At 52.6% G+C, this 70,000-nt stretch overlaps 2 protein-coding genes across 4 annotated transcripts; one reads left to right on the top strand and one right to left on the bottom strand.

The window, feature by feature from the left end:
- Positions 1–31,899: 31,899 nt before the first annotated feature.
- RRP1 (ribosomal RNA processing 1) lies at positions 31,900–46,113 on the bottom strand. Of its 3 annotated transcripts, none has more exons than XM_042237600.1 (13): positions 45,919–46,113; positions 43,915–43,997; positions 42,462–42,519; positions 40,974–41,107; positions 40,502–40,563; positions 38,845–38,974; positions 38,686–38,750; positions 38,343–38,518; positions 35,247–35,326; positions 34,499–34,596; positions 34,324–34,343; positions 33,333–33,443; positions 31,900–32,397 (listed from the first exon to the last, which is right to left on the bottom strand). In XM_042237600.1, exons 1-13 carry the CDS (start codon positions 46,049–46,051, stop codon positions 32,165–32,167), a joined length of 1,383 nt encoding a protein of 460 aa, XP_042093534.1. In that variant the 5' UTR covers positions 46,052–46,113; the 3' UTR covers positions 31,900–32,164. The 3 variants fall into 3 exon arrangements, with proteins under 3 accessions (XP_042093534.1, XP_027816773.2, XP_060262019.1); XM_027960972.2 differs by having other exon boundaries at positions 40,974–41,059; XM_060406036.1 differs by lacking the exons at positions 31,900–32,397; positions 33,333–33,443; positions 34,324–34,343; positions 34,499–34,596; positions 35,247–35,326 and adding an exon at positions 36,189–36,836.
- Positions 46,114–63,209: 17,096 nt separating this feature from the next.
- Positions 63,210–66,701, top strand: LOC114110475 (cystatin-B). Its single transcript, XM_027960962.2, has 3 exons — positions 63,210–63,400; positions 65,817–65,918; positions 66,364–66,701. Exons 1-3 carry the CDS (start codon positions 63,335–63,337, stop codon positions 66,490–66,492), a joined length of 297 nt encoding a protein of 98 aa, XP_027816763.1. The 5' UTR covers positions 63,210–63,334; the 3' UTR covers positions 66,493–66,701.
- The last annotated feature ends 3,299 nt before the right edge of the window (positions 66,702–70,000 follow it).

The raw sequence follows: 70,000 nt of genomic DNA, 5'->3' as shown, positions 1-70,000 counted from the left end.
CTGCGCGTCTGTTCTTTACATCTGCATCTCTATTCCTGCCCAGAAAATAGGTTCATCTGTACTATTTTCCTAGATTCCACATGTATGCATTAATAAACGATATTTGCTTTTTTCTTTCTCACTTCACTCTGTATGACAGACTCTAGGTCCATCCACGTCTCAACAAAGCACCAATTTTGTTCCTTTTTATGACTAATATGCTATTGTACCTATGTACCACATCTTATTTATCCATTCCTCTGTTGATGGGGCTTCCCTGTGGCTCAGCTGGAAAAGAATCCACCTGCAATGCGGGAGACCTGGGTTCTGTCCTTGGGTTGGGGAGATCCCCTGGAGAAGGGAAAGGCTACCCACTCCAGTATTCTGGCCTGGAGAGTTCCATGGACTGTATAGTCCAGAGGTCACAAAGAGTTGGATACCACTGAGCACCTTTCACTTTCACTTTCCTCTTGATGGACATTTAGGTTGCTTTCGTGTCAAGCCAGTACATTAATTGTTGTTGTTTAGTCACTAAGTTATGACCAACTCTTTGCTGACTAAGTTGTGACCCCATGGATGGTAGCCCACCAGGCCCCTCTGTTCATGGGATTTTCCAGGCAAGAATACTGGACTGGGTTGCCATTTCCTTCTTCGGGAGATCTTCCTGACTGAGGGATCAAACCTGCCTTCTGCTTGGCAGGTGGAATTTTTACCACTGAGCCACCTGGGAAGCTCCAAGACATTAATACTATTGTAGGAATACATAGTGCCGCAAGTTGTAGCCATCCTGATGAGCATTGTAACAGTAGCACATCGTGGTTTCTACCTTTAGTTCCTTGATGTTTAATGATGCTTTTAATGAACACATTTTCATGTGTTTTTTGGTTGTTTGTATGTCTTCTGTTGTGAAGTGTCTGTTCCAATTATTTGCCCGTTTCTTAACTGAGTTGTCTTTTTATTCTTGAGGTGTAGGAGTTCTTTACATATTCTGGACCCCAGTGCTTAACAGATAAGCATTTTTACACATATTTCCTCCCAGTCTGTGGCTTGCCTATTTACTTCTTTTTTAGATTATTTGTTTATTTGGCTGCGCTGGGCCTTTGTTGCTACACGCAGGGTTTCTCTAGCTTTGGTGAATTGGGGCTACTCTTCCTCGCAGCGCACAGGCTTCTCATTGCTGTGGCTTCTCTTGTTGTGGAGCACAGGCCCTAGGCAGGCTGGCTTCAGTAGCTGCAGCACGCAGGCTCAGCAGTTGTGTCTTTCAGGCTCTAGAGTGCAGGCTCAGTAGCTGTGGTGCATGGGCTCAGTTGCTTCAAATCATGTGCATCTTTCTGGACCAGGGATTGAATCCGTGTCCCCTGCATTGACAGGCGAATTCTTATCCACTGTTCTACCAGGGAAGTCCAGCTGTTTATTTCGTAATGAAGCATTTTGATGAGCAGAACTTCTTAATTTTAATGAAGTCAAATTTTCTTTTAGGGTTATTGTTTTCTCTGTACTTTGTAAGAAAGCTTTGCCTACCCCCAAGTCAAAAAGATATTTTCCTGCGTTTACTCCTGGAAGGTTTCTAGTTTTAGCTTTTATATTTATGTCTAGGATCCATCTCCATTTAATTTTGCATAAGATGTAAAGTAGGGACCTAGGTTCATTATTTTCCACATGGATATCTAGTCATTTAAGACTTTCTTATCTGTATCAGATCACTTTAGTGCCTTTGTTGGAAATCAGATGGTGGTGTTAGCGGGAATCTAGCGTCTCTATTTTGCCCCAAGATGTATCTGTCTACCGTTTGCCAAGACCTTGCTGTATGAATACTGGAGTTTTATGGTGAAACTTGAGACCCAGTAATGAGTCTTCCAGCTGTTCCTTTTTAGGAGAGCTTTGGCTAGCCTAGGTGTTTGCGTTTCCATATACGTTTGAAACCGGTTCATCAACTGCTGGTTCATCAATCCCCAAATCTGCGGAATTAGGGTTGGGATTTTGTATTATAGCAATAGATCAGTTTGGAAGGGACTGACTTCATAACAGTACCGGGTCTTCCAAGTCATTGAACATGGTATATATTAGGTCTTGTTTAATTTCTCACACCATCTCATTGTATGTGTGTGTTACATGTGTGCAACTTATTCATTATTAAAATCACAAAGTTTCATTGTTAAAAAAATGGATGCTGTATATAACACAGGGACCTGTGCTCACCCCTGTGGGGCAGCCTGGACAGGAGGAGAGTTTGGGGAAGAATGGACACATGTGTACGTAAGGCTGAGTTCTTTTGCTGTCCACCTGAAACTATCACACTGTTGACTGGCTTTAGTCCAGTTAAATTAGAAGTTTTTCAAAAATCTAAAAATGGAAAGTACAGTAAAGTCAATATAATGAACAGAAAAGAAAATGCCCCACTGTCTGTGCTGTTGCTCAGAGACCCCGACTGTTAACAGTCCAGTGTATTTTCTCCCAGTCCTCTTTCTACGCAGTTTTTGTCTGTTTCATGTGGCTGTTAGTAGTGAATATAAAGTTGTGTGTTTTGCATTTACGACAAGCATGCTGTAGCAAACTCTGCTGGTGCCAGCCACATGCCCTCAGTTTTCCCCGAAGATGGATCCAACACCTGTTTCTTGCCTCTCTGCCTGAGGGTGTGTGTCTCCAGCCCTGGAGACTGCCTGGATGGTGGTGCACGAAGCTGCCAGAAGCCCTGGGGAGCTGATGTAACAGGAGCACTCCTCCAACAAGGAGACAGGATGCTGCATGGACCTCCATGGAGTGTTCCAGCGTCCCAGGCGAGATGGAGTTCCCAGCTCAGGAGGGCATTCTTCTCCCCTCCAGGTCCTCTCCCATCTCCCCCAAGGGGACCACCCCATGCCTTGGACCAGCTTTGGCAGGAATTCACACTAAGATGCCTAGACAGCGTATTAAAAAGCAAAGACATCACTTTACCAACAAAGGTCCATCTAGTCAAAGCTATGATTTTCCAGTAGTCATGAACAGATGTGAGAATTGGACCATAAAGAAGGCTGAGCACCAAAGAAATGATGTTTTCAAACTGTGGTGCTGGAGAAGTCTCTTGGATGGCAAGGAGATCAAATCAGTCCAACTTAAAGGAAATCAGTCCTGAATATTCATTGGAAGGACTGATGCTGAAGCTGAAGCTCCAATACTTTGGCCACCTGAATGGGAAGAGCCAACTCTTTGGAAAAGACCCTGATGCTGGGAAAGATTGAACTCAGGAGAAGGGGATGACAGAGGATGAGACGGTTGGATGAAATCACCAATTCAACAGATATGAACTTGGGCGAACTCTGGGAGGGACAGGACAGGTGAGAGACAGGGAGGCTGGCGTGCTGCGGACAGTGGGGTCACAAAGAGTCAGACACAACTTGGTGCCCAAACAACAACGACAACAACACACTAATCTGCATTTCCCTGGTGTCTTAATGCTCTTGGAAACATCAGCTCTAGTTGCCATGCAATATTCATCCAATATGTTTACCATTGTTTTCTCAACCCTTCCTTCCTTTTTGCTAAGATTTTCACTCTCAGGAGTTGTATGTGATGCTTTTTTTTGGTACCAAGAGTAATTTCCTTAGGATCGATTCCTGGAACAGGAATTTTTTTAAGGCTCAAATTCATTCTGCCAAAATGCTCTTCTGAAAAACTTAAACCAATTTAGAGTCCTCCTAGTAGGATATAAAGGTGCCTGGTTTATCATATGCTAAGTGGCCCATATTTTTTTAAAAGGAATTGGCATCTATTCCTAGTTTATATAATGGAAAGATTAAACACCTGAGTGGTTTTCTTCCATTTCAGGTGATTCAGGAAGAAAACAGACACAGCGTTGATTTTCACAGCTTCCTTCTGTGTTTCTCTCCTGTGCATGCATGCTAAGTTGTGTCCGATTCTGTGTGACCCTATGGACTGCAGCCTGCCAGGCTCCTCTGTCCATGGGATTCTCCAGGCAAGAGTACTGGAGTGGGTTGCCATGCCCTCCTCCAGGGGATCTCCCCGACCCAGGGATCGAACCTGCGTCTCTTATATCCACCTGCATTGACAGCAGCAAATGGCTATCATGGCCATCAGGGAGTGCTGACCAGAAGGCCCACTGGAGCAGAGGCAGCAGCATCCACAGCAGTAACAGTTTCTGGGCTGGGAGTCAGGTCTGTCCTACTTTGGAGCAACTCAAGGACTAGGTTTGGAGAAAAAAATTGATTTTTCATTTTTTAGATGCTTTTCATTTGGCTGAAGAAATGTAATAAGGTGAGAAGACGTGTACAGCTGAGAAATGTGGTTTAGGAGAAAAAGATTATTAAAAACTAGCTCTTCACTTGGTCTCCAAAGAATTCCACTGGGGTCAGTGTCTTGGCATCGACCTCCTGGATAAGCAAGATCGACTTCACATTTAGCTGGTTTCCACGGTAAACAGAATGATGATCCGAAAGAGGTCCATGTTCTGATCCTCAGAAACTGAGAGTGTTACCTTATGAGGCAAAAGAAACTTTGCAGATGGGGCTAAAGATGGGAAGATGCCAAGGTGAGGGGGCCTCGATATAATCACAAGGGTCCTCTTGAGAGGGAGGCAGAGGGTCAGGGCCAGAGGAGACGAGATGCTACAAGCAGGTCAGGGCAGGCCCTGTGCTGCTGCCAGTGGGGGCAACGGAGGGGACACGAGCCAAGAAGTAGTGCCTGTAGAAGCCGAAAGGCAAGAAAAGGCTTTTCCCCAGAGGGCCCAGGAGGAAAACAGCCTTGCCCAGACCTCGACCTTGACCTTACGACTTCTGACACTTGAACTGAAAGATAACACATCTGTATTGTTTCAAGCCGCTGCGCCTGGGGCCGTTTGCTCAGCAGCCACAGGAAACCAGGGCAGCTATGGTCGGCTGTTCTGGTCACCAAAGACCCTCACAAACTCATCGCTATGCTAAAGTCTCCCACACAAGCACCGCTGTCTTAGAATGTCCAGCAGAGTGAGAACTGCTTTAAAACACTCCAGCATGGATGGACCTGGAGGTTATTGTGTTAAGTGAAGTAAGTCAAACAGACAGAGATAAATATATGATATCATTTAAATGTGGAATCTAAAAAAATGGTACAAATGAACTTATTTATGAAACAGAAATAGACTCACAGACATAGACAGCAAATCTATGGCTATCAAAGGGAAAAGTAGGAAGTGATAAATTAGGAGTTTGAATTAACAGATACACACTACTGTGTATGAAATAGATAAACATCAAGGACCTACTGTACAGGACAGGGAACTCTACTCAATATCTTATAATAAACTGTATGGAAAAGAATCTGAAATAGAATATATATCAATGGGCTTCCCTGATGGTTCAGCAGTAAAGAATCCACCTGCAGGGCAGGAGACACAGTCAGTGTGAGTTCGATCCCTGAGTCAGGAAGAGCCCCTGGAGAAGGAAATGTCAACTCACTCCAGTATTGCCTGGGGAATCCCATGGACAGAGAATCCTAGCAGTTTACAGTCCAGGGGTTGCAAAGGGTCAGACACGACATAGCATACGTGTACAATACGTATAACTGAACCACTTTACACCACACTTGAAACTAACACACTGTAAGCCATTTATACTTCAGTTTAAAAAACAAAAACAAAAAAACCTCAACCAGCCTCCCAGAGGCAGCAACTCTGCAGAAGCTGCCCAAAGATCCATGACCGGGGATAAAGCATGTTGTACGTGGGAACCCAGGACTGTGTCCCCCGGCAACCCCTCTCTGTGCAAACACAGTGGGGGAAACGGTGTCATATGGTACAAACTAGCAGTACATTTAGAAGGACAACTAATTCTACTACATATTAACGATAAACTGGGCATCTTTTCTCTAAGACAGGGCCACCTGGTCCCCTTGCGGGGCCTCAGCTGTGAGAGCCTGCACCATGCCCTGGAGGGCGTGATGTAGACCCCCTCTCCTGCATCCCCCCAAGAGACGAACCTGCCTTCTCCCTTGGGAGATGGAGGGGGGACCAGGTCGTGCCTGTCATCCTTCCAGGATCTCAGGGCTGCCTCATGTTCACGTGGTCGTGTTGTCAGGAGACCTCCACCCACAGTTTCAATTTGATTCCTTTCATTCAGTTCGGTCGCTCAGTAGTATCTGACTCTTTGTGACTCCATGAACTGCAGAACGCCAGGCCTCCCTGTCCATCACCAGCTCCCGGAGTCTACCCAACCTCATATCCATGAAGTCAGTGATGCCATCCAACCGTCTCATCCTCTGTCATCCCCCTCTCCTCCTGCTCTCAGTCTTTCCCAGAATCAGGGTTTTTTTCCAGTGAGTCAGCTCTTGGCCACATCAGGTGGCCAAAGGATTGGAGTTTCAGCTTCAACATCGGTCCTTCCAATGAACACCCAGAACTGATCTCCTTTAGGATGGACTGGTTGGATCTCCTTGCAGTCCAAGGGACTCTCAAGAGTCTTCTCCAACATCACAGTTCAAAAGCATCAATTCTTCTGCGCTCAGCTTTCTTTATAGTCCAAATGCTCACATCCACACACAACCGCTGGAAAAACCATAGCCTTGACTAGACGGACCTTTGTTGGCAAAGTAATGTCTCTGCTTTTTAATATAATTTCTTTAGCCGACCAAGAAAGGGACATTAAGCACCTACTGAGTACAAAGCCTTCTGGTCACTATTTCTGCCAGTGCAGGGCCATTTAGGGGCAACTGAAACACGAGTCACGCTGCCAATACCTTGACTTAATTTCTGTTCTATTTTTTTTACTTTCTTTAAAAATTGATTTTCATTGTAGTATATTAATACTTGCTTTACAAAGTTGGGTTAGTTTCTGCTGTGCAACAAAATGAATTGGGTATTTGTTTACATATATCCACTCTTGTTCTTTTTTTTTTTTTTTTTTAATAAGCTTTAAATTTCCTGAGGTCTGACCTGGCGCCCAGGTCTTTGTGGAAATGAACTTGTCAGGTGGGAGGACGGAGCTGATGTTGCTAGTGGCCGGTTGGCTCGGTCATGACTCAAATATCGAGGCACAGCCGCCTGGCCTGTGCGTGTTGCATCTCCCAGGCAGGCCTGTGGCTGTGGCGGGCTGGAGGAGGGGGAGCCGATGCTCAGGGCCCTCAACCATTCGCACTGTTCGTCTCCCTGTGTCCCAGAGAAGCTAGGATCAGAGGGACGTGCCTGGGCCCCAGAGGCACCAATGGAGCACAGAGCCAGCAGAATGAGCACCTGGGAGGCGCTCAGATGCTGGGGAGGGGAGCGGGGCCACACACATTGAGTGCCGGCTGTGTGCACTCAACACAGTCCAAACAGTCCCTTTAAAATGATCCCCAAAGACAAGCCTTATTGTGCTAAGGTACTGTTACTCCCACTGCCCCTTGAGAACACTGGAATAGACTGGAGGATGGGGCTGGAAGACCCTTCCTCCCTAGAGCCAGGTGACTGCTCTGAGATAGAAATGACCACAGGTGCAGGCCTGCAAAGGTGCTGAACCCAGGACATGCACGGCCCCCTGAGAGTGCAGACTGACGGGCTGCTATTACTAATACTATTACGACCTCCGTGCTCCAACTGCCTGTTTCACAAACTCTCAGGGCACAACTAAACACGTGGGATACAAGGGCAGGGATGCTGAATGTGAAGGGGTTTGTCTCTGAGCACTCGAAGTGCTTTGGCCTCCAGGGATGTGGCTGCAAATGGTCCACCTTGAATCCGGGATGAGGGGGGGTCTGGATGACCAGACTGGCCAGAAATAGGCCCGCACGGGCGCGTGGGCTCAAGGAGGGGGACGCAGCCGGAGGTGAGTCATCCACAGCTCCTGGTGCCACCACTTCTAGAAACAGATGTTTCAGGGTCCTTTGGGAAAGCAGTTTCCAAAGAGGGCTTTTGACCTGCCGTCGTTTACCCAGGACAGAGAGCAGAGACACTCAGGGCTGCCCCTGAGGTAGAGGGGAGGCAGGAAGGGGCAGAGCCCTCCTTCCCTCCTGGGGGCCGAGGGCCTGTGAGCCAGGCGGGGCCCTGGAGCAGGGGCTCCTTCCACAGCCACCTCGGGGCTCCCAACACAATTGAGAAAGGACCCCAAGGAAGAGGGGGACCTTACTGAGGATGTGCTTCTAAGGTTCCACATGGGGTCTCTGCAAGGGTCTTCACCACCCCCTCACCAGATCCCAGCATGTTGTCCAAGATGAATCTGGCCGAGGTCATCTCAGGACAGACCCACGGCCTGGAGGCCTCAGAGCAGGGGATCCCCACCCTCCCTGTGGGCAGCAGACCCAGTTGGAGCAGGTTGAGGAGCCAGAGCCAGGCAGCCCCTCTCTCTGGGCCTTTTTCCTTATTTGCATAAAAGGAGCAGCAAGAGGAAGTTTGGAGGATTCTAGAAGATTCTAGCCACAAGACCCTCTGCACAGGGGCCATGGAGCCTGACCCCTCAGGACTGAGCGCTCAGACCCTTTATCATCAGAGAGCAAGTCAACTCTTGGCTCCCACTTTCCAGACACCTGTCCCTGGAACAAAAGAGCTGATTCTGCCCAAAACAACCTGAAAACAGGTCAGCAGGGACAGGGATGCTGGGCAGCGCCCCTTCTGGAGCTTGACAGTCGAGAGAATACTGCTTCTGGAGACATTCTCAGGCCTGAACACAACAGTGTGTGGGGAACGCCCACCACTGACTCCAAGCTGAGGCCTGTGGGCCCAGGCCTTTGAGAGAGGATGGGCTCCTTTGCCCCCAAGTCCTCCTGGACATGTCAGAGGGTCCTAGGAGCCTGTGTTCTCATGGTAGAAACTGCCGTCAGGGGGCTGTCTACCCCGTTTCTGATGCCAGTGTTATCTTGCCCAGTGTGGACTCCCTGCAGTGTGGATTGGGTGGTCTATCGACTCAATGGACATAAGTTTGAGTAAGGTCTGGGAGTTGGTGAAGAACAGGGAAGCCTGGCGTGCTGCAGGCTGTGGGGTCGCAAAGAGTCGGACACGACTGAGCAACCACTGGCAGGGTACATTCTTCATAACCAAACCCTGACTCCCAGGGTGATGGCATTAGGAGGGGGGACGCGGGGAGGAAGACAATGGCCTGCCCCTACTGGTTGACAGGGCATCAGGGCCCCCGCCAGGGCACTCTGTCACCACAGCCCATGCTGGAAAATGGGACAGTCTTGAGCCCCTCTGCCCTTGGTCCTGTCCCCTCGCCCCCTGCCTGGCTGCTATCCAAACGGCCGCAACTTCTTGCCCTGTGACCATCTGCAGTTCTGCCCAGTGACAGAGGTTCTGCCGGGTCACCCCACACCTCTCTGCTGCTGCTGAGGCTCCCCAAGACTGAAGCTGCCTCGCCTCCAAGCCGCGCACCCTCCCCATGTCCATCTGTCCCTCCCTAACTCCTGCCAGTCCACAGGCATCGCCCCTCCTCAGGGGCGCCTGAAGTGGTCCTGGTAGCCTCTCCCTTTGACCCTTGCTCCAGGGTGTGGGACCCCACAGCCCCCATCAGCCATGTCCCTGAGGAGGGGGCTTGCGTCTAGGCCCCAGCCTCCCCGGAGCCCAGCCCTGAGCCAGGTCAATGCTTAGACAGCAGGGGGCCAACAGGCAACGAAGACAAAATGGACACGGCTATTTTTTTAGAATAGCAGCTACTCTTAGAAATTGAGAAGTGATGGGGCTTCCCTGGTGGTCCAGTGGTTAAGACTCTTCGCTTCCAATTCAAGGGGCTCAGGTTCCATCCCTGGTCAGGAAACTAAGATCCCACAAGCTACGCGGTGCAGCTAAAGGTAAAAATAAAGAAGAAGAAACAGAGCTGAGGATGGGTATTTTTATTAAGAAACACGGGTGAATTTACTAAAAAAAAAAAATTGACATTGATATTATTTGGAATGTGAAGTTCAGTTCTGTGACCAGACCAATCTGAGCTGCAAGATGCAGGCTGCTTCCCTCCCACCCACTCCTATTGAGGGCCATGCCCCCGCCACCCCAGGAGCATCCCGGCCTAAACGAGTCAGGAGTGATAAGCCCCACTTTATTCCACATTCTCCTCCTTTACAGTCGTGGACACTTGAGCTTCATACACATTTTCACCACGAAGTGTGAGTTTGCGATGGTCTGTGGGTTTCAGGGAGCCCTGCTCTCCTTCACTCCAACTTCTAAGACCATGGAGACTGATCCCAGTTGGAAACCTGACCCAGTGTGGGGAGGGTGGGGCGTGTGCAGGGGCTGAGCAGGTGGGGTGCTGCCAGGGCTCAGACCCACCCTCCAGGAAAGACTCACACTGCACTCCTCTGTGAGGCGGTCAGGGCCGGGGCCAGGATTCGGGGACAAGTCAGCCCAGCCCCCACTCTCAGGGAGCTTGTGCCCTTATGGGGAGACAGACAAAGCCCGTATTGCAGACTGTGGCTAGTGCCATGAACAGAACAAACAGGGGCTGAGATGAACAGAGCTTGGGGCACCTCCTTCAGTGTTCCAGCAAGGGTGCCTGCCCCTCACTGCCTGTCCACTCTCCATTCTCTCGGCCTCCCTTTTAACATGGCCCCAGTGTTGGTGGTGTGGCCGTGATTACAGCTCTGAAAAGGCTTCTCAGCTCCCCTTGCAACAGGGTTTGCCAATGAGATAGAAGCTGAGACTTCCAGAAGAGTTCTTTAAAGAGGGCAGCCTCCACTGAGAAATGCTCTCTTCCCTGTTCTGTTCTCTTTCTTCCTGCTTGGAATATGATTGTGATGGTTGGGGTTCCAGTGGCCATTTTGTGACATGAAGTGATCTTCCCAAATAGTATTTGGGAATCCAAAGTTTAAACAGAAGGTAAGTTCTAGAGCCAAGCACTGGACTTTTGATTCTAAAAGCTATATTCTTCACCCCCTCCAAACCCTTTTCTTTCAACACACACACCTGAGATGGAAAATGTTTCAAGCGGAGCTTCTTGTGGGAAGGAAGAACCCTGTGAGTGCAGGGAATGTTTCTACTCATGTGAGTTCAGCTTCAGGCAGAAGGAGCAGACAGATCAGATTGCAGCAATTCTTGTTTTCCTGAGAGCTCTAAAATCAAACTCTCAGTTCTCCTCTGTGACTACAGCCAGATAGAATTACATGGTGCCAGCAACTTATAAATAGAATGAAATAAATGGGGAGAAACGAGCAGATTAAGCCGCAAGCCACCAGGCAAAATCAGGAGGAGGAAGTTGCTTGGCTGCTTTTTCACGCATCCCGCGACAGCGAGGCTGGAGTGCTTCACTTCTGCATCTGCGGCGAGGTCCCCTGTGCAGCTCTGGCTCCAGCCCCCCCTCGTGTCTGCAGAACCCAAGGTGACAGTGCAGAACGCGGGGCTCGTCTGCGCTCCTGGGTCTGCTGAGGCCCCTGAGTCGGAAGAGTGGGACACACCTCAGGAGACACATGTTCAGCGCGATAGTCTATGTTTGGTGGCTCCACATTCCTGCAGGTGAGGGTCCCGCGGAGAGCAGCCCCAGGCAGATTCCAAGGCAAGAAGGATGGGGGAACACCGGCTCCAGGGCCAGGTCAGCCCAGGGATGCTTCCTCTTCCAGCATCTTCACCAGGAATCAGATGCTCACTTTGCAAACACGCCCAAAGTCCAAAGTCCACATGAAACAAACTGAAGAGTAGACAAGATTAAAAGTAAGATAGGCAGTGCTTTGTCTCGGGAGCTGCCAAACTCCTGGGATGTGCAGGAGGGGCACAGCTGAGATCTGCTCTTGATAGTGGTGCCACCACACAGCAGGCGATACTGAAACGTGTCAGCTGGGATGGCAGGAGATGTGCTGAGGGGCAGGAGCAGCTCAGCCTCCCTGCGACACCCCCCGCCCCCCACCCAAGCTCTGCCCAGAGAGACGTCTGCTAAGGCGAGTCTCGAGGAGCCCAGCCTGCGTCTCTGGCCTGCGAGTTTTCTTTTTATCCTTCATGGAAGAATGAGGACTATTTTCCTCTCCCTTTTCCCTTCTTTTTCGTTTTTGGTCTGTGAGCTTCTAAGCATGACAGAGCCTGCCTCGTGGAAGCCTTGGGCATGGGTGCCAGGAAGATGTTCAGATACCCATGTGCAGTGACGCCTGTCCTGGCCCTTGCTGTCTGCTTTTTATTATTATTATTACCACATTTTAAATTTTGAGATGTGGTAGATTGACATGCAGTTGTAAGAAATAATACAGACTGTGCTTTTATTCCGCTCCCCCCGTGGTGACATGCTGCAAACGGCAGAGCCCCGTCACACCAGGGTGGTGACATGGATGCAGACACAGAGCCTCCCATCCCCACGAGCTCCCTCCCGCTGCCCTCATCTCTCCACTCCCAACCCTCCAGCCCCACCAGCTGCCAACCTGTCCTCTCTTTCCGCAGTTTTGTCATTTTAAGGAGGTTCTGTAAAAGGAATCGTAGGTATGTAACCTTTGGGGCTTGGCTTTTGCTTCCTCAGCTTCATTTTCTGGAGATTCGTCCAGGGGACCATCTTTGCCAACAGTCTGTTCCTTTTTGTCACCAGCGTCTTTTGAATGGCCCATCTGTGTTTGGGGACACGCCAGGACAACACCTCTGTTTAGTGGCTGAGCCCTGGGTCTGGCTGCGAAGCTGTCATTGGAACAGAGAGCTTTGCCCCATGAGACCTCGTCTCATGGTGGGTCTAGCCCCTGGAGTCTCCTACTGGGCACCTTTCTCCTTTCTCTGCCATTCATCCCAGGTGTAGGAGCCAGAGCTCCCTCCCCACCTCTCCAGCCCCGGCAGCCTGACCCAGGCTGAGCCGGGTGCCCCAGGTGAGGCTTCAGGTCGGGGAGGGGGCCCAGCATGTGACAGGCTGTTTCCAGGCGCAGGTGAGCTCGGACAGCTTTTAGGGCCTCAGTGTCCAGGGTCAGGGTGGGCGGCAGGCAGCCAGGAACTTTCCTGGCACAAGCGTGCAGCACCAGGGCAGAGGCTAGGGGTTCTGAGCGCCCGGTCTCAAGGTTTGGCGTGTTGCTTTTAGACGCTCCCACCTGCTTCTCTGGCCTCCGCACCAGGCCCTGAGCCCCTGCTGTCCCTTCAAACATCCCTTTCCAGCTGAACCAGCCCCAGAAGTGTCTTCTGCTAACTGAAGACACTAATTAGGGTACCCCCTTCTTCAGAAATGAGATAGGGTACGGACCCCTGAACACACAGCTGGGGACAGAGCCCCAAGTGCAGGAGCCCCCCCGCCCCGGGTGATGAGAGGGGAGCACTGGATAAGGAGGCCAGCCCAGCTGTGCAAGAGTCACACCCCCGCCTCCAGGGTCTCGGTCTCCTTGGCTGGAAGCCAACACACGTCACACGACACGGGTCACGACAACACCTCTGTTTAGTGGCCAAGCCCTGGGTCTGGCTGCACAGCTGTCATTGGAACAGAGAGCTTTGCCCCATGAGACCGCGTCTCATGTCTAGCCCCTGGAGTCTCCTACTGGGCACCTTTCTCCTTTCTCTGCCATTCATCCCTCCCCTTGCACACTCACAGATATACACACTTGCACACCCAGGCTCACCATCACACTCACACATATTTGCACTCTCACACTCGCAAGCCCACATTTGGGGTCTGAGTTCACTTTCTGGGAGCTTTATGCTCAAGAATGAGCGTGAGATCAGGAAAAAGAAAGCTGGCAGTCTGCCTGCTGTTTAACTGCTTCATTATCGTTCTTATGCTGCCCTGTGAGGCATCCGTTTGGTTTTTGTTTCGTTTTGATTTTACCTCTTAGGAAGTGAAACCAATGACGCTGGGCAGCCATCTGATGGCAGGAGGCACCACCCTTACCCTCCTCCAGTGGGGCTGGGGTGACTGCAGGCCTCTCCCCATCCACACTGGGGGTCCAGACCCCACTGCAGGGTTCTCTCATTTTGCCCCTCCCATCCCACTAGGCCCAAGGCGTTGCCAGGTCACTCCAGATTAGATGTACAAAGGACAAGAACCCCCAGATGCTGCGGTGGGGGCAGGGGGCTGGCCTGGGTCCCCCAAGGTCAGGAGAGGGCCCAGGGATCCTGCGGGCAGGGCCAGCCAGGCAGGAGAGCCTTGCTCACTCAAGCAAAAGTATAAGTGGGTGCTCAAAACTCAGCAGTGGGATAAACAATATTTTAATAAATCAAAATGGATGCCCACTCCCGAAATCAACAAAAAACAAAATATCAAAAGTTTAAGTAGGACATCTCAGTGGGGCAGTGGCTAAGAATCCGCCTGCCGATGCAGGGGACGTGGGTTCAATCTCTGGTCCGGGAGAATCCCACATGCTGAGGGACAACTAAGCCCCTGAACCACAGCTACTGAGCCTGCGCTCTAGAGCCCCGGAGCCGTGCCTACGGGAGCCCCTGCACCCTACAGCCTGTGTACTGAAACAGAGGAGCCACCCCAGGGAGCGGCCCACGCACCCCAGCGAGGAGGAGTCCCCATTTGTTGCAACTTGAGCAAAGCCCCCGCAGCAACGAAGATGCAGCACAGCCAAAAGTAAATTAATTTTTAAATTTTTAAATAAAAGCAGAGTCTGGCCCTAGCTTCACCAACCTTTTCACTCACCTCTCCCGACCCCAGCCCCACTCATGGGCAGCTTGATCCCCAAAGCAGAAGAGGAAGGGTGGCTCAGGGGCCCCCATGTGGCTCAGGGCTCTCTGGGCTTTGCAGCTGGTCAGGTCCTCCTGTCACCCACGTGGCAGAGGGCTTTGAGAAGTGAGTTGGGGTCGTCCCCCGGAGTCCTACAGCCGTTGCTCTGGGCATCACCAACACAGATGCACATGTGTGTACACACACACACATTCACATCCACACCTGAACACGTGCGCTCAACAGCCGGCCTCCAGGGAGCATGTGGGCCATGCTCACTGGCTGTGGGCTGGAGCAGTGGCTGCCGAGTCCTCATTAGCCAGAGCAGATTTTTTTAATCTGGGTCAAAAGTCATCTAGTCTAGAACTGATGGAGGCCCAGGCCGCCCATGGGGCTTAGTCAATGACGCTCTCTGACTCAGGTGTCAGCTCTGCCTGGGCACTGACCTTCCAGCAGGGACACTTCTATGTGTGTGTGTGTGCACGTGTATGTGTGTGCTCAGCGTCTACTTCCCCGGCTGGACGTGATGCCCACAGGGCACAGCCTCTCATGCCACCCACCCCTCCACTCTGCAGCACAGAGTCTCTCACTCTGCTGGAGTGAGGGAAGGCATGACGTGGGCAGGGGGTCAGTGGGGGTGTGCCTTTCTGTGCAGTCCTTCCTGTGAAGCCCGCACTTTGCAGGGTGGACTGTGGTCTACTGCCAGCTCTGCAAGACCTCCTGTCGACCTCGTGGCTCTTCAGGGCCAGGGGGAAGGCAGGTGGGCTTGGGGCCAGAGGTGCGATTCCCACTGGCACAGACAGCACCACCCGCACTGGCTGGGCTGGGAGCCCCATCTCGAGGTGGGAGCAAGGCAGAGGCAGGGCTCTGTGCTTGCTTCCCTTGCAGCCGCGATCCTCCAGGCCTGACCCGACCCGTCATGCACGTTCATTACCACTCTCTTCTCGCAGCTTCCAGCTCCGTCCACCCCACTGTTTATAGTTGACTGTTTTGGAGACACAAATGGCCACTGTGGCTTGGCCTTTAAAATGCACTGAAGACACTGGGCTGAAACGTTTGCCGGCGGACTTGGCGTCTGGAGGGAGGGCAGTACAACTGTCTCTCTTCAGTGCTGAGCGTCCTTTCATATCCCAAGAGGCTTCTCCAAAAACAGCACATTTTAAATAAACCACCTGCTCCTCCTTCTAACCCACCATCCATGGAGGAGAAGTGTCTCTTCCATTTGTGGGTTTAGGCAGGTCCCGGCTATTCCCACGTGGCCCGAGTTTCCCAATTTCACAGCCTCTCCTTTGTCCTTGGAGGGCAACCTCTGCTCAGCACAAGCAGAGTGAAAAAAAATGATTAAAAACCTTATCCACAACTTATCCATTATCCACAACTACTCTGGGCCCATGTGCCTCTAAGTACTTTACACGCTTCAGTTCACTGAATCCTCAGATGACCCTGAGCCGGCGCTTTGCCAATTCCCAGGTGAGAGACGGGAAACAGGGCTGGCTGTCAGTGCACCGCATCCTGAAGCTGCTCTGGGCTTGATGGTCCTGAGGTCCCTGGGGCCTGAGCCCTGCCTGCCCCCTCATTGCTCATTAGGAGGCACCGGGGGCTGTGGGCTTCTGACCAGGTGAGTGTGTGAAGTTGGGGGGGGGGGTGAGGTGGGGAAGACCCGGTGTCCTGGGGGCTGCTCACCAGGGACGCTTTCATGAGCTTCCAGCCAAGACATCCTAAGTGCCCACGAGACTGGCCCAGAGGCAGAGAGTGTCTCTGGGAGAGCCCGCTCACCTGGCCTCTCAGCCAGCCCCTCACCCCAGGGTGAGGGGACCCCCCCATCAGCGGGTCTCCCCCTCCCTTTGGGTTGCCGTGGCTGTCGGATGCTGCCCCCACCTGCACTGCTGGGTGGATCAGGCTGCCATCAGCCTGCTGAGCAGCTGGGCAGGTGGCGGGAGGGAAGCGTGGCTGCCGGAGGCTCTCTAGCCCAAGGAAGTATTGAGTGGACCTCCCAAGGCTCGTGCCCCAGGCCTGTGGGGCCAGCGCCCAAGAAGCACAGGGAGACAGGCACCCTCGCCTGAGCCGGGCGTCGGCCTGTCTGCCTCCTGGAGACCATCACCCAGCCCTCTCCAGGAAGGAGCTGGCAGATACCCAGGCAGGAGACAGCAAGAGGGAAAGTCCAGTGAGACGCAAGTCGGATGAGGACGGCAGAGCCTCAGTGCTGGCCGGGGAGCAGGGGCTACCTCCTCCCTCCAGAACAGACGGGCCAGCTTTCCTGTACACACACACACGCCCATGCACATACACGCCACACCACACACACACACACATTCACTCACATGCATACACTCACAGCACACACACACACACATTCACTCACATGCAAACACTCACAGCACACACCACACACACACACATTCACTCACGTGCATACACTCACAACACACACACATACACTCACACACTCACTCACATGCATACACTCACAGCACACAACACACACACACACATTCACTCACATGCACACACTCACAGCACACACCACACAACACACACACATTCACTCACATGCATACACTCACAGCACACACACATACACTCACACATTCACTCACATGCAAACACTCACAGCACACACCACACACACACATTCACTCACATGCAAACACTCACAGCACACACCACACACACACACATTCACTCACATGCATACACTCACAGCATGCACACATACACTCACACATTCATTCACAGCATACACTCACAGCACACACACACACACATTCACTCACAGCACACACACACACTCACAGCACACACACACACATTCACTCACATACACACACTCACAGCACACACACACATTCCCTCACATGCATACACTCACAGCACACACACCCCCCAGGTCCACACGTGTGCAGACGCACAACAGGCACACACTCACACGTGCATGCGTTCCCTGCCCTGAGCTGTGCGGGCCTGTGGGCCCACGCCCACTATGAACACAAGGGTGCATGTGGACGTGGGCAGCGCCCCGCCCCCACCGTGGTCGCACTGAGGACCTGGGACAGCAGCCCGGAGTCTGACAGGCCCTAGGGGGCCCCAAGCTGAGACGCTGATCACACACACACACACAGCCGGCGCTGGTCCAGTGAGAATATGTCCCGGAGGTTCGTGGCAGTGCAGTCGGGGGTGTGGGCAGCCCAGGCCATCCAGGGGACTTCCCAGGTGGGGAAGGGGATCCACGTGGCCATGAGCCATGGAGGAAGGGATGTCCCCACCGCACAGGGGAAGCCTCACAGTCAGTGTGGGAGTTAACAACGAAAGGGGGATGAAGTCCCCGCACAATGATGTATACGTGGACCCAACAGGCGGCCCTGCAGTGGAGGACCCACCGGCAAAGTCCAGGAGTGGACAACTGAGGTCAGAGAGAAAGAAAGGGATGGAAGAGGGGCTCTGGGTGAAGAGGTGTAGGCATTTCAATCTAAAAACAAACGGGCAAGTCTGGCGGCTCTGCAGTGGCTAAACGGAGTTTAAATAGAATTGAAAAGAGGTGTTGTTCAGGACTTCCCTGGAGGCTCAGTGGTAAAGAACCTGCCTGCCAGTGCAGGAGACACAGGTTCCCTTCCTGGTCCAGGAAGATCCCACATGCTGCAGACTATCTAGGCTCCCGCTCCAGCCGCTGAGCCTGCGCTCCAGAGCCCGTGCTCCACGACAGGAGGAGGCACTGCAGAGAGAAGCCCGCACATCACAACTAGAGGTGAGCCCCCCTCCCCGCAGCCAGAGAAAAGACTGCGAGCGACAAAGAGGCAGCAGAGCCAAAATAAATATCTTCAAAAACTGCGTCAATAATCTAAAATGATAGATGTTCAAACAAAAACCTGTCCTCCCAGGAGAGGGACGAAGATGGACCTGCTCCCATGACCATGCTGAAATCACAGCTATTCACAGAGCAACTATTGGTGAGAGAGGCTAGAAGCTGAGCAGGGAATACCCAGAGTAACATACCCACAGAGATAAGAGTAGCTTAGTGGGTGTCAGGGGCTGAGGCTGGGGTGGGGTGATAGGCTCCTTTGGGGTGACAGAATGTTCCAGAACTAGGCAAAGCAGAGGGTTGCACCAGCCCAGGGATGTACAAAATGCTGCTGACAGTACATGTCATGTGATGTGTGTTTCACTGCAGTAAAAACTGCTTAAAACAAGAGCCAGACCAGAGTAAACTATTGGCTCTAAGGAAGCAAGCACACACGGGCCGTGACCTGTTCAAACACACAGGCGGTGATAACTGTGATGAAACCAAGTTTGTAGGTGAAGGCAGGACAAGAAACATTAAACACAAGATCCTCTCTGTTTGTTTGGGCCTCTGCCTCACACATGAATCTGACCTCCTTCAAGGTGGGAAGTCCTGCACCCCACAAAGATGGATTCATTCTCTCCCTTCTGATGCTGGCGATGATGCTTCTTGGAGAAACGACGGTAGAAGGTCACAGTGGCCAGCCACGCTCTGCGTACATGCTACCCGGACTCTCCACTCTTGGTGACCTTGAAGTAAAATGCCAGACTCTCATTTTGATGGATAATCCTTTGTCTCAAAAACATCCCTGAGCATACTTTCACCTCCTAGCAGGGGGTCAGTGCTCAGAATTTCTGAGAATCTGCTTCCCGGGTTAGACTCCTCAGTTTGGAGTAAAATTCCCTGTTTGATTCTTCCCATGGCCATGAACTGAATTTTCTTGGCCCATCATGAGAAGCTGGGATGGTGGTTACCTGTGTGGCTGGGTGTGGCGTAGGGGGGGTTCTCGGGGCAGGACGGGGGGAGCTTCCGGTAATGCTGTCTGGCCTGGGTGGGCTCCCCTCATAAGCACATTTTTCGTGGTTTCTACATCTGGTTTCTAGGACTACAGGCTTTTGGATGCGACCTGATGGCTGTGAGCCTTATACAGGGCAGCTGCTTGTCCCCTCCAACACACACCTGCTGCCCCTCACCTGCTCCCATCCCATGGCTTCCCGAGGGCTTGCTCATCTATGTAAGCGTCTGTGTAACCCCCAGAGGAACAGCCAGCTGGCTCCTCCGAGCCCACAGATGCCACTGGAAACAGGAGGAGGCAGGGCCAGCCCCTGCTCCCAGCCTCCTGTGTCCATGGGCACTTGTGGGCAGAGCCAGCAGGAAGCTGGCCAGTGAGGGACCAGCAGGGGTGGGGCGGTCCTTCAGAGAGACACCTGTCCTGAGCTGAGGACACAGGCAGGGGGACAGCCAGGCTGAGCTGGGAACACTGGTCCATGCCCAGAGCCTGGCCAGTTCCTCAGCACCCCTGCCCCGGGCTCCCACATGGGTGTCGAGGTGGGAGGGCGGTCAGTGGAGGGGTCAGGGTGAGTGGCGACTATGGAGGCCGTGACCGTGGTGCTAATACTGAGGGTGGGGTGACCTTGGTGAGCCGAGGAGGGAGCTAAGATGATTAAACATGAACATGCACCTACTTCACTCCAGGTTAGGTCTGGAGGTGGCTGCTTGCCATGGTAGGTCCCTGTCACCTGGGGGACCCATCTGACCCATATCCCAGAAGGGCCTCCTGTGTAGACAGTGGGTTCGTAAGCAAGGAAGGGGCCAGCCCCACACAGGACATGGACTTATTCGTCTAGATTTAGGCTTTCTGTGTATAAACAAGAACAGGATGGTTTAAAGCAAAATGATTTTAATTTTACAACATAATATAACCAATTGATCTACTTTGTTTTCATGTAAATGCTTGGCTTTTAAAACACATCCCATTTCCAAAGGTGTCACTAAAAGAGAAACCATGAAAATGATGTTTTCCAAAGCTTTCTTTTACTTCTCACGGAGAAGCAGGTAACATCTCAAACAGATGCAAGAAGAAAGAAGCGTATAATAAACCCCGATGACCTCAGTGTTTTCCCACTTGAACACTGCATGTGTCCTTCCCACAAGGATGCCTTCTCAGGTCAGCCTGGAGGTCAGGAGACCTGGGGTCGGGTGGTGTCCAGCCTTTGCTCCCACTCAAGTCCTCTGGGGTCCTGTGATGTCCTTGGGATCAAATCGGGTTCCCTGAGATCGTCACTCTTCCAGCATAGTCCTGGCAGCGTCTGTGTTTTCCTAGTGTGTTTACTGGCTTCATAGATTCGGTCTATAGACGGAGACCAGCTGGTGTCTCCATTCTGCTTCTGTAGCACCCCATCCCCAACCCCACTTCTTTTCCTATAGAGTTTCTGTAAAACCAGGCTGCTTGTCCTGTGGCATTTTCCCTGGACTGAGGACACATTTCTATAAACAGGTGTCTGCTCTGCAGACCTAATCCATCCTGGATTCCTCTTCTTTCTTTCTAGACTTCCTTGCAGGCAGGGGTAGGGTCTCTGCCAGGAGGCATTATGGCTACTTGTTTCTCCTTTGTGATGTCACATCCATTGGTATCCATCCCCCACACCCCTTAATTCATCAGGGGCTGCACAATCCTTGGGTTCTATCCTCCTGTCTTTGTATAACTCTCCGTAGTCATCTCTCGACTGTCCTCGGGCAGGGGAGTGTCTGGGGGGTCTGGACAGGAAGGGTGAGGTTGGCGTGGAATCCTCAGTGGGCCCCCAGTTCAGTTCAGTTCAGTCGCTCCTGACTCCATAGATTGCAGCATGCCAGGTTTCCCTGTCCATCACCATTTCCCGGAGCTTCCTCAAACTCATGTCCATCAAGTCACTGATGCCATCCAACCATCTCATCCTCTGTCGTCCCCTTCTCCTCCTGACTTCTATCTTTCTCAGCATCAGAATCTTTCCTAATGAGTCAGTTCTTTGCATCAGGTGGCCAAAGGATTGGAGCTTCAGCTTCAACATCAGTCCTTCCAGTGATTATTCAGGACTGATTTCCTTTAGGCTGGACTGGTTTGATCTAGTTGCAGTCCAAGGGACTCTCAAGAGTCTTCTCCAACACCACAGTTCAAAAGTATCAATTCTTCAGCACTCAGCTTTCTTTATAGTCCAACTCTCACATCTATGCATGACTACTGGAAAAACCATAGCTTTGACTAGATAGACCTTTGTTGACAAAGTAATGTCTCTGTTTTGTAATATGCTTTCTAGGTTAGTCATAGCTTTTCTTCCAAGGAGCAAGTGTCTTTTAATTTCATGGCTGCAGTCACCATCTGCAGTGATTCTGGAGTCCAAGGAAATAAAGTCTCTCACTATTTCCATTGTTTCCCCATCTATTTGCCCTGAAGTGATGGGACGGCACTCTTATGGCAGAAAGGGAAGAGGAACTAAAACGCCTCTTGATGAAAGTGAAAGTGGAGAGTGAAAAAGTTGGCTTAAAGCTCAACATTCAGAAAACCAAGATCATGGCATCTGGTCCCATCACTTCATGGGAAATAGATGGGGAAACAGTGTCAGACTTTATTTTTGGGGGCTCCAAAATCACTGCAGATGGTGACTGCAGCCATGAAATTAAAAGACACTTACTCCTTGGAAGAAAAGTTATGACCAACCTAGATAGTATATTCAAAAGCAGAGACATTGTTTGGCCAACAAAGGTCTGTCTAGTCAAGGCTATGGTTTTTCCAGTGGTCATGTACGGATGTGAGAGTTGGACTGCGAAGAAGGCTGAGCGCCGAAGAATTGATGCTTTTGAACTGTGATGTTGGAGAAGACTCTTGAGAGTCCCTTGGACTGCAAGGAGATCCAACCAGTCCATTCTGAAGGAGATCAGTCCTGGGATTTCTTTGGAAGGAATGATGCTAAAGCTGAAACTCCAGTACTGTGGCCACCTGATGCGAAGAGTTGACTCACTGGAAAAGACTCTGATGCTGGGCAGGATTGGGGGCAGGAGGAGAAGGGGATGGCCCAGGATGAGATGGCTGGATGGCATCATGGACTCAATGGACATGAGTCTGAGCGAACTCCGGGAGTTGGTGATGGACAGGGAGGCCTGGTGTGCTGTGATTCATGGGGTCGCAAAGAGCTGGAGACGACTGAGCGACTGAACTGAACTGAACTGATGGGACGGGATGCCATGATGTTCATTTTTTGAATGTTGAGTTTTAAGCCAGCTTTTTCACTCTCCTTTCACTTTCATCAAGAGGCTCTTTAGTTCCTCTTAGTTTTCTGACACTACAAAGGTAGTGTCATTTGCATATCTGAGATTATTGATATTTTCCCCAGCAATCCTGATAACAGCTTGTGCTTCATCCAGCCCAGTATTTGGCATGATGCATAGAAGTTAAATAAGCAGGGTGACAATATACAGCCTTGACATACTCCTTTCCCAAGTTGGAAACAGTCCATTGTTCCATGTCCGGTTTGAACTGTTGCTTCTTGACTTGCATACAGATTTCTCAGGAGGAAGGTAAGGTGGTCTAGTATTTCCATCTCTTGAAGAATTTTCCACAGTTTGTTGTGATCCACACAGTCAAAGGCTTTAGCATAGTCAATGAAGTAGAAGTAGATGTTTTTCTGGAATTCTCTTGCTTTTCTATGATCCAACAAATGTTGGCAATTTGATCTCTGGTTCTTCTGCCGTTTCTAAATCCAGCTTGAACGTCTGGAAGTTCTCGGTTTATGCACTGTTGAAGTCTAGCTTGGAGAATTTTGAGCATTACTTTGCTAGCATGTGATATGAGTGCAATTGTGAAGTAGTTTGAACATTATTTGGCATTGCCTTTCTTTGGGATTGGAGTGAAAACTGACCTTTCCCAGTCCTGTGGCCGCTGCTGAGTTTCAGCCCCATCCAAAGCCCATGGGTGTGTTTACACAGCCCCGTCCACAGAGCTCACGTCTGACCTGTTAACCCAATGGCAGCTTCCATCCTGGTGGATCTTCTCCATCACCTCCCACCTTGTGCCATCAAGAGCTGGGTGAGTTAGTGACATGGCACCAAGAGCGGAAGGACGCTGACACTACACTGGGGTCAGAGTTTGCACGCTGGGCATGACCTCAGGCTCAGTGTGACAAAAATGGAGGGAGAATGAGTGGCAGTGCTGGGCAGGCTGAGGGACCGTCCCCTCCCCACTGTCCTTGCTGTGCTGACTTTGACACAAAGCTAGTGTCTGGCCCCATTTCATCTCATGCTGCCTATGCTGGGACACGGCTGTTGGGGGCTTTTGAAAAGCAGGGAGACTCTCCCCTCCTTCTACCTCATGCAAACACTGGCTGGTGTTTGGAAATAAAATCTGAGCTTGGCAGAGATTCAAACAGGGCATGCATTTCACAAGAGGCCTTGTGGTCTGGGGACACATGAGTTTCACAAAATAAACTGGCTTCTGTATTCTGTTAGAATCTACAAGTGTCCGTCTGGTCCCTACCATGAAGGAAAGAAAAACAATCCTCAGAAGGATGTTGAGAAATACTTTAAGATTATCAATTATTTTCAAAATTCCTGCCAGGGCAGGAGAGACCCTCTCTCTCTTATTAAGGCTTGGTTACTGCACACCTCTGGGCACACTCCTTAGACACCAACAGCTGCCACCAGCTGAATGTGTCCCCCCCAATTCATGTGTTGACATCCTGACTCCCAGCATTTCAGAGTGTGACTCTGTGGAAAGAGGCGACTGAGGTCAGATGAGGTCACCAGGGTGGGTATTGACTCCAGATGAGTGTGTCCTTATGAGAAGGAGGTCAGGACATGGACAGGTACAGAGGGATGGCCTCACGAGGAACCAGCCCTGTACATACCATGGTCTTGGATGTCCAGCCTCCAGGCCGTGAGAAGATAAATTCCTGTCATCTGAGCCCCTGTCTGTGGTACTCGTTAAGGTGGCCCCATGACTGTCCACCTGTTATCACTCACCTCACCCTCCCGCCCTCTAGCCTCCTTGCTGTTCCACCAGCAGGCACACTCCCCATCAGGGTCTCTGCTCCTAATATCCACTCGACTCCTGGCTTTGCCCAAAGGCAACCTCAGAAGACCATCCTTTGCCCTCCACACCTGATCCTTCTCCTCCCTCTACTGTCTCCAGACCCGTGGTCTCTGCCTCTAGAGTGTGGTTCCATGAGGACAGAGTCTGGCTGTAAGAGGAGCCCCATCTGGGGAGCCGACAGCTGTGATACCAGGATCCCTGGGGGCAGGGGGGCTGACTCCCTGCTGAAGCCTGGGTGGTCACTTGGGCCACTGGGTTCATGTCCTGTTTGAAATTCTGAATGATTATAAAGAGGGGCTGTACTCATTCACAATCTGCCCTATAGATTCATTCTTTAGACAGGATCCTGCAAACTGTGGGCCTTGGGGACCCCACCACATTCTAGACTCGTAGGCTCCCAGAACCTTGAATGTTCTCATCAAGGTTGTACCCCAACTCCACGGTCAATGTTGGATTTGGGGGCCTCCCCCAGCCGGTTGGCCTGGCCTCAGGACAGTCTAACTCTGTAGCTGCCTTGCTCCAAGGCTCCCATGGAGCCAGGTGGGAGCAGGTCCCCAGCCAAACCAACGAGCAGCCGCTCCTTCCCAGCCCAGCCCGCCTCCCTCCTTTCTCCCATCAGTCACACAGATGAGAAACCACCCCCAGCCATCAATGTCCCCCAGACCCCCTTACAGATAAACTTAGGATCCACATTCCCCTGGGCTGCGTGTGCCCCAAGTTCATGCAGAAATGGGCGCTTTCACAGCTCCCAGAGACCTGGGTACACCCGCCTCAGTGCCTCAGGGACCCATCTGGCCTGAAGCTGGCTTCTGGCCAAGAGCGTTTTCTCCAGAGTCAGCTCACTGCCTCCTTCCTGGAACCTTCTGGAACGTGCTCAGACTCCACAGGGTCATTACTCGGAGGGAGGAAGGCAGGAACTTTGCTCTCATCTAGAGAGAAATGCATGAATGTCACCAGGACTTTCTGAAAAGGAATTCTTTGAAAAGGAAAAATAACAACAAAATACTAAAATCTCACCAAGCCTCTCAGCTGCTTCCAGCCAGGAGAGGAAAACGCTCATGTCAAACAGGCAGGAGCTTGGCCGAGAAGGAGCAGGCCCCTGACTGATCACAGTCACCACGCTCCCCACACGGTGAGGTGGGTGAGTCAGAAAACCCACCTGAGTCCTGGACCGGGGGCTTCGGGAGAGGGAGGGGCGGTCAGGCCTGAGGTGTCCCCAACGGCGCTCGGCTGCAGAGCCGGCGGGCCTGACTGCACTGCTTTTCTTTGCTTTGTCGCGAGTCCCAGCCCTTAGAGAGGGAGCTGGCGGGTGTACTTCACTGCGCCTGCTCGATGCCTCCATCACCGCTGTGGCCCCAGAGGCTCTGCGGCCTGTGGGCATCAGGGTGAGGCCCTGCCTCTGGCCAGCGGAGGGTCAGGGCAGCGTGAGACTCGGGGCCTGGGCTGCGAGCTCGAGGCCTTCCCCAGTGCGGGGCCGTCAAGGGGATGGGAACCCTGGTATGAGGGGACACCAACCACACAAGTCTGAGGACAAAGAACTTGACCGTTGGTGACCTCACCTGAGGCCAGACAATTCCCAGAATCCTCAGGGGCAAGCCTGGGCACCCCTCCCCTGTATAAGCCCGCGTGTGTCTAGGTTCTGGAGTTAACGCATTCTGAATCCAAAAGCCCCCCATTTCTGAAATTGAACCACATCTTCAATTCACATCAAGGTAGAATTTACTTAGTTATTAAAAGGACAGGGGCAATGCCCTGGTGGCCCAGTGGTTAGGACTCCACACTTCCATCGCAGGAGGCGTGGGTTCACTCCCTGGTTGGGGAACTAAGATCCTGCATGCCACGTGGCATGCCACCAACCCTCCACCAAAAAGTAAAAGAACAGACACAGACTGCGATGCCAAAAGCCCAAAGCACAAACCCCTTAGCCTGAGAGCTGCTGAGGCCACTCTCCCTGGGGAAAGGGGCTGGAGGCAGAGGCCCAGACTTTGGACTGGGGTCCCAGTGAATCTGCTTGGCGCCAAGTCGAAGGAGCTGTGAGAAAGTGAGAGCCGGTCGGGCTGACCTGCAAGGCTTGTTTCCTTAGAAACCGTGTAGCTGAGAGAAGTGCAGCCAAGCTGAGTGCCCTGGGCACAGAGAGCCGCACGCCGATGGCTGCAGCAGAGTTAGGGTTTACTGCAGGCGCCAAGCCAGCGAGGGGAGACAAGCCGGGATCCACTTCCACCGGGTCTCTGGGTTGGGGGATGTGTTTAGGGGAAGAGCAGAGCAGCTGGGGTGAATCATTGTCTTGAGACCTTTCTGAGACGTGGTTTCAGGAGGCAGGACGTTTCAGGTGGTCCATGGCTCAGGGGTTCTGTGAGCTCATCTTGCCCTGGAGAAACTGCCTTGATGTGTACATTAAAGACCATGTTACAGTAGCAATTTAGGTACCTGCACGATGTTATCGCCAAGAGTATTCTCAGTCACCTGACCGGCTGACTAGGGTAGTTAGTGCAGGATTGTGGTCAGAGGGGACAGGAAGGGGGTAAAGTTTTGGATGAAAGGTGAATCATAAACTCAGTATGGGAACTTGGCTTTAGGGGACAGGGTTCCAGACGAGGAACCAGGCCTGGAGGGTGAGGAGCCTGCTCCGGGGGCCTGTGCATGGACTGGGGCTCACGGAGCGCTTAGGAGAGAGCAAGAGCAGGACGTTCTGTCCTCACAGTGGGAGGGCTGTCAAGGTGGGCACCAGCCAGCCAGTCCCCCACCCCCTCCCTGAAGGGACTCGCCCCAAGGCAAGGCCCAGGCTGCTCAAGTGCCGGGAAGCACGCAGGGCACCTCCCCAGCACTGCGGTGTTCTCTAATCCTTTCACTCTCTGGCAAAGCTCCCAGGGCAAGCAGCTGTCCAGGGGCAGGAATCTTCTGCTCCTGGGTCAAGCTCTGAGGGGAAGACTCAGGAGAGAAAGAGGACATGGGGCCTATGGCATTGGATCTCAGGTGACCCAGGACACTACCCTGGTCGCAACCTCCTCCCCACCGCCCCGGGGTGTCCACACCTGCAGATACCCTCCCCCGAGCTTGGTGGGCCTGACCTCATCAGATGAGCTGGTGCTCAGGACAAAGTCAGAGGGATTCAGAATGTGAGGCTTTCTCCTGCCGGCTGCCAGTACATGGCTGGGAACCGTGGGCCCACGGTCGGGAGCTGTGGGTGCATGGCCAGGAGCTATGGGCAGTGGAGGAGCTCAGAGCCAGTCCGGCTGACAGCCAGCAAGAAAATGGGAAGGAACCTCAACCTCAATCTTGGGTGCAAAGGATTGAATTCTGCCAGCACAAAGTGAGCTGGACAGGGCTTGGCAGCGTGGAGACCCCGGACCTACGAGGCTGCTGTTTTCATGCCACACTCGCAGTAATTCGTGAGGGAGCATGGCTGTCTCGTGCAGGACTGAGTAAACATTTAGGCAGGAAAAGGGAAAGGGGACAGGGCAGGAAACAGGCAGGAGGGGAGGCTGTGGAGAGGGGTGGGGAGCCAGGCTGCCAGGGCACCTCAAAGCCTGGGGTCCAGCTAGGGAGCACAGCCCCCCAAAACACCAAACATCAAACCTGGAAATCACATAGCTTAGACGACCCCCACCCCCAACCAAGTGAGGTGGAGGAGGGGAAAGGGCGATCTAGGTCACCAGGTGGCAGGCGGGTGCTGCAGGGCCAAGGCCCTGGGGGCGGGGTGGCCACTTCACCCCCGAGAACCACTGTGCAGACCACCCACCTCCCATCCTCGGTGTGGCTTGGTGACCCAGCGCTGGAGCAGTTGCGCCACACTGACTAGCGTGACCGCCTCCTGGGAAAGGAGGACAGAGGTAAAGCTGATTTCCATCACCTCCCCCCCAGGACCGGCCACAGTCCACGAATCAGGGACGCTCTGTGAAGTCACCTGAGATCAGCAGCCCCACCCCGGTGCAGAGGACACAGGCCCAGAGCAGATGGGGACACTCCAGGGCAGACCAGGACCCAGGCTTGGCTGCTGGCGGGTCTGTCCCCAAGCCCACTCCATCCCACTGCAGCGGGGGTGGGGGTGGGGCGGGTGTGTGTGTGTGTGTGTGTGTGTGTGTGTGTCCCAAACCGCTCTGGCTGGTCCCTCCCCCGTGACATGCAGACCCCTCCTCATCCCCTCCCCCTCTCCCCGCAGCCTTTAGACTCAGCTCCCCACTGCTCACTGCTCCTGTTACAGTATTACTTTGCCTGGCTCCAGCTACAACAGAGGGAGTTTTGGGAGAGTCTGACGAGCAAGCCACGGGCTGATGTAAGCACTTTAAGAACTCTGGGCTGTTGTTTTGGACCCTCCTTAGCAGGCCAGGAGAAGACTTCAATCCGGGTGAACCAGGGTGGGAGCTGAGAACCCACACGTCTGCCACCCTCGCCTAGAAGGACAAAGTTCCAGGTGGGCCCACATGTACTGACACACAAAGGGGCTCCCGGAGACACCACTAGTGAACTTGCTCCAAAGCCTCTCCAGTCTCCCGGGAAGAGAACCATTAATGGAGCTCCTATAACCACAAAGCTGTAAAACACACTTGCCACCTGAAACTCTCAGGCCACTCAGACACAGGGCTGTTTGTTCCAGACCCTGGCTGCTCCAGAAAACTGTAAGTGAACTTCCTAGCCTGGTGATCCATAGCAACCACTGGCCCCAAAGCCTCCCCAAGGGTAAGGAAACCCTGAGCACAGGGTTCCTTTGGGGGTCAATGAAGAAGTCCTGAGGGGCCAAGGTGATGATGCACAACCTCATGAATATACTAAGGACTGCTGGATTGCACCCTTTAACTGGGTGGACTGAATGGCTATAAAAAGAGTGAAGTCGCTCAGTCGTGTCTGACTCTTTTCGACCCTGTGGACTGTAGCCCACCAGGCTCCTCCGCCCATGGGATTCTCCAGGCAAGAGTACTGCAGTGGGTTGCCATTTCCTCCTCCAGGGGATCTTCCCAACCCAGGGATCGAACCCAGGTCTCCCGCATCGTAGGCAGACGCTTTAACCTCTGAGCCACCAGGGAAGCCCCTGAATGGTTATAAAGTAAATCTCAATAAAAAAGAAGAGGCCAGTGTAGACCCTCACCCACAGCAGCTCCTCCCAGGGCTGGGGCTTCCTGCCAAACCAAGGGGTAGCAAGCGAGCGCCTGGGCAAGGGCCTCAGGAGCCAGCCTCAAGTTTCCCACTGGAGACTGAGCTGAGGATTAACATTCCTGACATCAACGGAGTACATATAATCCACTGGGTTAGACAGGAAACCATGAGCCCCTAACACAGGAGATCAGTGAATAAGTAGCAGTTTGACGAGAAACAGTACTGTAATTTCAGAGCCCCTCTACAACACTGTTAGCCCCAGGGGGAAGGCCACTTTCTCAAGATCCACCCCTCTACACACACACACACACGCACACACGCAGGTGGAAACTCTGCAGACTGGACACACACACACACAGGTGGGTAGAAACTGCAGACTGGGCAGGATCTGGGGAGAAACCACATAAGATCTGGGATGCTCCCACCCGAGGGGGGATCTGCACAGAGGTATTTACTACTCAGTCCCAAAGGGAATGAAGTTCTGACACACATCCCAGTGTGAACAAGACACTGCAGGAAGCCACACACTGAAGGATTCCCCCCATCTGAAAATCCAAAATGGAGAAATCAGCACAGGAAGTAGGTCAGGGTGGAGGGTGGGGACTGGGAGGGGACCAAGCAACCTCAGGGGTTGAAACGTTTGATGGTGGGTTCATCACATCTCAATAAAGTGATTTAAAAAAAATGATAAACGGGGAAAATAAAAACAATGCCCTCTTTTGAACACAAGCTTTCCAGGGAACAATGGTTCGCATCTTTACCCATCTTGCCCAATGGGAACGTTTCCCAACACTGGAGAAACACTGCCCTTCAGAAAGACAGCAACCCACCGCCCACCAGGGCCCACAGCGCGGTAATGTGGTTAAAGTTGAAGGATCCTGAAGACACGGGAGGCGGTGGAACAGCTTGGCCTGGAACGGTGACAGGAGCAGGGTGCTGACGGAGTTACAGAGGGCCGGGATTTGAGAACTGCAATCAGGCATGATGCTTTTTCTCCCCCCCCAGAAACTTCTGCAGGGATGATGGTTGCTTCCTTACTCTTTGATCAAAGGAATTCCACCAACCAGAGACCCATACCCACTCGCACCCACAAAACAGCGCCAAGAGCAGCAGGACCTCCCTCCCTCCCAGGGGCCCTGCTGAGGAGGAAGTGACGCCTGAGGGCACCAGCCAGGGCAGCCCCTTGGCCAGCCCTGCGGCCAGCGGCATTGTCTCCTGAAGCTGCTCTGTGGAGATGGCAGAAACGTTCGCCCAGAGGTGAGGGGAGGGCACTCTGGCTTGCACAGGAGTTGACCTGCACCTTACGCTAACTGCAGCCATCTGACAGTGGCCTATCCAACACACACCGTGACTGCGCTTTAATGACCGAAGGGAAAGGCACAGTCGCGAGAAGTAAAAGTGAAAGATGAAGCGCCTCTTTTCCTGGGACGCCAGTCCTCCCCTAAAACTTCTGCCCAGGTGCCAAGGCCGTGCTGACTCACTGTGCACCTGTGGGCCTGGTTCTGAAACCGTGAAGGAAAGTGTGCCTGACTTGTCAGGACTTTTCATTCTGACAAGACATAAACCTGTACGGAAGACTTTCCTGGTGGCCCGGTGGTTAGGACTCTGCGCTCCCAACACATAGGCCACAGGTTCAGTTCCTGGTCGGGAAAGACCCTGCAGGCCAAGGGCAGCCAAAAAAAAAAAAACCAAATTGTGCTGAAAACCTCGTTTCTCTGGAGCAGGGCCTTGGCTCTCTGAGAGGCTGTCCTCTGGGTTCCAGTCCTGTCTGGCTCGGATAAAACTCTCTTCTATTCCTATCACAGACTGTTGACTATTTCTGTCAATAGGGGAGAAGCACCGTAAACTCGGGGACTTAAACTCCGCTCCCCTCCAATCTCCTCCTCCAGCCCCCACCTGGACTGGAAGGGGGCCCACTGGGGACCTTCTCCTGGGGGCACGAGCCTGCACACAGCTGGGCTCTATAAACTGAGGTTCAGCTCCAGCCTCTACGGGCCCTCCCAAGGCCGGGCCTCTCACTGGGCTCGGCCTCACACCTCGGCCCGGCAGAGCCAGCCCGGCTGGAGACGACACCCACCCGAAACCCAGGCAGCCCTCTGCTGCGGGGGCAGCACCACCTGGAAGCCCCCCGAGCCCACCTGCACTGCACGCCGTTTCTCTTTCCTGTCTAGTCAGGGCTCGGGCCAGGAGCTGAACCCCGGGGGAAAGGGGCAGGGCATGGCAGGCAGATGCCCACGGGACCTCAGGCCCAGCTCTGCCTCCAGGTCGCAGAGAAGCGGTGGGTGGGGAGCCGACCCCCCTGCCCACGTGACAGGGTTGGAGCAAAGCGCCAGCGCACTGTCAGCTCTCACCCCGAGCTGATAAAGTACACGTGCAGACGACACTGTTAACACTTGGCATCATCTCCAGGCTCTGAGGAAGATGCAAACAGGCTCTGGAGGCACACCACCAAAACCGCCGAGCACCTGCCAGGCCCCGCAACCGGACATCCCGTGAAATCACACCAGGGCAGGACCGACGTGTAGGCGCCACGTGGCACATTTATTTATCGACACCCATCGAGTGGCCAGTCTCCTGCCTAGGGAGGGTGTCTGTGGGGGCCTCCAGTCCCAGGGTTTTCCGGCCTGACCGAGGGACATGGGCACCAAGTGAGGGCCCGACCCCGAGTCCTGGCCTTGGCCACCTCTCCACACAGTAAGTTGGGGAGCAGTCAGTTTCTGGAGTCTTGGGGACCCGGCCCAACTGTCTTGTCCCCTCATTCTCCCGGGGACCTGGGGGATGTCACTTCTGGCCCTCTGGGGTCCGCTTCCTTTTTGCCTTTGGCTCCTGGCAACCGGCCATCTTTGCTTTGGCCCCCACCCGAGGCCGCCGCTGCCTCCTGGGGGCCCCTCTCCCACCATGGCCCCCAGGCCGCTCCCGGGGCACAGCAGGGTCACCGCCTGCTCTCCGCCGCCGCCTCTTCCTCGTGGATCCTGGGCTCAAGTCAGAACCTAAGGCCTCCTTTGCATGTCTCCCTGAAACACAAGGCTGAGTGAACGAAGCATCGAGAAGGTTGGCTCCGACTCCTGAGATTGCCTGGGGTGCTGGGCCCGGGCGGCAGGGACACAGTGCGCAGCACGATGGCCCTGGGAACGGACCCAAGTCAGCCACCCAGGGCTGCATCAGTGAGGGTGCAAGGCCCACAGCCACCAGGCGGGCACACAACCTGTGAGACTGACCGGGAGGTGGGCCTTCAGGACAACCAGAATGAGGGCAGGACCGGAGAGAGGGACGTGGGCGAAGACGAGATGGATGGGGGCCCAGGCTCAGTGTATGGGGGCGGGGGCTGCTGAGAAGGTAGGGCTGGAGCCCAGTCAACGTGACAGCTGTGAGTGGCATCCAGGGCCCAGCCTGGCGTGGGTGTGCAAGACGTCCAGACTGCAGAGCAGCCTGGCATAAATGGACCCGGATGGGACTGGCTGGGCTAGAGCAGGAGTGAATGGAGACCCTTCACAGGGCAGGTCACATTCCAGCCACTGGCCTGTGTACAAGCTCATGGGGAGGGGAGAAGAGCAGAAAGGGGAGGGGGAGGGAAAGGTGGGAAGGAAGGAGCACAGGGGAGGGGAGAGGAGCCTCTAAAATCAAGGAGGGCGCATGAGGTCAGGGGGTTCCTGAGGATGCTGCAGAGGAGGAAGGGGAGGCCCATGTGGAGCAGGTCAAACCAAAGACAGAAAAGGGTCAGGAAGAGGCACCAGACCAAGCCGCAGGGAAGGAGAACGGGGAGGACCGCGAGGGCATCTGGGCCAGGGTGCCACATCTCTAGGACCCGTGGGCAGTGGGGGGTGGGGACGGGAGGCTTGCAGCAGGCTGGGGAGGGAGGCAGGGAGTCAGGTCTAGGGGGAGACAGGCCACAGTCACAGGTGACACGAGGAGGGGAGCGGTGGGGAAAAGCCAACACCGCCAGGCCTACCTGTCTTGCCCTGCAGCTGGGATCCGGATAAGCGCTTCTTCATTCTCACCCGCCTCCCGCCCCGCGGATTCCGGTACGCTTCTTCTGGGATGTCAGCTTCAGGGAAGAGGCCTGCAGACCGAGGCAGGCAGTCAGGGGGCCGCAGGCCAGGGTGCTTACGGTCCGTGCGTCCACCGCCTCCAGCACCCCACAAGCACCATGGCCGTGAGCTTTCGGCAAGAAGCCCTGGTCTGATTCCCACATGGCCACGGGCAGCTCACGGGGCATTGCCAGACACTGTCTGGAAGAGCCCACATGGACAGCTGGACGCATCATGCTCTGCCTCACACACACTTAGCTGGTGAGAGGCAGCAGACCCTTCAAAATACTGATGGGTTTTGGTCACACAAGCGTATGTCAGTCAAAACCCACCAGACGAACCCAACGTTCACATGCTCTGTTGTATGTTAACTTCACCTAGAAAGTACTATCCCAGCATGAAGCATTTAGAAAGTATGCTCTGACTGAGGGGTGGGGGTAGATATATGATAAATCAAAGATGATAAAATGCCTTAGTAGAATCTAAGTACTCACCGTAGAATCCCTGAGACTTTGCACATATTTAAAATTTTTCATAATGAAACGTTGGGGGGAAAACACACCTTCAATCTTACGCTTTCTAGGAAGCTGTCCTTCAGAACAAGCCATACCAGCTCCACCAGCCACACGCCGAGAAGCAGAGCCATACGCTGCACCACAGGCCAGCAGAGTGGCCAGCCCGGGGAACTTGCTAGAAATTCAGGTTCTCGGGCCAGCCATCCCCCCACCCCTCACACTCAGCCCCGAGAACCCCTGGGCTTCACCAGGAGGAGAGCTACACAGCCCCACAGCAGCCTCCTGAAAGAAACACCATTGGCCTCCCCACAGCCACCGGTGCTGGGGGGCGAGCACACGTGGCCCGATCCACTGTGGGGAGGACGAGATGCTGTCGCGCCTGGCGCCCAGTGCTCACCTTCCGCGAGGGCCTGCAACCTGGAAGGACGAGCGAGTCACTCACCACACACCTGATGAGGAGGGGTCGCCCCCCTAGGGAAGGCCCTCCCAACGCGATCTCTGAAGATGGGCCACCCATCTGAAAATGGGCCACCGATCTAAAGACGGGTGGAGCAGAGGGCCGCTGCACTCACTTCCGGACCACTTTGTAGAGGCGCTTCCGGTTCTGCGGAGGGGTATCCTGGCGACTGGCCATCTCAAACAGTCTGTCAGCAACAGCCTTGTAGTCGAACTGTTCGATGGAGAGATGCCGCGGAGGCTGTCAGCCCCCAGGGGCTCCCAGAAGGAGGCCCAACAAGGAGCAAGCAGGAGGACCAACACTCAGCCGCCCGATGCCCCCAGCTGCGCCCCACACCCTACTCCACCCGGCAGACGCCGGCCCCAGCGAACACGAGGGGCCGCACGGGGAGCCTCTGCACAACTGTAAGTCCTCCGGGAGCCATGTCAATACGAGCAGAGGATGGAACAAATTAAATTAATCTGGTGAATTTAGCCCAAGACATCTAAAATCTTATTAACTCATCAAGTAATCAACATCTGACACTGCCTAGGAAGGCCCCTACGGGTCCCATCCACCTGAAGTCCCTGATCTTGTCTGCTGAGCTCAGGCTCCGATGGGGACCTGAAAGGCCCCCGCTCAGCACGCACCACCCCAGTGGCCCCAGCACCCGAAAGGGGCCGGGAGCAGAGGCAGGGTGACTGCCGAGAGGGGAAACCTGGGCTCAGCCTCCCGGGACCCGGTCCCCACCTCCCCTTTCAACCAGTCTGTGTTCTACAGACGAGCCTCCAGGGTCCCTGCCTCCCACCCAGTCCCAGCCGGACAGATGCCGACCTGCTTGAGGTCTGGAGCCAAGAGCTCAGCCCACAGGCCCAGCCACACACCTGGAGAACAGGGCTGGCACTGTCCTCATCGTCATCTTCCGCCTGCTTGTCCAGGGGGCGCTGAGCCCTGCAGACCGAACCTAGAACAGAAGGGCCCCATGGACTTAGACACGCCTAGTACTGTGGGAGTTACAGGCCCAACCTGGGGCCCAGGCACCCTGCCTGCCAGGGCCACAGCTGGGCTCAGGAGCCCACAGCGGGATGGCAGGAGCACTGAGGGCCTTATCCCAGGGCAGCGGTGCCCGCACAGACCGGGAACCAAAGAGCCGTCCCAGAGGCGGGGGGCCTGTGAAACCAGGAGGGGGCAACTCAGGCAGGAATGGCGGGCCAGGAGCCCCAGGAGGAGGAGGAAGGGGGCTGTTCGGCCAGGGGGAGGCCTGGACTAAGAGGCGAGCAGGGAGAGCCTTTTCGGGTGAGGGAGCAGACACCAGACACTTGGGGCTCTGCCATCTCCACCTCCAGAAGACAGCTTCGATCACCAGCTGGCCTGAGGGGCGAGCACATGTGGCAAAGAATGACAACAGCAGGGCTGTGGGCAGGCCCTAGGCCACCAAGGGCCCCTGGGTCCATCTGCACTGGTCACTCAGGCTACTGAGGACAAGGAGGAGGGGAAGGAGGCCCAGGAAGGACGTCCAGGACGGCTGGGGCGTGTTGAGGGGGATGGCTGACCAACGAGAAAGCCAGGGGCGCCAGCAAGGGTGCCAGACTTAGAGGCTGCAGCAATTAACTCTTGCTCCTACCATCCAACGACCTCCCCACAGGGCACAGGACCATCCGGGGTGAAAGAACAGTCCCTTCAACAAATGTGCCAGTACACCTGACATCAACACACAGAGAAAGAAGCTGGTCCAAATTAACTCAACATGGACCAAAGACCTAAAGAAAGAACCAAAACAGTGAAACTCAGATGAAAACATAGGGCAAAAGCCTCAGGAGACTGGATCTGGCCACGATTTCTTGGACTAAAGGCACAAGTAACATGGAAAATTAAGACAATCAGACTTGATGTGAACTTTCAAATCTGTACATCGAGAGATTGTGAATACAGTTAAAACGACCACCCATACAGCAGAAGACTCCTGCACACCATAACGTGGGGAGGAGTTACAACCAGAACATGCGAAAAAGCAAGTGTCCGACTGTTAGCGATCCCACGGACTGTAGCCTGCCAGGGCGTGTGTGCATGGGATTCCCCAGGCAAGAGTACTGGAGCAGGGTGCCATTTCCTTCTCCAGGGTCTCCTGCGTTGCAGGCAAATTCTTTTACCCACTGAGCTGCTAGGGAAGATGCCAGAACATATGCTGCTGCTGCTGCCAAGTCGCTTCAGTCGTGTCCGACTGTGCGATCCCTTAGACGGCAGCCCACCAGGCTCCCCTGTCCCCGGGATTCTCCAGGCAAGAATACTGGAGTGGGTTGCCATTTCCTTCTCCAGTGCCTGAAAGTGAAAAGTGGAAGTGAAGTCGCTCAGTTGTGTCCGACTCTTGGCGACCCCATGGACTGTAGGTAGGCTCCTCAGTCCATGGGATTTTCCAGGCAAGCATACTGGAGTGGGGTGCCATTGCCTTCTCCACCAGAACATATGAAGACCTCCTAAAACACAATGAAAAAACAATGACTCAAAAAATGGGCCAAGGGCTTGAGTAAACATTCCTCCAAAAATACGTGAAGGGCCAAGAAGCACATGAAAAGGTGCCTGACACCGACAGTCACTAGGGAACCGCAAACCACAACCAGGGCGACAGCACGCGCATGCAGGAGGGCCGCTATCAGAGAAGGCGAGAAACTGGGAGGACACGGAGGAACCACAGCCTCCCGCACTGCCGGCCGGAACACACACAAGGCTGCACTGGGGAACAGGGTGGCAGGTCCTAGAAAGTTAAACATGGATTACCCGAGGACCCAGCAATCCCACTTCTGGGCACAGACCAAAAAGAATTGAAAGCAGGGTCTCAAACAGATATTCGTACACCCGTGTTCATAATAGCATTAACCACAACAGAGAAACATAGAAGCAACCTCAAACTCCATCTACCAACGAAGAAAACATGAGCTACACATTCAATGCTGTGTCGCTCAGCCTCAAGCACTGCCACACACGCTGCGGCGTGGCTCAGGAACTAAGCCAGACACAAGGACAGATACGTGTGAACCCACTGCTGTCAACACAGACGCTGACGGGCAGGCTCACAGGACTGATGGCAGGGAGGGTGCAGGAGCTGAGCTGGCAGAGGGAGACACGCGGACAGCTTTTGTCTGGGAAGATGAGAAGTTCCAGAGACAGACAGTGATGACAGCTGTCCAACGTGAACACACTTAGTGCCACTGAACTGTGCGCTTACACACGGTTAAGCTAGTAGACCTCACATCACGTGTGTTCCGCAACAAAAGGCCAGGGTGGAAAAGTCTGCAGCTGGTGGAGGACCCACCACACAGTCCCCCCAAGGACATGGCCATGAGCCCAGCTGGCGCCCCCTGAGGACCCACCTAGCACAAGGTGGACAGGCTGGACCAGACACCGTTGACACAGGCCCACGGGCCCTGCCTCCAAGGGGATGCTCACTCCAGCTGCCCGCTACTCTTCGTTCATACCCTCTCCCTCATCCAGCTCGACCCAGCGGGCCCCGCTCCCAACACCAGGGACACACAGCTCCCATCCTGGTGGGTGGGGCCGGGCACCCAGTGCTGGGAGACAGGCCAGGAAGATGAGCAAGTGACTTATGTAATTTTAAGTGATTTACTCCAAAAAGTGATCCACCATGGAAATGCCCATTGAGCAAGCTGGGTAGGGACTGGGAGGCTGCACTCTAAAAGGTGGGCAGGGCAGGAGTGATGGAGGGCAGAGACCCCACAGGGGTGGGCCGGATACCCAGTGATAGGCACAGAGCCTGGGGCATTGTGAGGAGGAGGGGGCCATGGAGTGGGCGCCGGGAGAGCGACCAGCACGTGTGTTTGTTTCCAAGGTCAGCCCGGCTGCCGCACTGAGAACAGACTTCAGGGGCGAGAGCAGAAGCGAGGGGGTGGGACAGGAGAGGAAGGGGGGGGTCCACCGCAGGCGGGACCGGGACAGGCTGTCACCCTGCGGCGTGCAGTCTTCACCTTTAGGGGACTCTCTGGACAGCACGCCTGGCTCCTGTGCCTCCTCCTCTGACAGCGCCTCCTCCTCCGACAGCTCCTCCTCCTCCAGTTCATTCATGAGCTCTTCAATGGCCAGTGGGGCCTGCTCCACGATTGTTTCAAAGATGCCTTGAGCGATGTTGTGCAAAACCAGGGAGCTGACGGGAAACACAGAGCCGCATTCAGGCTGGACCATGCTTGCGCTCGCCCCTCCCCATGCTGGCCTCTGGACCTCGCTGGACTGTCGTGAGCACACAGCGTCTTCCAAGGGCAGCTCCTCAGGGACTCAGTGGAACAGAGGAGGCAGGCAGGAGACAGCACTCACTCCTGAGTCTGGGCAGCAATCGTGCAGAAGGGCTCGATGAGCCTGAGGTTCTGGTCCGCGGTCAACTGCAGGGAGAGGGCTGGGGCTCAGCTCCCGGGGCACAGGCGCCGAGCAGCCTGCTACTGCCCACCTCGCCCTGCCTGGCTGCCGACCACCTACCTCGTGGGCGCCCACTTTGGTCAGCTCTTCCAGGAAGATCTCGATGAAGTGGCTCTTCACCCCGTTGGGGGCTTCACTGTCCGGGTGCAGGATCTCTGTCGTTAGCAGCTCCAGCAGCTGCTCGGTTTGTCTGGGGAAGAAGCGGCAAGTCAGGCAGCAACACCAGGGTGCTGTCCCTGGGTCAGAAGCGACCCAGGCCGGGGCCGGAGACCTCTCCTCCAGGCTATGACACACACATACTTACCAAATGTCACCCTCAGCCTATTACATGCGTGAGAATGGAAAAGGGCCAGAAAAGCAGATAAACTAGCTGTTTACACAGGGTAACGGGAGGTTACCAGCTTCTTCATTAAGGATCTGAGGCTGAATTACCAGCAACAATGAGGATGGAACTACCTTCCTAACAACACCCCCCAAGTTAACACAAGTAACACCATCGCTTCCACCGCCCCCGCCCCTCAACCAAGACAGCAGAGCCCTAAATCCTGGCATGAGGGACACTGCCAGCCTCAGGGCTTCACAGGATTTTTAAGGATGAAAATCACTAAAAACCAGAGACAGCCGGGCCCTAAACGTGGAGTCAAGTCACCCACAGCCATTCTCAATGTAGAAAAGCAGCTCAGTAACTACAGTCCGACTCCTGCTGATACTTTTATTGGCTGGACGTTAGGCCAAGGGTAAGACTTGAATTCTGTGATCCAGAAGATGGAAAAGTCCTACAGTGATGCGGGCCGTAAGCTGCCCTTTTCCAGTCTGGCAGCTGTTTTGACATCTGGGTCCTAGATTTATTATCCTTATACTTAAAAATAAATTGCTTTACCATCACTTTTTAAACACAAATTAATTCAAAATCTGCTGTTTCTAAGCCCTTTCCCCTAGCACCCGCCCTCCCCAAATATGGTGGCGGCAGGACACTCACAGGTGGGATGTCTGGACACACTTTCAGTAAAATAAAAAAGCAGTCTCTATAAACTCCACACCCAATTCCATGGCCCTTTTGTACCAAGCACAGAACACCACCATATTTTAAAAGTAATTGTCAGAGAGTCCCCTGGTGGCCTAGTGGATTCCGGGCTTTCACTGCCATGGCCGGGGTTCAAACTGGGGTTCAAACCCTGGTTGGGGAACTGAGGCCCCATAAGCCATGCAGCACAGCCAAAAAAAAATTTTTTAAGTACTTGTCTGCTGGAATTAAAATTGCTTTTCAATGTTTTTAAAAAGTTTTTCTGGGTTCTTTTTACTGAGCACATATCCCTCCTATCATTAAAAAAAAAAAGTTTAAAAAAAATTTAAAAAACTTTTAAAACGTGAATCTGCAAAAACTCACTTTATGTTGTGATGTCAGACCGCCCCCTGGAGGTTTGGAAACCTGCTGGCTGGTGGAACTTGGATGCAGGGCAGCGGGTGACAGACAGGTCCAGGCAGCAGTAGCCCCGCCCATCTGCCCAGGGAGCCCTGCCCACCTGTCTCTAGGAGGGACTAGCAGGGAGGGGTAGCTAAGACCAGCAGAGCCCTGCCCAGCCCCACTGGAGGACCCCACCCAGCTGCCAGTTGCCAGGGAGGCCTGAGGTGAGCCAGGAAACACAGACCCTCAGTCTGGAGGGTTACAGAGCACCCAGCAACGGGTGTGAGCAGCACGCGCACCGGGGGCACCCACCTCTCGTCCCATCCCTGCGTCCGCAGAGCCGTCAGGGCCTCGCGCAGGACCATCCGCATGAGCTGTGGCACAGGAGGAGACCCCGTGAGCAGACCAGCCCAGACCTCCCCGCTGCCCACCATGGTGCGCCCACCATGCACCACGGGCCCTCTAGAGCGGCCGGGGGCTGGGCCTGGATGCCAGCCTCCCGGGAGCAGCAGGATGGACTCTGGGGAGCGACTGCAGCACCAGGACTGATGGCTATGATGGATGTTCGCAGAGTGAAAACAACAAGGAGACGCGCCTCTGCGGGAGGAGCCTCCAGACACACAGGGCTGCGCCACGCGGTGCTCACCCCTCAGGGGCCTTGTCTTTGCCACTGTCGGGCAGGGGTGCCAAGACCAGGCGCCTGGACACCAAGCCCGGCTCTGGGAGCGCTGTTTCCCAGTCCAGCACTGTGGGGCCCCTTGCAGGGAGCGGGCCACATCCTCACCATGTAAAACTTGTCCAGGCGCAGTCTGTCAATGCCCGGCCACTCACGGTTCATGGTCTGCCAGAAGGTCTGAAGGAACAGGTGCTCTGGGGGAGGAACGAGACCAGAAGAGTTGGGGGGAGCAGCAGCCGCCTCTGGAGGGCAGAGACCATGAAGAAACCTGGTCAGGAGGTCCCACAGCAATGGCCTTGGGGGCCCTCGGCCTGAGTGCGCTAAGAGCAGTGCTGCGAATCTGGCTTAAAAATGGGACTTTCAGGAACCTCAGAAGGAAAAGTACAGTCCAGCCACAAGCCTGAACCATAGCCGCATCCTCTGAACATCAAGCGTAAAGAGAAGGTGAGGCCTGGCAGGAGAGGCGCTGCCTAGGCCGCCTCTCCCCACACTGCCCCCGCCCCAGCACCTACACCCCATCCCACCACTTACCCCACTGGATCCACCGACCTGATCAAACACAAAACCCTGCCAACAACAGGTATGTCAGGACCGGGGGGCTGCGGGTTCAACCAGGTCCCCCAAAGTCCTAATCCTCAACCCTCAGTATATAACTATACTTAGGAGACAAGTCTTTATAGAGGTGATGAAGAGAAAAGGCCTCTGGTGATTCAAGACACAGATATGCACAGTCAGACGGCCCCGTGAGGACACAGGAAGAGGAGGCCATCCACACTCCCAGAGAAGAGGCCTGATGAGATCCTGGCCTGCTGATGCCCTGCCCTCAGGACACGAAGGCCACCACTAGCGCCTGCTGCAGAGCATCCCCAGAGAGAGGGCTGGTCGGACAGCCCAGCGAAGGACAGAACTGCGTCCATTACCTCACTCAAGTGTCACCAACGCTCTGCACCTGCCCTCATGCTGAGCATGGAAACGCTTCTGCACGTTCTTAAAAGGTGAAACTTACAGAGAATGGATTTCCTCTTTGGCTACTTAACCATAACCGAACTACACCTAACCACACAGCCAGGACACCACCAGCAATGGTCCCAGTGGTCCCAAGGTCCAGGCCAGGGAGACCGCCTGTCCTTGGCTGCCCTTGGAGCAGGGTAGGGAGGTCACAGATGCTGGCACACGGGCCCCATCCCCACAGCCCGGCTCAACAGGACCAGGGTCTACATACACATCAGGATTTCTAAAGACACAAGGGATGCCAAAGGGCAGGCAACAGGGCTGAGGATCCCTGATGCTAGTCCGAACAAGACTCAGGAAGACGCACAGCAGGGAGCTCACGCCGTCAGCTGCGGACACTCCACAGCTTCTACCGAGATTCTAAATGAAAGGCATTAGCCCTCCAGATCTCAGACAGCTCCAGACCTCTGTCCTGGGTGAGTGAGGAACACATGCTGGAAAGCAGAGTAGCCTCTCCCGCACCAGCAAACACTGGCTGGGATGGGGCCCTCGCTCCCACTCTCAGAACACAGGCCTCGTGTTCAGGGGCTGGGTCTCTGCGGATCCAGCCTCACTGCTGGGGCTCACCGTGGCAAGGATACTTACGTGCCTCTGTGGTCTGGAAAGCATGGACAAGCTGGGAAATGGTCCGGCCAAGTTCCTCCTGCACAGGAAACAGGACAAACGCCCTCAGTCCCTGAACGAATGGGATCCTATGCAACAAGCAGCGGCAGGAAGAAACTCAACTGTCCTCACTCACCGTGGGATCTGGCTCCACAGGGCCCTGCAGCCCAGCGAGCTTGGGGTCTGGAAGTCCCACACCACTAGAAGAGGCCTCCCCTGAAGGCCATGCCCACCCAGCCTCACAACAAGCAAGGGCAGGGGCTGCCCTCCTGACCAAAGCCCCACACTCAGTAACGGAGCCTGACAGTCAAAGCGGGGAGGGGAGCAGGAGCCTGGGAGCACACAGCCACCTGAGAGGGGGGCTGAGGAGACCCCCGAGGTTACCAGCTGCCTGCCTGCCTCGGTGTACAAGCACCACCGAGGGCACTGGGCCCCAGTGCAGCATCTGAACTTCATTAAGTACCCTCACTACGCACAGTGCTCTGAAGCGCGAACAATTCCCACTGAGACACACCCCAAGAAAGGCGAGTACTTGAGGGCAGTGACACCACTCTAAGGTACACAACGATGGACACGCGCCATCATACACGTATCAGCCCACAGAGCACAACAGCGCAACCCTCATGGACCCTGGGTGCTGCTGATGTGCTGGGTGGGTCCATGGATTCTGAGAAAGGGCCCACTCCCGTGGGGGTGTGGACTACAGGGGTAGGTGGCATGTGAGAAGTCGCAATATCTTCTCCTCTCATGTTGCTGTGACCCTAAAACTGCTCTAAAACATAAAGCCTATTTTTATAAAAGACAATTAAGAAAAAAAGGCTAGGGACTTCCCTGGTGGTCCAGTGGCTAAGACCATTCCATGCTCCCAATGCAGGGGGCCCAGGTTTGATCCAGGTTGGGGAACTAGATCCCACATGCCGCAACTAAGACCCGGTGCGGCCAAACAAATAGAAAAAAGGGAAAAATACTTGTCTCAGAAGACTTGGATGCTGTCCCCTGCTTTCCAGCATTTCAGCACTCAGCTCATCGTCTCTGACAAACACAAAACAGACAACCCAGGGGCTTCTCCAGTGGCCCAGTGGTTAGGACTCTAAGCTTCCACTGCAGGGCGATGGGTTCAACCCCTGGTCCTGTCAGGGTACTAAGAGCCCACAACCACTCCCACCCTGGGCCAAAAAATAGCCAGAAAACCCAGTTTTCAGCCACGATGTACCCTGGCATTCACCAGCATCGCTATGGTGCCCAACTCATCAAGTGTGAGACCCTCCCTAACCCAAGGCCGTGGCCCTCCAGGCCTTAAGGAAAAAATAGCATCAAAGCTATAAAACTGCGCTCAGCATGGCTGCTGCAGTAAAACGAGGGCTGACAACACGCTCGTCCACCCTCCCACTCATACTGTGGCCCCAGTGCCTTCTGCAGCCTCCTGGGCACTCACCTGCAGCAGCGGCTTGTCCTGCATCCACATGCAATAAAACAGCCCTTTCCACACCTTCAGCAGCTCATCATGAGTGAAACCACCTGCGCCAGAAACAGCGCCATTCAGACTAAAGGAACCCCATCTTTTAGCGCCAGAACAGCCAGAGAACTGTGACGGCCTGAATCAGACCAAAGTCCTCTTACTGCACAGGTGCCTGGCCCTCCCTCTCAACCGATCCTCCCAACCCAGAACCTGCTGGGCCAGTGGCTGCAGGGTCTCCCGCAGGTAACTGCTGTTTGATTTTTTCAATAAATGTTTACCGAGAAATGTCCAAGTATCAGAGACTGTGCTCCATTTTTCAGATTCAAAATTGAATGAGTCACCATTTTTCTGGGCTGGATGGTGGCTATGCAGGTGAATCTTGGCCACAGTTCACCCAGTGTTACACCTGGGCTTTACACACTTTTCGAATTTTAAAATTACACATTACCTCATTCAGGCTCATTATGACAACACTAGACAGCATATTGAAAATCACAGCTTTGCCGACATTACTTTGCCGACAAACATCCGTCTAGTCAAAGCTATGGTTTGTCCAGTAGTCATGTATGGATGTGAGAGTTGGACCATGAAGAAAGCTGAGCACCAAAGAATTGATGCTTTTGAACTGTGGTGTTGGAGAAGACTCCGAGAGTCCCTCAGACTGCAAGAAGATCAAACGAGTCAATCCTAAAGGAAATAAATCCTGAATATTTATTGGAAGGACTCATGCTGAAGCTGAAGCTCCAATACCTTGACCACCTGATTAGAAGAATTGACTCATTGCAAAAGACCCTGATATTGTGAAAGATTGGAGGCAGGAGAAGGGGAAAACAGAGGATGAGATGGTTGGATGGCATCACTGACTCAATGGACATGAGTTTGAGCAAGCTCTGAGAGTTGGCCATGGGGTTACAAAGAGTCAGACACGACTGAGCAACTGAAGTGACTGACAAATACATAAACTGATGGTGAAGACAGATATATAAAATCACCCAACAAGTATAGACTGAGGTCTTAACTATGTTCTGGCACCCTGTTCCAGAGAAGTGGTTCTCAGACTTTATTAATAGCATGGCATCCCCTGGAGGGTTTCTTTAAAGATCCCTGGGCTTCCCAGGTGGCACGAGTGATAAAGAACTTGCCCGCCAATGCAGGAGACATATGAGACGTGGGCTCCATCCCTGCTGGTAAGATCTCCTGGAGGAGGAAATGGCAACCCACTCCAGTATTCTTGTCTGGAGAATCCCATGGACAGAGGAGCCTGGTGGGCTATGGCCCAGAGGGTCACAAAGAGTAGAAGATGGCTTACAAGGCTAAGCACATACACAGTCCATCTGCCAGAGCTTCTGATTCAGCAGGGCTGGGATGGGACTCACAAATTTACATTTCTAACAAAAGTCCAGGTGATGCGGAAGTTACTGATGGGGCCACGTTCTGAGAACCACTAAGGAGCGTGATATCCGACAGGTGTATGCTGCATGAAACTCAGACGACAATCCAACAACTACACAAGAAAAAACTACAAACAGTCACAAATGCCGCTCTGAGAGAAAAAAACATGGTGCCCAAACAGTGGATAGCATGGGTAGCGGGATATACGGGTTGACAGGATCCTGCTCCCAGAGTAGGCAAGTCTGAACTGGAAAGAGATTAGGGGCTTGGCTGAGGCCGGGTGGGGGCGGGGTGGAGAGGCACATATAGCGGCCGAGAACGAGGTGACGCCGCGCACCTTCAAATCAGTCAGCGTGGATAAGGGGATCAGGGCCAAGCGTTCAGACGGGAGCGCGGCTGGTGGGGTGGGTGGGAGCATCGCCACGGCCCGACCAGGCTCCGCCCGGCCGGCCGGACCACGTGGAGGCTCCACGCGGTTGGAAAGTCTGCTAACTCAGGCCGCCTGCCCCCAACCCGGGCCCTCGCGCCCCCAGCCCGGCCCGGTTCGCGAGACGCCCCCGGCCCACATCCCGTCAACCCCGCGCCAACCTTCGGCCCGCTGAGTTCTGGCGACGATGTATTTCCGGAGCTTCCTCACCGCCCGGTCCCGGGTCACCTGCTCGTTCCCCGCCAGCCGCTGCGCGAGCTGGATTTCGGGCGGGAGTTGTACACGCGGACCCATGGCGACTGGGCCGAGACCCCACGATACCAGTTACCTTGCCGCTATGCCTGGGCGCGTTCCGTGACGTCACACGCCCGCGCCGGCCTCGATGGGATTCAGTGCGACGTCACGATCCCGCGCCGGCCTCTCCAGCACTCTGAGTGACGTCACGTGTCTGCGCCAGCCTTTCCTGGGTCGCACGCCTCCGCCTCCTAGTGGCACGGTCCCGTAATGACAAGTGCATGGGGCTCTGGCTCCATTCATTCTGCTGCTGCTGCTGCTAAGTCGCTTCAGTCGTGTCCGACTCTGTGCGAGCCCATAGACGGCAGCCCACCAGGCTCCCCCGTCCCTGGGATTCTCCAGGCAAGAACACTGGAGTGGGCTGCCATTTCCTTCTCCAATGCATGTAAGTGAAAAGTGAAAGTGAAGTCGCTCAGTCGTGTCTGACTCTTCGCGACCCCATGGACTGCAGCCTACCAGGCTCCTCCGTCCATGGGATTTTCCAGGCAAGGGTATTGGAATGGGTTGCCACTGCCTTCTCCCCATTTATTCTCAGTTCAGTTCAGTCGCTCAGTCGTATCCAACTCTTTGCGACCCCATGAACCACAGCATGCCAGGCCTCCCTGTCCATCACCAACTCCTGGAGTTCACCCAAACCCATGCCCACTGAGTCGGTGATGCCATCCAACCTTCTCATCCTCTGTCGTCCCTTTCTCCTGCCCTCAATCTTTCCCAGCATCAGGGTCTTTTCCAATGAGTCAGCTCTTCGCATCAGGTGGCCAAAGGATTGTAATTTCAGCTTTAGCATCAGTCCTTCCAATGAACACCCAGGACTGATCTCCTTTAGGAGGACTGGTTCGATCTCCTTGTAGTCCGAGGGACTCTCAAGAGTCTTCTCCAACAGCACAGTTCAAAAGCATCAATTCTTCTGAACTCAGCTTTCTTCACAGTCCAACTCTCACATCCATACATGACCACTGGAAAAACTGTAGCCTTGACTAGATGGACCTTTGTTGGCAAAGCAATGTCTCTGCTTTTTAATATGTTGTCTAGGTTGGTTATAACTTTCCTTCCAAGGAGTAAGTGTCTTTTAATTTCATGGCTGCAATCACCATCTGCAGTGATTTTGGAGCCCAGAAAAATAAAGTCAGCCACTGTTTCTACTGTTTCCCATCTATTTCCCGTGAAGTGATGGGACCAGATGCCATGATCTTCGTTTTCTGAATGTTGAGCTTTAAGCCAACTTTTTCACTCTCCTCTTTCACTTTCATCAAGAGGCTCTTTAGTTCTTTTTCACTTTCTGCCATAAGGGTGGTGTCATCTGCATATCTGAGGTGATTGATATTTCTCCCAGCAATCTTGATTCCAGCTTGTGCTTCCTCCAGCCCAGTGTTTCTCATGATGTACTCTGCATATAAGTTAAATAAGCAGGGAGACAATATTCAGCCTTGACGTACTCCTTTTCCTCTTTGGAACCAGTCTGTTGTTCCATGTCCAGTTCTAACTGTTGCTTCCTGACCTGCATACAGATTTTTCAAGAGGCAGGTCAGGTGGTCTGATATTCCCATCTCTTTCAGAATTTTCCACAGTTTATTGTGATCCACACAGTCAAAGGCTTTCGCATAGTCAATAAAACAGAAATAGATGTTTTTCTGTAACTCTCTTGCTTTTTCAATGATCCAGCGGATGTTGGCAGTTTGATCTCTGGTTCCTCTGTCTTTTCTAAAACCAGCTTGAACATCTGGAAGTTCATGGTTCATGTATTGCTGAAGCCTGGCTTGGAGAATTTTAAGCATTACTTTATTAGCGTGTGAGATGAGTGCAATTGTGCAGTAGTTTGAGCATTCTTTGGCATTGCCTTTCTTTGGGATTGGAATGAAAACTGACCTTTTCCAGTCCTGTGGCCACTGCTGAGTTTTCCAAATTTGCTGGCATATTGAGTGCAGCACTCTCACAGCATCATCTTTCAGGATTTATTGACAAGTAAAAGGAAGCCAGCATTTGCCCGCCTTTTGGGAGGCGGAGAGGTGCTGTAGTTCACCCTTGGCTGCTGAGGGAAGGCTCTTCTTTAGCAAAGAATGCCAGTGAGCACAGACAGAGGAAAGGTGGAATTGTAGAAAGTCCACAACGAATCCAGTGAATGTTGGTTCAGGCCAAGGTCATCAGAAAATGCCACGATGCCAGGGGAGGGTAGTCATGGCGGGGTTTGCGGGAGTATCACCTATGCCCGCAGTGGCCTGCCACCCTGGAGGGCCCCCACGCTACAGCACCATCACCCGTGGGGCACGCTGCACTGACCTTGTCCACCCTGTAGGTCCGAGACCGGCCTGGAATACAGAAAGGTAGAAGGCGGCACACAGAGCAGGGGGAGGCAGTCTCCAACCTGTTCCAGGACAGCGCCCCTCAGTAGCCTTTTTCAGTAATGAGTCATATGTCAGGGGGACCCAGGATCCCCAGATCCACTGATTCACTAGGAAGACTCTTGGCTGTGATTTATTATGGCAAAAGGATTCAAAGCACAGGGAAAAGGTCTAAAGAGCACGTGTTCCCCTAACTTCCGAGCAAACAGCTATGACAACACATTGAATGTCAGAAGGAGCTTGTTAGAGATCAGGATCCGGAGCATTTCGGGGACTTTCCTGGTGGTCCCGTAGCCGACACTCTCCACTTACACTGAGGAGATCCCTGGTCTCCCGAATGACTTGAAACACCGCTAAGAAGTTAAAACAAAACAAAAAGCCCAGAGTTGTTATTATGAGCTGGTCACAGCTGCCTCTACCAGACACACCCGAACTCCAGACTCCCACAGGGAGGGCAGATGCTCAGCACCTGCTGTGTTGTTGCTCCAAACGCTTTAGGCCCATGAGTCACTCTTATCACAGTTAGGGTGCTGGGGTTGTTGTCGTTCACTCACTAAGTGGAGTCTGACTTTTTCCGACCTCATGGACTGCAGCATGCCAGGCCTCCCTGTCCTTCACTATCTCCCGGAGTTAGCTCAAACTCATCTCTACTGAGTTGGATGCCATCCAACCATATTATCCTCTATCTCCCCCTTCTCCTCCTACCCTCAGTCTTTCCCAGCATCAGGGTCTTTTCCAGTGAGTTGGCTGTTTGCATCAGGTGGCCAAAGGACTGGAGCTTCGGTTTCAGCATCAGTCCTTCCAAGGAATATTCAGGATTGATTTCCTTTAGGATTGACTGATTTGATCTCCTTGCAGTCCAAGGGGGTCCAAGACAAGAGTCTTCTCCAGCAGCACAATTCAAAAGCATAAATTCTTCAGTGCTCAGCCCTCATTATGGCCCAACTCTCACATGCATATATGACCACTGGAAAAATCATAGTTCTGACTATACAGGCAGATGTCAGCAAAATGATGTCTCTGCTTTTTAATACACTCTGTATGTTTGTCATAGTTTTACTTCCAAGGAGCAAGCGTCTTTTAATTTCCTGGTTGCAGCTGAAACAGAGCAGGACCCTATGGTCCTTGCCGCCTGCCTGCCCTGCATGTCTTCTGCCTGCCTTTTGCATGTGGAAAACTTTAGTCAAAGAATAAGTTTAATCAGAGAAATGAGAACATGTGAAAACAAAGAGAAACAGTCTAAGGAGACTAAGTAATAATAGTGTAGTCGTTAAACATAGTCATGGACCTTTCGTTCTTTCTCAAGGGCTATAGATAACATTCTGATTCATATCCTGTGAGCTGTCCTATAGATACCAAAACACCAGGTGGAGAATTTAACTACATGATGACCAGGCTGTCCCCAGGACATGAGTTGCCACACATCCGAGAACTGGCTGCAAAGAAATGGGAACAAATGGACCCTGGAACTGAAGACTAACTGTACCTAAAACAACCAAGATGATGCTGGTCAGACCACTGGTGATCAATTTGAAGATGACTGTGCTCTTTCTGCTTTCCACCCCAACTCTGTCTATCAGTTCAGTTCAATTCAGTCGCTCAGTTGTGTCTGACTCTTTGCAACCCCATGAATCGCAGCACGCCAGTCCTGCCTGTCCATCACCAACTCCTGGAGTTCACTCAGACTCACGTCCATCAAGTCCGTGATGCCATCCAGCCATCCCATCCTCGGTCGTCCCCTTCTCCTTCTGCCCCTAATCCCTCCCAGCATCAGAGTCTTTTCCAATGAGTCAACTCTTCGCATGAGGTGGCCAAAGTACTGGAGTTTCAGCTTTAGCATCATTCCTTCCAAAGAAATCCCAGGGTTGATCTCCTTCAGAATGGACTGGTTGGATCTCCTTGCAGTCCAAAGGACTCTCAAGAGTCTTCTCCAACACCACAGTTCAAACACAACAATTCTTCGGCGCTCAGCCTTCTTCACAGTCCAACTCTCACATCCATACATGACCACTGGAAAAACCATAGCCTTGACTAGACGGACCTTAGTCGGCAAAGTAATGTCTCTGCTTTTGAATATACTATCTAGGTTGATCATAACTTTTCTTCCAAGGAGTAAGCGTCTTTTAATTTCATGGCTGCAGTCACCATCTGCAGTGATTTTGGAACCCCCCAAAATAAAGCCGGACACTGTTTCTACTGTTTCCCATCTATTTCCCATGAAGTGATGGGACCAGATGCCATGATCTTCGTTTTATGAATGTTGAGCTTTAAGCCAACTTTTTCACTCTCCTCTTTCACTTTCATCAAGAGGGTTTTTAGTCCTCTGCACTTTCTGCCATAAGGGTGGTATCATCTGCAACTCTGTCGATAAAAGCTCTCAAACCCTGCTTTTCAGAGAGTGGGAGTCAGCCTTGGACAGATGTGCCACCCTACCCCCCAGACAACTGTCAACATCTGAAATAAAGCAAACTCTCCTCTCCACCAACCTGGCCTGTGTATTGCCTTTTGAGTGGTAAGCAACCCTATTCAGTAGCATAGTGACCATCTTCAGTGATTTTGGAGCCTAAGAAAATAAAATCTGCCTTTACTTCCACTTTTTCCCCATCTATTTGCCATGACGTGATGGGCCTGGAGGCCATGACCTTAAGTTTTTGAATGTTGAGTTTTAAGGGAGATGAGAAAAAATCCCCAAATCCAGGTTCCCAGCTAAGGGTCAAACTCATTTGCTGGACTCCCTAAGGATAACACTCTGGCCTTATATTAATGCTTTTCTGCACAGGCAAGGCAATAAATATTTCCATCTCTGTGGGCCCAAACAACTGCTCCTTTGGTGCATAAAGCAGCTACAGTCAACATGTAAATGAATGGATGAGACTCTAATAAAAATTTATTTACAAAAACAAGTGATGGGCCAGGATTAGGCCCAGTGATTATAGTTTGCCAGCACATGGTGGAGAAGAATGCCTCCACTTTTAGGAAATAACGGTGACGTGTTCGGTGAGAGTTAAATGTCGTGATGTCAATAAGTGGATAAATGATGACATGCATGGAGTACACAAGCAAATATGGCAAAATGTTAACAAGGATTGACTCCAGGGCAGGAATACAAGCGTTCATTGCCCTATTCATCCAACTTTTTCTGTTTGAAAAAGCTATTTAAGTTTTTCACCAGCAGTGGCACTGTTGAGCAGGACAAGATCCCTGCCTCACCAGCCAGGACTCAGCAGAGATGCCAGGCAGTAAAGTAACAAATCCTTGCACGCCAGAGAGGACAGTGCTCTGGGAAAAGCCAAAGCAGGAAAAGGGACAACAAACCCCAAAGGAAAGGGCAATTTTAATAGACATTCAGTGAACTTCCAACAAAGAATCTCACCAAAATAATATAATGAAAGGGAGCAACATATTCTTTAAAAATATTGGGTTGGCCAAAGAGTTCACTTGGGTTTTCCCCTAAGATGTTATGGAAAAAGCGAAATGAACTTTTTGTACAACTCAACATACTTGACAGTGTATACAGCTATTAGATGCTGATGGCCAATGAAGGGTTTCTTGCATATTCAATGGAACTAAAAAATACATGTCTTTGCTCAGACGAAATAAAATTTATATTTTAAGGCAGGATGAGAAAATGAAGCATAAAATTCTGTCCATTCAGGCCTCCTTCTACCTTTGATGGCCAAGTGCATCCAAATTATACATTAACCAGACCTCCTCAAAGGTGGGAATGCCTGTTCAACCATAAAGATCATTTTTGTTTTGTGTTGTGTTTTCTGACGCTGGCAACGTGACTTCTTAGAAGACAGCATTCTTTCCCGACTTCGTAGGGGGTCATGGTGACTGGACTATGTATCCTTGGTGAGCTGTATCTAAAATGCCAGTGTGTCGTTTTGATGGGTGGTTCTTTGTCTCGAAAACGTCTATGACCATGCCTTTGGCTTCTAACATCGGAAGAGTCTTCAGAATTTTCTGTAAGACTTTTTCCTGGGTTATAGTCCTCAGTTTGGCTCAAATAAAGTTCTCTTTTTTCTTCTTGTCAGCTGAATTTTCCTCGACAATTCTACCTGCCAAATTATCCTTCTTTAGGAGACTTTCCAAAATCTGCTGTGCATCGCAGGCAAGAACCACCCATGGATATTAATCAGTGGCAAAAGGGTGATGACACACATGATATTCTTACAGCCTCAAAGGACTTATTGGTTAATGGGAAAATTAGTGACGTTACAGCGGAGAAACCCCGAAGACACGCCTTCACTCAAGATGGAGATCTGCGTCGCCAGCGAGACGTATGGACGTCACATGCCCTCAAAGTGACGCACTGAAAGAACAGCAGCACTTTGGTGGTGTCCCTGCCCCAAACACACAGCCTCCACCTCATCAGGAGAAACATCAGACGAGCCCAAACTAGGACCATTCCTCGACACAGGCAATCCACCCTCTTTATGTGTGTCAAGGGGGGTATAAAGGGCGAGGGGCCGGGAACCTGTCCCGGGTTGATGTCTGCTCAGAGGACTTGACCAGGAAGGGCCAGGTGGAAGGAACGTGGGCCAGGAGGACTCTAGTGGGAGTGCAGTGAGATGGGCCTGGATTCTGGACACAGGCTCCTCCCAGGGCATCTCAAGGCTCACTTCCTGCTTTGGTAACTACTATGTTTAGGCTTGTGTGAGAGTTTAAGGATGTCCCTGTTGGCTCAGATGGTAAAGAATCTGCCTGCAATACAGGTTTGATCCTTGGGGCAAATCCCCTGGTGAAGGGAATGGCAACCCATTCCAGTATTCTTGCCTGGAGGATTCCATGGACAGAGGAGCCTTCTGGGCCATAGTCCATGGGGTCGCAAAGAGTCTGATGTGGCTGAGCAGCCAACACTTCAAGAGTTTAACATTTAGGGAAACTGGATGAAGAATTCACAAAAACCCTGTAGTATTTTTGCAGCCTAAAATTATTTCAATATAAAAAGTTAAAAAAAATTAAAGTTTAAAAAGAAAGAAAGGCAAGGGACTTCCCTGGTGGTCCAGGAGAAGACTCCTCACCCCCAGTGCAGGGGGCCCACGTTTGATTCCTGGTCAGGGAACTAGATCCCACGTGCTGCACTGAAGATCGAAGAGCCTGCATGCCACAACCAAGACACGGGGCAGCCAAACAGAGAAATGAAAAGGAATATTTAAAAATTAGAAAAGCAAGAACAGAAAATCTGAGAAGACTTGGGGAAATGAGGTATTTTCCCATTTCTACAAGCATTATACACTCCCACCCCATCCTACCCCAAGGGCAGGGTTTTTCTCTGTCCTGCTTGTCTGTACCCAGGACGGTGCCTACGAGGTGACAGTGTGCAGAACAGATGTGAATAGCTCACTAGGTACAAATTAACAACAGAAGTGTGCTCATGTATTCGACAAATAACAAAACCCAGCATCTCTCATCTCCTGCAGCATCGTGGGGAGCCACTTCCCATTCTGAGGTTGCCCTGCTTGTGTTCGTTTTCTGGGACATGGAAAAAACCCGTTTGTAGATCTTGTGTGTCTTCCTACGTCATAGTCTTTCAACTCCAGACCAGCTTGGTGCAGACCGGAAGGGTGTGTGTGACACCTCTGAAGCACAATTTCATATCTGTGCTAGGAAGCGTGTGTTGAACCAGGGAGGGACTCCGTTCCCTGGAGAGGCTATAACAAAGTGGCAAAAACGGAGTGGCTTAGAACAATAGAAATGTATCATCTCCCAGCTCTGGAGGCCAGAAGCCTGAGATCAAAATGTCCGCAGGGCCACGCTTCCTCCGAAGGCCCCAGCGGAGGGTCCTCCCTGCGTCTTCCTGATGTGGGGGCCCCTGGTGCTCTTGGAGTGTGGCCGAGTCACCCCAGGCTCTGCCTCCATGCTCACACGGCCCCCTCCCCTGTGGCTCTGCCCCCACGCGCCGTGCTTCTTTCTGTCTCTCTGCATCCTCTCATTTTTTTATAAGGACACCAGCCACTGGATTTGGGGCCCACCCTCAGCCACTATTAACCTCACCTTACCTCATTACATCTTCGAAGAGCTCATTTCCAAATTAAGGTTCCATTCTAAGGTTCTGGGTAGATGTGACTCTGAGGGGACACTATTGAACGCATTACAGAAGGGGCAAAGAAGACAAAATAACCGACAGTCACTGCCAGCTAACGAGTGCCTGCCATGTGCGAGGACTTACTCATAAAGCATATAAAGCCTCTGTAAACTTTGAAAGAATCCTGTGAGGAAGGGATGGGTCTTGCACTTTTAAAATAAATATTCATTGACTTATTTGGCTGCACTGACTGTTCATTGTGGTATGCAGGGTCTTCAGCTGTGGCATCTGAATCCAGGCCCCCTGCACTGGGAGGGCAGTCTTAGCCATGGGACTGCCAGAGAAGTCCTGACTTTTGCACTTTAGTAGGTGAGCAAGGGGGCTTACAGGGGATGCTCTTGCCCAGAGTCAGTAAAAGACAGGTGAAGGTAACACCCAGGCCAGCTCGCGTGCCCACCACAGCTGTGGGCGCCCCACGTGGGGGCCAGGACCGCTTCACAGGTGGCAGGTGGTGTGTGTGCCCAGTTAGCAGCATGGGCCTGAGCACAGGGGCTGTGCCTAGTGTGGCTCAGGTGCTGCCTTCCTGAGATCCCTGGTACTCTCAGAACAAGGGCCTGAAAACTCATTTTGCACGTGCATTAGACAGCCCGGCAGATATGGCTGTGGTCATGGCCCCGCCCTTCCTCCTCCTAGACTCCCCACCCCATCCCCCTGCCCCCTGCTGCTCCAGGACTCACACCCACTCACTCCATACAGGCTGCTTCTCCCCCCATATTCATCCCTCCGTTGTTATTATAGAAGATTAAGGAAATAGAAAAAGTTAGGGGAGGGAACCAACCATGGTCTCATGCGTGGGTGCTAAGTCGCTTCAGTCGGGTCCAACTCTTTGTGACCCCATGGACTGTAGCCTGCCTGGCTCTTCTGTCCTTGGGGTTTTCCAAGCAAGGATACTAGAGTGGGTTGCCCTGCTCTCCTCCAGGGGATCTTTCCAGCCAAGGGATCAAACCCATGTCTCTTATGTCTCCTGCATTGGAGATGGCAGGTTTGTTACCATTAGTACCATCTGAGAAGCCCGTGGCCTCCTGATCTAAAGGGAAAACTTCTGACAGATCTGTTCTCTATTTTCTGTGCATAGGATTTTTATTAATTATATGTCAATTACATAGAATCTATCAATTGTATTAACCACATTATATTGACTGTTTTGAAACTGCTTCTCAATAACACATCTAGCATTTTCCTATGATGTCATTTACTCCTCAAGAATGAACACTATTCCAAAAGAAAACTCCTTTTTCTAAAAACAAAGAGTCCTGGGACTTCCCTGGTGGTCCAGTGGCTAAGACTCTGAGCTCCCAATGAAAGAGGGATGGGTTTGATCCCTGGTCAGAAAACTAGATCCCATATGCCATAACTAAGAGTTCACATGCCACATCTAAGACCTGGGATAGCCAAGTAAATAAATAAACATTTAATTTTAAAAAAGAGTCCTTTAAATAAAACTTTGGAAAAACACAGAAATTCACAGAGTGTTGTTAAATACCCATTCCCCACCTCTAGTGATGGCTACTGTTAGCATCGATGAGTGTCCATCAGTCCCACAGATGCCTGGTTCCCACCAAGCCCCAGAGACGTGGAATCTAAAGGGCTGGGAACTCAGGGTTACAATAAGCACCCAGTGCTGCCAACAGCAGGGCCCTGGAAGACACAGTTCTATAGACACTTTTCCCCAACTAAACAGGGCTTCTGGCTGTGGACAGAGGCTGGGCAGTGAGGGGGCTTCCAAATTCTGGGATGGACATTTTATACTAATAGGTAAATCTTTTGTCCCTCCATTAATTTTTCTTTAAAAAATTCCTAGCATTGCCTGCTTTCATTGTGAAGTTTTATTTTTGATTTACAGAAGTGTGTAACTGTAACTGAGCAGGTCCCCATGGGGCCTTCTCAGGACAATATGTATATGTGTGCCCAGTCATGTCTGACTCTTTGTGACCATATGGACTGTAGCCTGCCAGGTTCCTCTGTCCATGGGATTTCCCGGGCAAGAAAACTGGAGTGGGTTGCCATTTCCTCCTTCAAGAGAATCTTCCCAATCCAGGGATCAAACCTGGTCTCCTAGCTTCCCTGGTGGCTCAGAGGTTAAAGCGTCTGCCTCCAATGCGGGAGACCTGGGTTTGATCCCTGGGTTGGGAAGATCCCCTGGAGAAGGAAATGGTAACCCACTCCAGTATTCTTGCCTGGAGGATCCCATGGACGGAGGAGCCTGGTAGTCCACGGGGTCGCAAAGAGTCAGACACGACTGAGCGACTTCACTCACTCACTCACTACATTAGCAGGTGGATTCTTTACCACTGAGCCACCTGGGAAGCCCAGACTGTTCCCTTACCATCCTCTGCCCACTTCTTGTCTGTAGAAAAAACTTTAGCCAAAGAATAAACTTAATTAGAGGAGTGAGAACATGCAGAAGCAAAGGAAAGCAGTCAAACAAGACAAAATAGTAAGTTTAGCCATTAAAGACAAGGATCTTTGGGGAATACCCTGGCAGTCCAAAGATTAGGACTTGGCACTTTCACTGCTGAGAGTCTGGGTTCTATCCCTGGGCAGTGAACTAAGAGCCTGGCAGCCATGTGGTGTGGCCAAAAAACAAAAAAAGACAAGGACCTTTATTTCCTCTTTAAAAATCTGTGATTAACATTCTCAGCCATATCCTTTGAGCTATTTTAGAGATACTGAAACCCCCACCCAGTGGAAGAAGCTAACTTCATGATGACCAGGCTATAGCCATGATGTGAGCTGCTCCGTCTTGCACAATTCTGAGAACTGGCCTCAAGGAAATGGGAACAAACCAACTCTGGAACTGAAGATTAACTGTACACAAAACGATCACAAGGATGCTGATCACACTAGCACATGACCGACTTCAAGATGACTGTCAAAGGGAGCGCATCTGACTCCAAGAACCTGTCGGCGCTGACTGCAGCTCCCACACACGGCTCCCCCTCCGCCCCAGCCTTGCACCCCTGGAACTGCCCTTTGAAAGCTCTTGCCCCCTGATCAGCAAGGGGGAGTTGATTCTTTGGGACAAAGGCCTACCTTCTCCCCCAGATTGCCGGCTTCCTCATGACAGCCATCTTTCCTTTTACCCAACACTTGACTCCTAGCATTGGATTCCTGAGTGACAAGCAGCTGAACATGAGTTCCGTAACATAAAGAGTCAAATGTTTATTCAATGCCTCCTTTGTGACAGGTATGGAGCTAGGAACAGTCCCAGTGCTGCCTGTCTGCTGGGGACCTGGACAAGCATCCGTATGTCATTAAGAGACACACACAAAACAGCTGGGTTGGCCCAGGACAGGTCAACAGGTGTACCCAGGGTGTCACCTGCCCCATGTGGGTCCCAGTCTTTCCCTTCTGATTCTTCTTAGAAAAGCTTTTGCCTACATTAGTTTATAGCAACGCCCTTCACCATGTACATCTGCTTCCTCCCCGATTTCTGCACCTCCCTCCACCTTTCAGAGGGGACTCAGGGCTGCCTCTGTTCGAGCTGGCTGCTTCAAGGGGCCTGGCTCAGAGGTACAGCTTCTCTCTGCTTTGCCTCCAGCTCACCTAGGCTACCAGGCCTGTGATGGGTCCTGATGCAGGAGGCGGAGCAGAGATGTGCCCACGTGGGGTACCAATTTTCAAGTTTATATCTGCTGATACTCCCCTTGCTGCTGAAGATAAACAGGGAAATTTAATAAATGCTTAGTTGTTTTGACGTGTCATCTTTTTTTTTTCCTGCATCCTCCTCCTCCCCACTCCTGCCCTGTCAGAGGATTTCTGGGGCTAGAATTTTATTAGCAACAGACTCTGGGGCTGGAGTTTTTGCCTGATGGGACAGAAGCAGCTGAACAGGATGGGGCACGGGTGAGTGAGCTGCCCTCCTCAGCATGTCGACAGGGATGCACATAAGCTGGGTGAGAGGGGAGCAGAAGACGCCCTTTGGGACTATTTTGCTGCTGCTGCTAAGTCGCTTCAGTTGTGTCCGACCCCATAGACGGCAGCCCACCAGGCTTCCCCATCCCTGGGCTATTTTGACCTGAAGGCAATCAGGACCCAGTGGATCCAGAAAACATTATTACCTCTTCCTTAACTTTCCTGGTGACTCAAATGGTAAAGAATCTGCCTGCAATGCAGGAAACCTGGGTTTGACCCCTGGGTCGGGAAGATCCCCTGGCGAAGCTACCAATATTCTTGCCTGGAGACTTCTATAGACAGAGAAGCCTGGCGGGCTACAGTCCATGGGGTTTAAAAGAGCTGGACGTGACTAAAGTGACTTAACAACGTAACAACCAGAAGACGAGCTATTATTAGAGATAACTTTTTTATCTGACTTACCTGCACAGCAAGGCAAGCACTGACCACCAACCTCGCTCTCTATATCTCCCTGTGAAGAGCCCTCCTCCCTCGGGGAGCCCCAGGCCCCCAACCTATTCCTCAGCTCACGGTGTCATAGAAGCCTCAATGGCCAGACTCATCACCCTTGGTCTCAGATCTCTGGGGCTCGTGTATGTCAGAAATTAAATTTATATCTCTCCTGTTAATGTCTGGTATCAATTTAATTATCAGTCCAGCCAAAGAATCCAGCAGGGAGGAAAGGACAATGTCTGCAGCTCTACAACTGTCTTGCTGCGGAAGAAGGGGCCATGAGACACTGAGGAAAAAGCCACCACGGCTTCTACTGACTCTTGGAAACTCAGAGATCACAAGGGAAACTTCAAAGTTGCTTGAATTTAAAACAATTTTTTGGCTTCACTGCACAGCAGGCACATGGAATCGTAGGTCCCCAACCAGAGCCTGAACCCATGCCCTGTGCAGTGGAAGCATGAAGTCTTAACCACTGGACTTCCTAGGAAGTCCCCTAAAATTTTGATCCTTCTGAAAACAGATTTCAAGCTGAAATGAATGGCCCCCGGGATCTACGTGAAGAGAGAGGAAACTTACTCTCTTCCCTGGTCTCCAGTAAGATGAGAAGCTGTGGCCTCAAGGAATGAGAGAAAGACATCAGCATTTTTCAGGGCCTTTGGCAGAAAAAGTAATGCTCATTATGGGACAGTGATAACATTATCCATTCACCCTAGGGCTCAGACACTGACCCAAGCATTTTATGTCCATTAACTCACCTGGTGCTTAAATTGGACACAGAGAGGCCCAGCAGTTACTCCCACGCCACACAGCAGCACACGGAAGGGCTGGATTGGCATTAAACCATCTGACCTTATAGCCTTCCATGGCAGCTTGAAAACATGTCTGGACCCAAGCCTGCAGCAATAAAGCAACACTGACTCCATAAGCAGCAGGAGAGACTGACTATGCTGTTGTTGCTGTATCATTGCTCAGTTGTATCCAACTCTGTGTGTGTGTGTAATAAAGTTTTATTAAAATATAAAGGAGATAAAGAAAGCTTTTGACATAGGCATCAGAAGGGGGCAAAAAGAGTACCCCCTGCTAGCTTTTAGCTGGATGTTATATAGTCACTAGTAGTCTGTTAATCGTATCCAACTCTTTTATGACCCCATGGACTGTAGCCCACCAGGCTCCTCTGTCCATGGGATTTCCCAGGCAAGAATACTGGAGTGGGTTGCCATTTCCTCCTCCAGGGGATCTTCCTAACCCAAGGATTGAACCCACGTCTCCTGTATTGGCAGGTGGATTCTGTACCACCAAGCCACCTGGGAAGCCTAGACACTGACTATACATACAGACAATGGCCAGACCCCGTACATGTAACTAGAGAACTCTAACCCACAAACCCTGCGACAATCACCCAGAAGCCAGACCACAGCCTCTACAGCCACCAGCCAGGAATATCACAACTTAGCCATGACTGCCATCTTCCCTAATTTTTGCTCCTCCCCTTTCTAACCTAGGACAACCAGAGAAGGTCAAGGATGCCCCCAAAATCAATCACACAGGATCCTCAGCTTACAGCAAGCCTGTCCACAGCTTCTCCAGGCCGGGGCACACCTAGGCTTTCCTCCTTTCTAGTACAAGCTGTGCCCTTCTCTGCCTGCCTGTGAGGCTCTGCCAAAACCCAAGTCAAAGTGGAAGACCCCTGCTATAGCCAACTCTAAAAAACAGCTGTCCACAGGTGTGTTACCCTCCTATTTGTTTTTATTTTAAAAATAAAAAAGTCCATTGCTGCATGGGCTTTCTCTGGTTGCAGCGAGTGGGGGTTACTCTCTCGTGGGCTTCTCACCATGGTGGCTTCTCTTGTGGCAAAGCACGGGTTGTAGAGAGTGCAGGCTTAGTAGTTGTGGCCTGGCCCACCAGCTTAGTTGCTCCACAGCATGTGGGATCTTCCCAGACCAGGGATTGAACTTGCGTCCCCTGCTTTGGCAGGCAGATTCTTACACTGAACCACCAGGGCAGTGCCCTCCTATCTGTAAAAGGTGAGCACCTGCCCTCTACAACCCCCACCCCCCAGCTGTAGAATGACAAAAGCCACAGAATGGCTTTCCTTGCCCTTCTTGCTCATTATTTTCTGACGTTTTGTTTTCAACACAGAGTTTTCCATTTTTATGGGGTCGATACTGTCTCTCATTCATTTATTAAGAATTACGGGAGTCTTGAAATGGAGTCCTGTGACTTCAGAGTCATGCCCAGGTGTCTCTCTTTTCTTGCCTGCTTGTCCTAGCCAGACCTGTTCCATCACATTCTGTCTAATCAATAAAGAGTAGTGAAGGTCAGGGGTCTGGCGCCAGCGTCCCAATCAGCATCACTGTGTGCTGCTCTGAGTCATCCTCCAGGTAAGATAACCTTTTACAGAGTACTGCTGAGACAGCCCAGGAGTCACAGACCACCAAATCAAAGACATCCAGGCCGTAAATGATTAAGACGATAACCCCAGGGTCTTCCCTGGTGGTCCTGAGGCTAAGACTCCACACCCTGCAGAGGGCGTGGGTTCAATTTCTGATGGGGAAATTAAGATCCTAAGTGCCAGGCAATGCAGCAAAAAAAAAAGTTCCAATTCAAGGATACCACCTGTTTTTATTGGTAGGAGTTCTTTATCAGAGAAGGCAATGGCAACCCACTCCAGTGTTCTTGCCTGGAGAATCCCAGGGACAGGGGAGTCTGGTGGGCTGCCGTCTATGGGGTCGCACAGAGTCGGACATGACTGAAGCGACTTGGCAGCAGCTGCAGCAGCAGGAGTTCTTTATATATTCTTATCAGATATGTGTAATGAGAATGGTGAATTTATCCCAGTGAATGGTTCAGCTTTTTATTCTCGAAAAACCATCCTTCAGTGAATAGTTCTTTCTTTCCATTAAATGCAAATGATCAGTTAAAAAATAAATAAAAACTGCTAACTCAGAGACTTCCCTGGCGGTCCAGTGGCTAAGACTTTGCCTTCCAATGAAAGGCTGCATGTTCAATTCCTGGTTGGGAAACAAAAATCCCACATGCCTTGCAACCTAAAATACAAAACATAAAATAGAAGCGATATTGTAATAAACTCAATAAAGACTTAAAAAAAAAAAACTGCTCACTCAGACAGGAGGGTGGACCTGAGGCTGTCTTCCCCTCCCTTGCTTTGCTGCAGCCCCTGCTGTTAAAGTGCAGCTCTCTGAGCTTGGGCCTTTGCTGGGTGTCAGTTTCTCCTTCCTACCTCCCCAGGGCTCAACGTCACCTGACCGCCCATGCTTCCCTGAATTTACAGACCAGGCTCTGCCCTGGCACGTCCCAGAAAGGCTCCTCTCCCCACACACCTGTTCACCGGCCGCTCCCACTGAGGCTCCACGCTGGGCCCCCAGGAGGCAGGGCTGGCCTGCACCTGCAGAGTCAGCCCCCAGGGATGGCAGAGGCGCAGCGCCCACTGAGGGGCAGCTGGACCTTTCTGATAGGCCAGTCCTGTCCAGACAGCTCCCAGCACAGCCCCACCTTGCTCCAAAAAGACAGGGACCCTTTCTTTCCTGGATATCACATGTACTTTAAATCCTAAACGGAACGGCCAGAACCAAACCCTTTACTAACGCCCTCCCCGTGACCCCCACCCAGGCCTGAGGCCACTGGACTCCTCTGTGCCTCTTCTGTCCGTCCACGTCAGCCCTTCACCCTGTCCTCGGGTCACACGCCCATGGTGTGCACAGCAGACCAGCACAGGTAGGGCGCTGAGCCAGGCCTAGGGATGAGGGGCGCCGGGCAGGGGCTTCTATTCCCCTCGGCCCTGGGCAGCTCTCAGGGCCAGCTCCCCGCTCCTCTGCCAACCCAAACACCACTCATTTCAAGACCCATCACTGTCATTCTGTCATCGCAGACACCGGGTCAAAGTGTGGGCACCTGGAAGCCAACGCAGGAGAGAGGGTCTGGGGGCCCTGAGTGGCCCGGAAGGAGGCAGGCTGGACCACCTGCACCCCGCGTCCTGCCCAGCTCGGGACGCGGAAACCTAGACGAGCCCCACAGCTCAGCGCCCACCCCCGCGGCACGGGGACCACCCCTCTCCCCAGACCCTGCAGACCGCGCCCCCGCCCACACCCTCTGACTCAGCCGCCGGGAGGACGACACCAAACCCCGGGAGGGGGGACAGCCCTACAGCACACGACCCTTGGTCCCGAGACGGCGCCCATCGGGGGTCCCGGGCTGCGGCCGTGCTCCCGTCCCCCTCAGTCCGCACTGACCGGACGGCCGCGCTCCATTTCCTTCCGGGACGCCCCGCACCCCATTTCCGGTCCCGGTTCCCCCCCCCGCCCGCCGCGCGCTGTGGTTTCGCCCGCACGGCACGTGACCGCCGCGCCAGGTCCGGGCGCTCGACTCCGCTCGACCACTCCCGCGAGTGTCCGCTGCTCCGCGAGTGTCCGCTGCTCCGGGAGTGTCCGCTGCTCCCGCGTGACCGCCGCCCGGTGTCCACACGCTCCCGCCCCGCCTGCCGCCGAGATGATGTGCGGAGCGCCTTCCGCCACGCAGCCGGCCACGGCCGAGACCCAGGCTATCGCCGACAAGGTTCGGGCTGTGTGGGGCGGATGGGGTACTGGGGGCCGGGGACGTCCGCAGGCATCCCCGCTGGGACGGAGGCGCTGCGCCCGAGCGCATCCCGCCCTGAGTCGGGCTGGACGCAGGTGGATGCACCTCCCTCCCTGCGAGGTTCTCTGGCGCGGAGGTGTCCACTGGGTTAGGGGGCGCGAGGTGACAGGGAATAGCACTTAAAGAGCAAAGGATACGGCAGGCGGGGTGAGGTCCCTATGCGTGAGTCTGGGGTCCGGGTCCCAGGCGTCCGAGACTCGGGCTGGACTGAGTGTAGCCCTTTTTGTGAGCTTGAAGTGGTCTCCAATAAAAAGTTTAGAAACAGGAAGTAACTGGGTCGAGGAGGCAGAGCCCGGTTCAGACCCTGGTCAGCTGTCCAGCCCTGTTTCCAGAAACACTGGAAGATCAGGTTGGGGTGGGATGAGGTGGGCCTGTCCTGCCTGTCATCACAAGTAGGGCCCAGGAGGCTCGAGTTCTGATAAGCAGAGACTGAAGACAAGCTTTTGTCCCTTAACCTTCCTCCCTGGCTGCTGCCTCCTAAACCTCGGCCATGAGCTCAGCCCTGTTCCCTCTCCCGCGGTTGGGACCATCTGACTGCGGTAAAGGAAGGGGCTGAGTCAGTCTCCTGAGACCTGTGAAAAGTAGGCATTTTCTGGGACTCCCAGGAGAGCCAGATAAGAGGAGAGTCCTAGCTTTTCCCCTGTGGCCACTTAGAGCACCCAGCCCTCCTGGCCTCTTCCTGGGTCTCCAGGCTGGAGAATCCCTGCTGGTCACCTGAGCTTTGAATGAATGTGAGTCCCCTCGGGAGACGAGAGTTTCTGTCACTATGGCCTGCATTTGGGGTCCGTCCCTTGAGAGTGGACCGTCCTCACTGCCCCTGGGAACAAGGAGGCCGCCCGTGTGCTGGGTGGGCTCTGTGAGGGGCAGGGGCACCATCTGGTGACCTTCTGTACTGAAGCTTTCATGAACACGTGAGGAGAAGTGAGGCCAGAGACAGTGTACCCACCACATCCAGTCCTATCCTAGGGCCCTCCCTGGCCCTCTGCCCACCTGGTCACTCTGGTCTGGGAACTGACAGCTTCCTAGTGACCCATGGCCTTCTGAGCTTTCCTTGGCTCCAGTCCAGCCCATCTTTCTCCTGGTCGGAGCTGTGTCGGTGACCTGCCATCCTGCAGGCCTCCACCTCCGCTGCTCCACCACCTCCACCTGGGCTTCTCCCCAGTCCTTGCACAGGGTGGGGTTCTCCTGCCTCCACTCCTGAAACAGGTGATTCAATCCCAGACCCCCAGGAGGGTCTGCGGGTGTCACTCGCCCCTCCCCGGTCAGGTAAACTGTCTGAGGGTCAATTCCCTGCACACCTAGCAGGAACGGGCTACACAGGTGAGTGTTCAGTCGAAGGTGGGCACTGGCCCAGGGGGACACACCCAGCTGATCACCTGAGGGCCCTGGCAAACTCAGAGGGAACAGGCAGCCAGACTCTCACTACCTGACCCTGTCTCTGATCCTTCCCTCGACTTCATTCACAGGGAGCGCCCCTCCCTGAAGGCCTTTGTCAAGTGACTCACTGGCATGTATGATGGTAATCCCCTCGGCTCTCCAAGCAGCACGCTCCTGGTCTTAACTGAACTCCTCTGACCCCCACAACTGGTCTGAGGATTCCAGCGCAGGCAGCAAGCTCCTGTGGCTGCCAGTGGTCCAGACAGCAGCCTGAGCACTCGGAAACTAGCTTAGGTTTTCAAGTCAAGACAAAACAACCTGCTCTCCCCTTCCTCCTCAAAAATTCTCACTTCCCCAAAGGCCAAGACCCTGTAAAACACGACTGATCTGAGAGTAAGATTAACATCTGACACCAAAGATCAGAAACAATCTCTGCCCAAAGGCCCTGCAACCTAGAGAGACTATCTAAAGATGCAGCAAATTTTTTTTCCTACGAAAGTGCTTTATCTGGTGCATATTGTGCTACAGAAGAAATTGGGATTATGTAAGAGAATTAAGGCACATCAATAAGATGGAAGATTAAATTTAATATTAAATTTTAACATTTTTAAATGTTTTAGTTTTCAAAGAGTAATTAAAAACTATATACTCTTTCAAATGAAGGTTTGAGTGAAAATGGTAATGTACGAACTTATATACACTGTTGTAACCATGAGAATATAAGCTATCCATGTCTGAAAAAGAAAGGGCTAATGATAAAGGCAAATGATAGCATTGAAACCTCAGCAAAATTAAGGAACTGTTTTCTGTACTTGAAATCAGGGCAAGCATTTTAATGTCTCCTCAGCTGTGAAGAACAAACGTGCTCTAGAAAGTGTGTAGAATGTGGGCATTAGAGTTCAGCTGTAATATCTAATACAGGTGAGCTCACCTATCTCTCCCTTCTCCCCTTCCCCAGGTGAAGTCCCAGCTGGAGGAGAAGGAGAACAAGAAGTTCCCAGTGTTCAAGGCACTGGAGTTCAAAAGCCAGTTGGTTGCTGGGAAGAACTACTTCATCAAGGTGGGGTGTCCCCCTCAAAGGAAGGTCGAGTCTGAAGTGGGAGCTCACAGGTGCCCAGGGCAGGAGTGCTCAGCAGGGTCCTGTGGCAGCCCTCAGCTTCAGGGGTTTGGTGGCTGTCTAAAATGAGCGTGCCTGTGCAAGCATGTGTGTGTGCATGTGTGTGTGTGCACGTGCGTGCTGCGGCCTCCTTGGAGAAGAGGACCTAGCCTTTTGGGTGACCAAGGGCTCTGCTGAGTGAGTGGGTGAGGGGTGCTGGCTGGGCACCGGGGGTATTCCTTGCACTTGAAGGAGGAGGGTGGGAATGTCCTCAGCCCAGTCTCTGGGGACACGAAGGGACACAGCCTCCGGGCATCCAGGGCCCTCCTGCCTGTCCAGCCAAGTCCAGCAGAGCAGGGGGACTTGGGGTCAGAGGCCCCACCTGCCCCTCACTGGACTCTCCTTTCAGGTTCAAGTGGACGAGGATGACTTCGTGCACATCCGAGTGTTTGAAAGCCTCCCGCACGAGAACAAGCCCGTGGCCTTGACCAGCTACCAGACCAACAAAGGCAGGCATGACGAGCTGACCTACTTCTAGGCCCGATTTTGCAGAGTCCGTTGCCCATGTGGATCTCTCCTCTGCAGACCTGTCTGGGACCAGACGCGGTGCCCCTCGGGGTGGTGGTGTCTCTGTTCCCTGCTTTCACTGTGTTCATTTTTTCCTCCCAATCCATGATTTTAACTAAATTTCTTTCGAGGGGGGCTTGTGTTATCTTTAAATAAACATGTGCTTCCTGTTTTCACAAATTGTCTCTGTTGGGGTTTTTCCTTCATCTGAAGCTATACTCACAGTAGAGAAGTGTCAGCAGGTGAGAGGTGTCCTGGGTGGAAGTCCCGCTGGGCCTCCTGCCTCCTGAGCCCCCTTCCCTGAGGGGCTGAGGACGGGAGAGGGTGGCCCAGGTGACAGTGGGCAGGTGGAACACCCAGGGTTCAGGGAACGTGTGCTCTAACCACAGCTCCCCACACCGTCATGGTGACTCTTGTCGTGTCTCCAGGTCTCAGAACCCCCCACCCCACCCAATACAGTAAGAGGGGCTGAGAAAATCTGACCTTAGAGCATTAGTTCTAGATGCACTCAGATACATTCACGCATTTCTGCTCGGGTAGAGATGCACAGGTGTGTGCGGGGAGGCAGTGACCCGCAGGGCCCACTGAGTGCCATGTCCTGCGAGTCCGGCCCCAACTACCCACTGACTGCCTGGGGTATGCGCTGCGTCTGTCTCAAGGCTTCCTGGTTTCAGCAGCCGTTACTACTGTTAGTGAAGTCAGTCCAGTGGTGTGTTTGCCATGTGTGTGTGTTCGTGTGCAGTAGAATAGAAAATGCACCCTGTGTTGTAAGACTAAACGCTGGGGACAGTTCTGTGTGGCTCAGGGTCCAGGTAGACAGCCTGTTCCTGAGGGTCAGCGTCTGTCCCCTTCCTGTCTCCACTTTGTCTCTGGGGCAGGTGGTGTTTTATGTCAGGCCTGTCACTGGAGGCTGGGGGGTCCAGGTCATGTGGGCCGAGTGCAGAGCAGGTAAACACTCCTTGGGGAGCAAATAGACCTGTCAGTGCAGGAGGAGACTCTGAGTCAGGAGCTGTGTGTGTCCTGCTCTCCTGAGCTCTAGGACAGAAAACTTGCATCTTGGGCTCTTGGTGTGGTGAAACAGAAGCCAGTGAGCACATTCACATTGACTTGAAATCAGCTGTATTTCCACCTGGAAACTTCAGGTGAAAGGTGGGCAATAAGGGATGCTACGTAGGTGCCTGGACAGGGCCGACAGCCCACAGCTCATAGCAGGGAGCACGGAGCACAGGGACAGAAGCAGTTCTGATCACCAGGTTCAGACAGAGGATCCCCCAGCTGTGTGCTGGGGGTGACAAGGTTTTGACACTAGAAGAGGTGGTTGCACACCACTGTGAACACACTAAACACCAGTGACATGCGCACTGTCAAATGGTAAGCTCTTGCTAGTCCACAGGTCAGACCCCACACTTCTACTGCGGAGGCCTTAGGTTTGATCCCTGGTCAGGGAACTAAGTTCCCGCATGTCACACAGGGCTGCCAAAATTAATTTTTTTTTAAAAAGAGGGAACCTACTTCAAAAAATAAATAGAATGAAAAGAATAAATGAAACAGTAAAGTGTATGTTGTAAGAATTTAACCTCAGTTGAAAATTGACTCAGATGCAGACAGGACACCAGAGGCAGTTTGGGGCAGGGTGGCAGAGGGTTTGGGGGACTTCCGGGGGGGAGCTCTTTCATTGCCCACAGACCGAGTGTCCCCATCAGCCGTGGGCGCTGACCCAGTGGACACCCCTGCTCCCTGGCCTTTGTGGTCATAGACTTTACTCTGGTTTGGGAGGCATTTGCTGAGAGATCTGGAGATACCGAGGCCTAGGAAAGTAGGCCAGGTGAAGACAGGAGGGATGGAGAGCTGTCTCTATGAGCTGAGGACCCCCACAGGGCAGGGAGAGATGGGAGGGGCTTCCTGCTGAGCCTGGGAGGGAGCGTGGCCTTGCTGACACCTTGACTTGGGTCTCTGACCTCCAGAACCAGGAGTAAGGATATTTCTGTTGCCTTACACCCCCAGTGTGTGGGGCTTTGTGCCAGCTGCCCCAGAAGACCTATCAGCAGTGGAGCTGGTGTGCTGGGTGGGTGGCATCTTCCCCTCGCCCTACTCATCCTCTCTCAGCAGCCCTAAGGGGGTTCTTCCTCTTCTGTGGTTTCCTCTCTTAAGTTGATGATTAATCTCTCTATCTAAAACTTTATTCTTTTGGTGTTCTGCACCTGTTCCTCCTCAGGACAGAGGAGTATCAGAGAAAATGGGAGTCAGGATGGAGCAGAACCTTGGAGCAAACCCCTACACCCACCATTCAAATAGGAAAGCAAGCAGTTAACGATCAGATGGAGTCACAGACTCGGTGCCTGGTTCACATTCCTGAGCTGTATCACAGATGCCATGTTGTTGTTCAGTCGCTCAGTCCTGTCCGACTCTTTGCAACCCTTACCATCTCCTGCCCCTTACCATCTCCTGAAGTTTGCCCAAGTTCATGTCTGTAACATCGGTGATAACCATCCAACCATCTCATCCTCTGATGCCCCCTTCAACTTCTGCCCTCATTCTTTCCCAGCAGCAGAGACTTTTCCAGTGAGTCGGCTGTTTGCAGCATGTGACCAAAGTAGTAGAGCTTCCGTTTCAGCATCAGTCCTTCCAATGAGTATTCAGCGTTGATTTCCCTCAAGATTGCCTGGTTTTGATCTCTTCACTGTCCAAGGGAGTCTTCTACAGCGCCACAGTTTGAAAGCATCAATTCTATGGCTCTCTGCCTTCTTTATGGTCCAGTTCTCAAAACCGTGTGTGATCTCACTGGGAAGGCCATAACCTTGACTGTATGGACCATTGTTGGCAGAGTAATGTCTCTGCTTTTCAACACACCGTCTAGCTTTGTCATAGCTTTCCTGCCAGGAAGCAATCGTCTTCTGATTCCATGGCTGCCATCACTGTCTACATTTTGGAGCCCAAGAAGAGGAAATCTGTCACCACTTCCACCTTTTGACCCTCTAATTTGCCATAAAGTGTTGGGGCCAGATGTCATGATCTTAGTTTTTTTAATATTTTGTTTGAAGCTGGCTCTTTCACTCTCCTCCTTAATGCTCATCAAGAGGTTCTTTAGTTCCTCTTTGCTCTCTGCCATTAGAGTAGTAGTATCCACATTTCTGAGGTTGTTGATGTTTCTCCCACCTGTCCTGATTTAGCCTGTAACTTATCCAGCTCAGCATTTCTCAGGGTGGGCTCCATCTCTTCTTGATCTCTTCAGTGTGTCTAAGTCTCTACCATTTCTGTCCTTTATAGTGTCCATCTTTGGGCAAAATATTCCCTTGATATTTCCAATTTTCCTGAAGAGATTTCTCATCTTTCCCCTCCTGTTGTTTTGCTCTATTTACATACCCTGCTCATTGAAAAAGACCTTCCTGTCTCTCCCTGCTGTTCTTTAGAGTTCTGCATCTCTCCCTTGATTTTTGCTTCTCTTCTTTCTTCAGCTGTTTATAAAGCCTCTTCAGATC

This window comes from Ovis aries, chromosome 1, assembly GCF_016772045.2.
Source record: "Ovis aries strain OAR_USU_Benz2616 breed Rambouillet chromosome 1, ARS-UI_Ramb_v3.0, whole genome shotgun sequence".
Taxonomy (NCBI): domain Eukaryota; kingdom Metazoa; phylum Chordata; class Mammalia; order Artiodactyla; family Bovidae; genus Ovis; species Ovis aries.
Note: the sequence above shows the minus strand (reverse complement) of the source record. Positions and strands in the feature narration are given on the sequence as shown.

Excerpts from the sequence above, each read along its gene's own strand:
- RRP1 (XM_042237600.1), bottom strand. The coding sequence starts at position 46,051 with ATGGGTCCGCGTGTACAACTCCCGCCCGAAATCCAGCTCGCGCAGCGG. Across the intron at positions 43,998-45,918 it reads CAGAACTCAGCGGGCCGAAG|GTGGTTTCACTCATGATGAG; the intron begins GTTGGCGCGGGG and ends TTTCTGGCGCAG. Across the intron at positions 38,751-38,844 it reads CCAAAGTGGGCGCCCACGAG|TTGACCGCGGACCAGAACCT; the intron begins GTAGGTGGTCGG and ends CTCTCCCTGCAG.
- LOC114110475 (XM_027960962.2), top strand. The coding sequence starts at position 63,335 with ATGATGTGCGGAGCGCCTTCCGCCACGCAGCCGGCCACGGCCGAGACC. Across the intron at positions 63,401-65,816 it reads CCCAGGCTATCGCCGACAAG|GTGAAGTCCCAGCTGGAGGA; the intron begins GTTCGGGCTGTG and ends CCCCTTCCCCAG. Across the intron at positions 65,919-66,363 it reads GGAAGAACTACTTCATCAAG|GTTCAAGTGGACGAGGATGA; the intron begins GTGGGGTGTCCC and ends CTCTCCTTTCAG.